The following is a 72089-nucleotide window of genomic DNA, read 5'->3' as shown; positions in this document are numbered from 1 at the left end:
CTAACTACCTAAAGTTTTTCAAAGTCTTTTATGGAATGATATCAGGTACACTGATCTCTGTTGTATTTAAACTGACATACAATCTGTGCAAACTGGCACTTGTTCAGAGAGAAGGACAAAACGTGAGAGGACAAAGTGCTTGGCTGACTTCTAAATCTTATTCTAAATGCCTGACATTCATACTCCTTGGAAACAAGCAAGGATTTTTAGATATCTACTTCTAGGAAAATAGTTAGCCCTATTAGTCTGCAGTAGCAAATTCAAATGTAGAATTATCAGATCAACACATTTATTATCCCATAAGCAAGTCTATCTAATATAAACAAAATTTGAATTGAAAAGAAAAGAAAAGCTATTTATGTCCTTCAAAAATAATCTTCAATAGTGGAATATTTCAAATCAAAGTTTCTCAGTAGTTATTTCAGAGTGAAGACAGAGAACCAAGAGCTGACATTTAAGGGCTTGAGAACCACTAGAGAGCCCCTATCTTTGAGAGGGCTACAAATGACAACACAATGCACCAAAACAACTGTGCTGAAATTTCCACAAAAATTTCAATTTCATGGGGAAAGGGGAAAATCACAATTTAAATCCTTATTTGAGAAATCCAGAAACTTGGGTGATCAGGTTTATGACCATCATGATTTACAATTGTAATGGGCAGGCTCCATTAGAGTCATTAATTGAGGGTTACCTGTATGTAGCTCTTAACTCTATTTTGAATCTTCGTAATTCTATCTAGAATTTTTCAATAGAAAAGACTAAAGCCATTGACTTTGCCTATTTTGCTTTCAAGAAATATGACAAAACTACATGGACTTACAAGCACAGCAAGCAAACTAGCACAGACAAATTTAAAAATTAACATAACAGACACCTACAAACATGCATTTACAAAACTAGAAATAAAGATTATTTATGCTCATAAAACGGGGTGTTGGCTTACCTGAATGTCCCTTCTTGGAGAGGGGGAAACGGCCATCAGGTGTGGGTTTCTTCTCCTCGAATCCGATTGGACTAGGTCTGCAGAATTCTTTATTCTTGTTGTCCCCGCCTCCTGTCTGTCCCCAGCTTTTCGGCGAGGAACTGATCGCAGACTGATGTGTCGGAATGAAACAAGAAACAATTAATATCCTCCCACCCCCCAAATATCACAGTCGCCAAGGGTGGGACTGATGGCCGTTTCCCGCTCTCCAAGAAGGGGCGTTCAGGTAAGCCTACACCCCGTTCTCTCTGTTGGGGGAAACGGCCATCAGTTTGGGACATACCAAAGCTAGATGTCCTTCTGGGCGGGATATTGGCGACTAGTCATTGCTGACCTCGATGAACCGCCTGTAGAACTCATCTCCCGAATGCAGCATCTGCCGATGCAAAGGCATCCACCCAATAGTGACGAATAAATGATGATGGGTTGGACTATGTTGCGGCCCTACAGATTTTATCGATGGATGCCCGAGTACTCCATGCCGCTGAAGACGCGACACTTCTAGTGGAATGTGCTGTAATGTTCCGAGGAATAGGTAGAGCCTGCTTCTCATACGTTGTAGCAATAGCCGCTCTAATCCAATGGGCCAAGACAGACTTGGATACCTTTGCTCCCAGAGACATCGGTTGAAAAGATACTAAAAGAGCTTCCCTCTTTCTGAATGTTGACATATGAGAGATGTAGATCTTCAATGCCCTTCTCACATCCAGTGTGTGCCACACTCACTCCAGGTGATGGGAAGGATTTGGACAGAAATTAAGGAGCACGAGGTCCTGAGATCTATGGAACCTAGTATTGACTTTTGGAATAAAAACCGGATCCATCCGAAGTACCACTCTATCCTCCAAAAAAACGCAAAGGTCCTAGCGAACCGAAAGCGCTGATAGCTCTGAAATCCTACGGGCCGAAGTGATAGCCACCAGGAACGCCACTTTCAGAGATAAGAAACGAAGCGATACCTCTCTCAGAGGCTCGAATGGAGGTTTAGTCAATCCTATCAGGACTGTATTCAGTCGCCAAGTCGGAAAATGGTGCACTACCGGTGGTTTAATATTAGATGCACCACGCAGGAACTGCTGAATCAGGGGATCCCTGGCAAGGGAGGATGCCGACCCGCACCTCATGACAGAAGAGAGTGCCGCCACTTGTCTCTTGAGCATATTAGGGGCAAGTCCTATGTCCAGTCCATGTTGAAGGAATGCTAAAATGTCCAAGATAGATGCCGATGTAGCCCCCCGGTCATGATTCTCACACCAGGATACAAATGTACGCCATGTAACGTCGTATATTCTTTTGGTCGAGTCTCGACGTGCCACCAGCATGGTAGGAATAGCCTGTTCCAGGACTTTGGCTGCCACTAAAATGTGCCGCTCAGTCTCCACACGGTTAGCTGTAGCCATTGTGGGTTCGGATGTTTGAGCGGTCCCTGGCACAACTCCACCTGATCGTCCGGAATCCTCCACGGTTCGTGAGTCGATAGTGTAATGAGATCCGCAAACCAAGGCCTCCTGGGCCAATATGGACCAACTAGGATCAGTTCTGCCTGCTCCAAGAAAAGCTTGCGTATCACCCTGAGTATGAGTGGGAGAGGTGGAAACGCATATAGCAGGCCTGGAGGCCATCTGCTGCGGAGCGCATCTACCACTTCCGCTCAAACGAGGGGAACTTCGTAAAGAACCGTGGTACTTGGTTGTTGGCTCTGGATGAAAATAGATCCACTAGAGGGCACCCAAAGCGGAACGACAAATCTTGGAAAAGTCATGGGGGCAAGGACCACTCCGCCTGATTCATGGTCTGACAACTGAGGGAATCTGCTGTCCTGTTGTCCGTCCCAGATATGTGGTCCGCTTTCAAGGTTCGTAGGTGTGACTCGGCCCAATGACCGAGATGTAAGGCCTCGGTCATTAAGGCTCAAGAGTGGGTGCCTCCCAATTTGTTTACATGAGCCTTTGCCATCATGTTGTTGGTAAGTATCAATACATCTTTGTTCAGAATGAGAGGCTCAAAGGCTTGTAGAGCCAGAAAGATTGCACGTAGCTCCAAAAGGTTGATACCTTGATGAATTTCGGAGGGAGATCACTTGTCTTGAGCCAGATGTTGGTCTAGATGGGCCCCCCATCCCAACAGGCTGGCGTTGGTTGTGATAACTATCCGTGTGGTTCCCTGAAAAAAGAGCCTCTGGCCACTGCTGCTGAAGCCCACCATCTTGTGAGTCTGTCACTTCCAGTGGCAGAGTCACTCGGCGATTGGATGCACTGATGAGGTTCCTCTGATGAGGCAAGAGAAACCACTGCAGAGGCCGACTGTGAAGGCGAGACCATGGGACAATGTCATAGGTCAAGACCATCTTACCTAATAACTGAGATAGCTTCACCAAAGGAATTGATCCCGCCCTACTACAATAGATTCTGAAAGGCTACACTGTTGGTCCTCTGACAAGAAGACCATGGAGTCCCGGGACTCTATCCTCGCCCCCAAATGTACGATAGTTGTAGATGGGATTAAATGACTTTTGTCCTCATTAATGGAGAATCCATGTGACTGTAAAATCTCCAAGGTGAGGGATATATCCCTCTCCACCCCCTCAATAGAGGAAGACATTATAAGTATATCGTCAAGATAGGCCAGAAGCCTTATGGGAATCTTGCGAATATGTGCCAATAATACAGACATAATTTTGGTAAAAACCCTAGGGGCCGAGGATAGCCCGAACGGCAAGGCTCTATACTGGTAATGCGATCCATTGTAATAGAAACGGAGAAATTGACGGTGCTCTCACCTGATAGGCACGTGTAAATAAGCTTCCGTCAGATCAATAGAAGAAAGTAAATCCCCCGGGCGGATGCACTCCAAAATGGTACACAGAGAGTGCATCTTGAAGCAGTGACAGGCTATGTACCTGTTAAGGGCCTTGAGGTCAAGAATAGCTCTCCAACCGCCTGACGGTTTTCTCACGACAAAGAGGCGGGAGTAAAATCCCTGTTTTTCCTGGTTAGAAGGTACCAATTCGATGGCCCAGATCTGAAGAAGATGGAGAACTGCCTCATCCATCAGTTTCTTGTTACAACCATAAGAAGACTGAGGGCACCGCAAGAAAACCGTAGGGGAGTTGGAAAGAAATTCTAGAGAAAGACCTCTGCGTATCGTATTTCGAACCCAAGCATCAGTGGTGGAGGAATCCCATTGGGAATGGAAATAGGCCAGCCGGCCTCTAACGGGGAGGTTGGCGGGAATATTATTTATTGCAGTTGGATTGTTTTCCCCACCCTCCCCGGAAAGACCTACGGTTAAAGAATGTTTTCCCCACCCTCCCCGGAAAGACCTATGGTTGAAGAATTTTGATCCCGATCTGACCTGACTATTCCCTTGGTAACCACCTCTTGGAGAGGCGAAGTGCTGGGATTGTTGAGCAAAGCCCCCAAACTCCTGGCCACGAAAGGAAGACGTCAAAGAGGGATGAAAATAAGGCTGATGTCTGACTTCACCTCTTCTGGAAAGAGAAGGCATGACTTTCTTTTTATCCTGAGTCTCTACTAAGATGGGATCCAGCAAGGCTCCGAACAATTGAGATCCCTCGTATGCTGAGGAAGCCAGGTGCCACTTGTTTCTGGCATCCGTGTGCCAATTTTTGAGCCATAGAAGGCGGCGAGAGATGACTGTGGAGCCAATGGATTTAGCAGAAAATCTCGATGCGTTGAGGCTGGGGTCTGCCGAAAATTCTATTGCTGCAATGACCTTGTTGATGTCCTGGTGGGCCCTAACCTCAGATTGTGGAATTCTATTCTGAAGTTGTTTGATCCACATAAGGGCCGCGCGACTGAAAAATGATGAGGCTGTAGACACTCTAATGGCCCAGGCTGATGCTCAGGACCGCTCAGCCCGTTTGTCTTCCAGTTTAAAGGCCTCATCGGCTGGACCCGTAATGTGTGATGCCGAGGAAAGAGCTACCACGGGGGCATCCACCGTGGGCACCTGCAAAATCTTTTCTAGATCCTGCGCACAATTATAGACTCTCTTATCATTGGTGTTAGAATTGAATACCGATCCCGGGTTCAGCCATTGGCATTGGACCACGGTCACAAATAACTTTGGGGCTGGGATGGCCTCCACAGGCACCATTGGTTCCACAAAAAGGTTACCCGAAGAGTCCGGTAACGACTGAGATTTGCCTTCCCCCGTAGGGGGTAGACCCAGGCTAGTAGTGGCCTGCGCATTGAACAGAAGGGAACGGAAAAGGTGGGGCTTGAAGAGGCCCACAAATGACGGTTGGTCTGGGCCCAGACCCTCGTCATCCGATAAAGCAGTTTCTGTGATATCTTCCTCCTCAGACAAAGACTCTTGGTCAACTGCCTCCTGGGAGACCTCCCCACTTGCTTTAGGGACTGTAGCAGTGGGCTGCCTACCATTGCTCTCCTGAGACTGAAAGGGTCTCTCAGTTTGAAGATACTGAGCCACCCTCTGATGGATGGCCTCCGATATCATAAGCCCAAAGGACTCTGGGAGCTGAAGAATAGGCTGATGAGCTGCTGCAGAATGCACCGTTAAAAACTGGTCCTGACTATCTGACCTGACAGGAGCCCAGGCCTGACCTAAGGATAAATCAGCCTGTGATAAGGTCATAAAAAGAGGGCCCATGTCTGGAGGATGTGATGCAGGCAAAGCCCTATCAGGAGACCAGGATTCCAACTCACGTGATACTGGGCCCCGAGCTGGGCTCAGAGAAGTAACTTGCCCTGACATTGATAGGGAAGGCCTACGGTTGGGAGACCTGGATTCACTGGCTCTATCAGAGGCCTTATGGAAGGTTATTTCTAAGGCCTTGTGCCTTCTTTCTTCCACTTTAAAGCTCTTCTTGGTTTTGGACCTGGAAACATATCGGCCCCTTGATTTAGGGGGCCCCTGATCAGAGGATGGACCCTCCCCCGGGTCGTTAAGGCCTGCGGCCGCCCCAGATATGGCCTCCTCCTCGCTTAGAGTACAGGTCCTGTTGGCCATTTTGGGGAGTTTTCCCACCAAAATTAACATCCCCCGAGGCCTGGAAAAGGCCTTCGCAAGTCACTCACTGTGAGGGAAAAAGATCCCACTGCGGTGCTGTAGAACCGTCTTCCTGATTAGGATACTGAGGACAGTCAGGAGTTCCCCGCTCGCTGAAGAGAAAAAAATGGTCAGCAAGTGAAAAGGCAAGCCTGCAAATATGGCGGCTTCTCAAAAGGCGGGAATGTAAATGATTGCTCGCCCGCTGGGCTGCTAATGCGATCTCTTTGCTGGCTGGCTCTCCTGAGCTCGCTTCCAGGCTCCTCCGCTGACAGAGAGCACCAGATCGCTTGCCCACTGGGCTGCAAACGCAATCACAACGATTGCTTCCGACGAAGGCAAAATCAGCTGGCTCCGCTCCGAACGAGACTTCGTGCTCTGGGATCGCTAGCCGCAACCGGCATCAAGCGCGATCAATAGAATAAGGGCGGTTTAAATCTCTTCGCCCAAGTCAGCATAGGCGAGCCAACAGCTTCCGCCACAGCCACGCTAAAAGATTAGCGGCTCTTCTGGCGTGCTTCGGGCAAGCCCGTGATTGCTGCCAGGAAACTACTGCTCGAAGCAGAAACAGCCTCTGATGGTCGACAGCGGTATTGGGATCAAGTCCCTTCTCACTGATGAGGTAAAAAAAAATTGTCTTTGAAAGTAGGTTTGAAAGAAATTAGTAAGCCAAACAAGCCGACACCTCTGGTCCCAGCAGGACCTAGTTGAAAAGCTGGGGACAGAAAGGAGGCGGGGACAACAAGAATAAAGAATTCTGCAGATCCGGTCCAATCGGATTTGAGAAGAAACCCACACCTGATGGCCGTTTCCCCCGACAGAGAGAAAGAATATATTTTAATTCACTGTGACCCTATTCACGTTGACGTATGAGTAAGTCCCACTAAGTAATCACACATAAGAATATTCTGAGAGTTATATAAATGATTTTACACATGTAACACGAAGAATCACATTCCAACCTATTAGGGGAAATAATAGGATAGCTAAGAGGGCTATAGGGCAAAAAAATAAATAAATAAGGTGGGCATCAGGCTTTAATAATTAATGAATCACAACTTTTACTATCAGCAGGCCTGCATAGCAAATAGTAAGAGAAGCTGATTTGTAGTTCAGAAATACCTGATGACCCATAGTTTTTCCATCTCATCTCCAATGCCTATTACCATTTCAATATTTCAAATGGAATGAAATAAAGAATTAAACCATTCTGTAGCAAAATTCAATTAATTTCCATTAAAGAGAATACAGCCCTGCAAGAGTGATTTTGTAGAAATAATAACATTTGACACCTGCCTCCAAACACGTTTAATTAATGGAGACCTGTTTTAAAGATTTCATATAGTAATATAAAATGCAAAGAAAGGTGTCAATGTCAATTCAACTCTTACCTGGTTGGCAGTACATCTATTTTAAATGAGATTTTGCTTATTTGTTGTATATAGCAGAATTAATACACTCAAGTTAGCTTATCCTCCTTGAAACATTATACAAAATCATTCCTTGGTCTATTCTTCTTTGATTTAGTACACCTTTTAAGATTATTTATTAATGTTTGGATATCTCATCCATCATTCATTACTATTGATGTTGTAAATTAGAAGAATGGAACAAAGCATTGGACTATTCACTTTTTCCATATACATCAATAAAACAATCACCTTCTCTGGCACATAATGAAAGGAGAGTTCGTTCTAGTTGTCAGTGAAAAAACTGACCATGCAAACATCCTTAGGTAATTTTCAATATCTAGCAAAAAAAAAAAAAAAGTTCCCTGTTTTCTTCCAACAACCAAATAAAATTTTATTGTCCAAATAAAAAGAAAGAGAAAGGAATAAATGAGAGCAGATTTGGGGGTCACACAAGAAATCAGATAATGCAAAATAAAAAAGAAAATTAAAGTGATTTTTGAGCCAATTTTCATTAGAAAATTGTTAAGCTAGTTACTAGGATGCCTGGCTGTCCATAACAACTAGAGAAAAAAAGCAGTGAAAATATTACTAACTAGAGGAAGTAATTAGAGTGAAAATGAAGATTAAGGCACCACTAAATAAGTAGTCTTGATTTCAGTTTAGCAATATTGGTTATTTGATAATAGATTCTACAAATGAATATGTCAAGTAGAAAAATGTTTAAAACTTAGGGACAAAATATTGTCATGAAACCAAGTATTTATAGATAGTCCTCAACTAATGATAATTGTGCTTAATTGTTCCTAAAATGTCGCAATTATTAAGGTGACCACTCCAGAGAAGCACAGTATATTCCAGCAGCACTGAATAGCCAAGGCTATTCCTGGGTGCAACAACTATTTTTGGGTGCTCAGGTGGATCTTGCTTGTCTTTTACTCCTCTGGAAAGGACGCAATTCAAATTCCTAAGAACTACTTTTCAGGTAGCTCACTGTGTCCCAAATGTAATATTAAAAAGGGAGGCAGGATTAGCTAAAGTTGATACAGGTGCATGTACTTACATTATAGCACATTGGTTAAAATTACTCCCCTCCCCACAAAAGGTTTCAGTTCTTTTCTTCTAAAAGAAAATTTTGAATCAGTATATTTCAAGACCATCTCACAAAAACTTTAGTCTCTTGGCTTCTTCCGGGAAATGCTCCTAATGATGGAGTAAGAGTGTGCACTTAGCGCATTTAAACACTGTATCAAAGACTTGGAAGCCCAAAAAGATCAGCCTACTCCTCCTAAGAACATTTTTTGAGCAAATACCATCATCTTACTGTCCCCAGCTCTGAAGGGGACTTTAGCATGATGCAATGCACTTTTAATGCAAATAAGAAGCCTTAAAAATAATAATAAAAAAGATAAGATAATATATTACAATTAGTAGTAAATTGTCAATGTACAAACAAAGTCTGCCTAATGTTGCAGACAATATAACAAAATTTAGTTATGTTCAAAGAAATGACATTGTACTGATTTGGTAACACCAATTGTACATAAAAAGATCGTTGTTTCCTGGCTGTTTTATCAGGTGAGGTGTTATGAAGTGGGTCCATCTCTCGTTACAGAAGGTACAGTATAGCAGTATGTGAACTGTAGTTTCTATAGGCTTTTATCTATAGGACAGACTCAACTCATATGGAATTTTTTTATAGTGGCTGTTCAAAACTGCTTTGGGAAGTACCTCACTCAACAACTATAATCCTGGCCTGCTCTGTTGCGGTTGCTAAGCAAGAGAATAGGTCAAGCAGATAGGAGTGAAATAATTCCCTGCAAAAGGCAGCTCCCCTTCATGTGAAGAAGGGAATTCCTGTATGGGCAAGAAATGGAGATCCGAGCTTCCTTTCTCTGACCCAGCGTGTCAATTCCCCTTCCTAACATGTGCAAATAGAAACCACTTTGCTTGGACAGAGAAAGGAAGCCTGGGTCCTGAAGATCCAAGCTTTCTTTCTCTAATTCAGCACAATGGTTGCTCTTTCCTCTGTTTGCTAGACTTTCTACCTTCTCAAATATTGCATTTTCTAGCTTTTCAACCAGTCTTTATGTTACTCTTCATAAAGACTGCATTTGCATCTGGCTAGAAAGCTATTGAACATAATATTTCTGAACAATAATAGAAGTTTTTTTCCCCCCTAGCCTTCAGGAATAATCACAAGAAGAGCTCCATGTCTTACAATGTTTCTGAAGGCAAGAAGGCTGGAAAGAGCCTTTCCATGATTCAAAAACATAATGTCTGCTAGCTATGAAAGCTAGTATACATGTTGTTTCTGAAAAACAGAAAGGCTGGAAAGAAGCTTGGATCCTTGGGATGCAAGCTTCTTTTCCAGAGCTGCAGTTCTCTCCCTCATCCCCAAAGTTATTTCTAACACTGGGCTGGATAAAAGTAGCATCCCAAAGATCTGTTTCTTCAGCTCCACACAGGAATTCTCCTTCTGGTGCATGAAGGAAAGGAGAAATCTTTCTATAGGCTTTCTATAGGGAGCTTGCAACCTCCCCTTCTGGCATTTCCAATGACATTCTGGAAACCTGGCAGAAAAAATTGCAAATAACAAATCACATGATGCTTGGCAACTAATTGTAAGTGGAAATAGATTGCCCGCTAGCCAAAATGAAATTATATGACTGAATAGGTAGTGCGATAGATGTAACTTTTAAGGATGGGTCATAAATAATTTTTCAGAGTCTCTCATAATTTCAAATGGTTGTTAAGCGATCAGATATAAGTCAAGGACTTATACAAGGACAACCTGTATCAATACTTTATAAAGTAGGAGTTTGCACTTCAGTAATACTGAGACAAGCCCATCACCAAAGCAAATTCTTGATCACTTTTCCTTAATGAGTTGCCCTTTGGTCGTTTGTCTAGCTCAGGGGTAGCCAACCTTTTTATATCTACCGCCCACTTTTGTATCTCTGTTAGTAGTAAAATTTTCTAACCACCCACCGGTTCCACAGTAATGGTGATTTATAAAGTGTATCGTCGTCTGCGCATGCCTCTCACGCATCGTGGATTTGGGGGGGGGGCTGCAGGCTACCAGCTCTGCTTGTCTGTTACAGCTGGGTGGTATGGGGCGAGATGCGCGAGCTATTCTGGGATGAGGCTCTTTTGTTTGCGGTCGCACTATAGTGCCATTTAGTTTCCCTTACGTAACATGAACTAAACGTATGCGCGGGCAATACAAATAGTATATTTTCAGAAATTTAAATTGTCACGGGGAATTTTATAAAAACCTAATGAAAATGTTTTTAAATAATGCTATGAAATTTTTTTAAAAAGTCAATTAAATTTTAAAAAAGGAAAATGCTTCAGTATCAGACAAAACCCCTACCGCCCACCATGAACGTTGGAACGCCCACTAGTGGGAGGTAGGGACTAGGTTGACTACCACTGGTCTAGCTAGACACTTTCATTAGGAAGATAAATAGAGATAATAGAAAATATTTTTATCTTATAAGTCCAAATTAAACTGTTTCCAATAGATAGATGCTGAATATATTCACAAATTAGGTGGCAAGCTTATTTCCTTAACGTCTCACAATTTCAGCCAGCTTTCATATTTTTAATATTACAAACCATGCACTAGTGATAGTTTACATAAACACGTGTAGGAGATAGCAGGCTGAGACTGATGACAGGTCAAACACAGCATCAGTCATGAGTCCCTCTGTCTGCACCTATAAGAGATCTAAGTCCAGCCCACTTTGAATTCCATTGACTCTTATCTATTGCCAATTTGCTTGGACTGATAGTAGTTCAGATTCTTGTAGACAGCTTAAGCTAGCAATAAATTTTTACATACATTTGAACTACCTGGATCTTCTGATTTCCCTGGCGCTTGACAACATGTAATGAATATATCATATCTTCATGGTTATTTTATTTTAATACATACAGAAATGCAAAACAGTTAAAATCATAATAATTCCATAGGTCTTTAATTATTATGAATAAGACATGAATTATAATCCTTGATCTATATGCCATGCATTCATGTTCAATCTTGAGATTATCTTATGTTTGGTGATAGGCCTTAAAATATGTTGTCTGTATTAATTGTTGCTACTTTAATAAAATATGAAGCCTGGCTTCATGGACAACTAGAAGTCTAAAGAGGAATTTCATGATTGTTACTAAAAATTATATTCTGCCACAAACCTAGGAATAGTTATTCATTTATAGTTCTTTATATTCCAAGTTTCAGGATAACAATCTGTAAAAAAAGTAATTTATAACCATAAAATTGTAAATAAAAATGATATTTTACAATAAATTTAAAACTAATAAGAACCCATTCCCAGGGTACTAATACTTCTACCTTATCAAAGTAGGGGACTAAAGTTAAGCAGACTTTCCTTAAGTTTATCATATCTGATATTGATCAAAAAGCCTGGGCAATTAACACTTCTGAAACAGCATAAAATTATTATCTCACTGGAAACTTGAACTGGTTCAGAACACAACATCATGCACTGTGATGGGCGTCTACATAATACTAGTTTTCCTATATAATAGCTTTATTGTGCAAGTTGCATTGGCCTCTGTTTTCTTTCTGTGTGCAATTCAAGGTGCTAGTCATCAACTTTAAAAACTCTATAAATCACAGGACCAGGTTATCTGCTTTTACTAAGGACATCTCCCTAAGGATGTCTTACCAAATTAGATAAGAGTAGGAATGCTCCAAGAGCTTTCCTTTAAACATTTCCATCTTATTTCAAGTATCCCCTACCCTATGGAATACCATCCTCCTGAAGTTCGACACATCTCTACCTTCTTAACCTTCTATAAAGCTTTAAAGATCTGGCTTTCCCCCCAAACAGTAAGATAAAATGAGGCAACAGCACATTGGAAGCTTGACTTAGCACCAGATTTTTTTTGTTTTGTTTTTATGCATTTGATTTTAATACTTTGCATATAGTTTTTATGTTATATTACTTTTTGACTGAGAGCCAGTTTCTTAAGAAGATGGGTGGTTATATAAATATTTTAAATAAATAAATAAAATTATTCATTTAGGAAATGTTCAAATTATTGTAATTGCAATCATTGTGTGTGTCTATATAATATATATTATACACACACACACATCCCTAAAACATTTAAACTCATGATGTTCTTTTAAATCAATGGATTAATCTTTAATTTTCCATTTTAGTATAAAACCTATTCCTTGAACATTGCTAGAACAAGAACTTACAACACCCAACTGCACCCAATATATAAAATATTACCATGTCTACAGCCAATGCTTCAGTCCAAGGCTGGGTGAATCCCATGATCAACAAACATCCTATATTACAATTATTATGTGGAACAAAAATCACTCAAATTTCATAATTCTTTACTTTTCTAGGGTTTTGGTTTCCACATGGCAGTTGTGAAAACCAAAATCCAAATGTTTTTGAACTAAAATTACCAAAATGCCTAACAAATGGTCAAACTTGGTAGAGCTTCTGAAAGTTGCAAAATGAAACACGTGGATAATTGGTCATGCCTGTTCTAAGGAGTTATTTCACATACAACTCAGTCCTAAGAAAACCTTTCTGAACTAACAATTACTAGAAATGTTGGATTTCAAATTTCATGGCTGAGAAGTTAAACTTGAATGTATTTGAAGGCCAGTAGATTAAGGAAGGCTGCCTAAAATGAATCCAAACCAAAACAATTAACATGTAAATATGTTTCCAAAATATAGTTTTACAGAAGATGAACAGTAGATGACCTTTTATATGATTTTACAAGAAAAGTGCAATTATAGGATTTTCTAACATAGAAACTGTACATATGTATCCATGTATGTAATGTATATTATGCATATATTATGCATTAAGCATTTCAATCAATATAAATTTATGGGGAGGATGAAATATATATATGTTATTTATACAAACACCTTCCCTAACACACACACATAAAATATATATCTTCCATCCTCCCCATAAATTTATATTGACTGAAATGACCATGATTTGTTAATTCAACATCCTATTTAAAAGGCAACTTGTCCATTGCTGAAGTCAGCAGGCATATCATTCACACCTCTAAGACTGAAAACATATCAATTTGCTTTCCTGGAATGAATATCAAGCAGTCTGAAACACACAACTTCAGATTTGACTTCATGAAATAAGTGCTTACTCAGCAAGCATCCTGAAGGTAATGCATTACTCTACTTAAATGTACTAGCACTTTATTATTCATTTTACATAGGACTCCATAATAGTAACAAGTGTACTGTTTGACAAACAGGAAAAACTTATGTGTAACCCAGAGATATTCTGTCTGACCCCTGTCAGATAAATTAATAATTTCTTCAGTGACAAAGTAGAATGAGAAAAAACAAAACAAAGCAACATAGGAGGATGTATTCCTACGTTCTAGACAGCACATGACAAAATGAAAGATGGAGCTGCAATAGAAAGATGAATTATAATATGCTAAAATATGAAATATGCACAACAAAGTACCTTTTATTCTAGATATACATTTGGTTAAAACAGACTCCAAAAAAGTAGGTACCAGAATGGCCACCAAATCTCATAAAATGTTATGTGAAAATAAGGTATTGTTTCTCTGATTTAAGTTTAAATTTTACTTTCATCAGGTAAATTTTTCACATATATTCTTTATAAATATATTTGCGTGTGTATGCATAACATGTACACATATAATAAATATACCATATACTATGAATTTGAAGCATTCAAAACAGAGTTTACAATTAAGAATATTTTGTCATCCTAAAGCAGAACTGTTAGTTTCATATCTGAAAATCTCAATTATGCAACAAATTATCTCTGACTCCGAAGTATATTTTTAAATGTATACAGAATTGTGTAGAAATATTTCTAGACAGAAGTGAAAGCCCTTATAGCTAATTAGAATAGTGCCTTCTTTACATCTGATTACAACACAAAAATATTAGCTCCATTTTGATCTTAAAATAGTTTTATCATTAAAAGAATCCTGTTTCCTCCACTTTACTAGAAGGCATAATTGTAACAGTTGTTTACATCTTTTATTTTTGAAGGTACAGTTAATTTTGTAAGCTAAAATTTGTGAAATCTAGTTTCATATTTCATATTTAAATAGTAACGATTTTAAAATTTGAATGTACCATGTACATTCGAACTGAACTTTCTTTGCTTAATTGTTTACCGCAGGGGTTTCCACCGTAGTTGGCAGCCTGATTCCAGGCCGGAAAGCTTTGGGCCTGCTAGTTTAGAGCACATAGATTGACAATATAGTAGAAAATTAAAGAGCAGAGTACACAGCTTTACAGAAAAATTGGCTTTCAGACACACAGATCAGATAAATTCAAATGGAAAGAAAATAAAACACAAATGTAGCCTCTAAAAATTCTATTGACAAAAAGTGTCAAATGACAGAATAAATATTGTGCATCCCTTGGACAACAAAATCTTGAATTCAATTTCATTCATTTCCCTTGTTACTCACATCTGGTATTTATGACAATATCTGAACAAAACTTTGGCAACTCCTTTTACTTCCCATGTCCTTAAAACATTATCCACTTACAATTTTACTAAAGAGATTTACGTTTTTTGGGCTGAATATGTGAATTCATTTTCTACCAAGTAGAAACAAAATCTGCATGGTAATACAAGAAAAATCCCTAATATAATATTTTGGATACTTGTAAAAAATCAGCAGTCTTACCTTCACTTTCATTTCTATTACACTGGAATAGATATTTCTTCTCTGCAAAATGTGACCATTCTTGTCACATAGTACAGTGAGTCCTTGACCACAGTTGGAAGCAGAATTTCCATTGTTAAGCAAGGAAGTTAAGTGGGTCAATTTTACCACCTTTTTTGACATAGTTGTTAAGTCAGCGGTTCTCAACCTGTGGGTCGGGAACCCGTTGGGGGTCAAATGATGATTTGCCAGGGGTCGCCTAAGACCATTGGAAATATGGGAAGTATACTTGCGAGTCAAAGAATCGCACTCCAATGGTTGACTCCACAAGCCAGCTGCAGGCTTTTCAAATCGCTAGCCGAATTCGGCTTCAGGCGCAATGAATTAAAAAAGAGAGAAATCTTTGCTCTGATGTCTCCCTCTCAAGCCAGCTGCAATCACTCACAATCGCTAGCCTAATCTGGCTTCAGGCACGATAAACTTAATAGGGGAGAAATCTCTGCTTTAACGCCTCTGTCCTCAAGGCAATCGCAAGCAGTTCAGATCGCTAGCCAATACAGCTTCAGGCGCGATAAATTCAAAACGAAAATAATTTTATGGTTGGGGTTGCCACATCATGGGGAATTGTATTAAAGGAGTCGCCACATCGTGGGGAATTGTATTAAAGGGGTCGCAGCACTATAAAGGTTGAGAACCACTGTGTTAACTGAATCACTGCAGTTATGAAATGAAACATGTGGTCATTAAATTAATCTGTTTCTCCCCGACTCTACTGTCAGAAGTGGTTGGGAAGGCTGCAATTATTGATCACATGACCCCAGGATACTACAACTATTATAAATACATGTTGGCTGCCAAGCATCTGAATTGTGATCCTATGACTGTGGGTATCCTGCGACAGTCATAAATGCAAGGACCAGTCATAATTTTTTTCAGTGCCCTTGTAACTTCAAACACTCATGTAAGTAAACTATGAACAACAATGTGCATTAATCATGAAAAAAATCATGGTGAAACTGGTCACTGAAGTGTTTTGGAAAAAATGGGAAGTCAGATGCTTTGTACTATACAACTCCTTGGAAGATGATCCTTTTATAAGAGGAATGCTTCAACATGAACAAGAAGCAGAATGGAAAGACTACATATACTAGATATAAAATTATATTTGGACCCAAATTCTTTATTTGGAGTCAAATTAAATCCTAATCAAACTTGAATGTAAGATTTGTTCATTATCAGACTTCCTGTGGCTGGTCATTGAGGACGGTCTTTTTGGACCGCCAACCCTGGAGAGCCGCTAAGACACCGAAAATCAGCTGTCTAGCGGCTTGGAAACCTTTCCCTTGAGCGAAAAGAAAGGTGAAAGGTGAGCGATCGGGTAGAGGTAGAGCTTCCCCAAAAGCACCAGGAATGATCCTGGAGGCTTGAAGGGGAGAGCTCCCTTGGTAGCCCGAAGAGCTCTGGATCCAGGACGCCTCTGTCTTTTTTTTGGCAGAGCAAAACACCACGTCCACATCTGTGATCAATAATGAGTTTAAATGGATTTTTGACTTAACCAGACAGAGCAATGTCAGGAGGCAAGGTAGATATAAGTACCAGACATCAACCCCGTGTGGATTTTGTTTGAGAAGAAAGGAAATGGCGTCTGAAAGACAAAGAGGTGCTTATTAACATTGTTACCGTTTGTACCTTTGCTTAAAATTGCTGGATTATACGTTTAGATGAAGAAACTATAAAGTGAAAGCTGGAAGGATTATACAACTGACCTAATTTATCTTAAATACTGTGTTTATGGAAAGACTTTGACTTTGTTTCAAATTATAAAATTAAAGTAAGATGGCTTCTGTACAAATACAGCCTGTTGTTTTCAAGGAAGTTGGAGCGCCGTTAGTTCAACTATATGAATTACAAGAGGAGTTGAAGGAATTTCTGAAGGCTCAAATTTCTGTTCGGGATAAAAAAATTAAGGAAATTGAGGAGAAAATATTGAAAATTAAAGACTTTGTTGCAGCTGAGGATGAAGAGATACGAGAAGAAGTGCTGGCAGCATTTAAGACTTTGGTTGAATACACAAAACAATTGGGTGAAAAAGTGAAAGAGATGGATCAAGTTAATTTGAATTTAAAAAGCAAAACAGAGGAGTTTCAGACCAAGGCAGAGAATATAAAGCAGTTGGATGATAGAGTTGAAGAAATTAATCAAGTTAATTTGAATTTAAAAAATAAAATAGATGTGCTCCAGATTAAGGCGGAGAGAGCAGAAGAAGAGAGGGTTCTATTGCAATAGAGTTATGGAATTTGCATTGAGAGTAAGAGGTTTGAAAGAAAATAAATGAGAGGACTTGAAAAAGATTTTTGCAGAGGCTTTTGCACAGCTGATCGGACAGAAACCAGTGGACTTTGAAATCCAAATTGAAAAAAATTACCGTGTTAATTCATGGGTTGCAAAGCAGAGACATTTGCCGAGAGATGTAGTAATTTATTTTACATCTAGGAAGATTAGGAATGAAATTTCACAAGTTTCTTATAAAAATAAAATTCAAATATTGGGACGAGGTATTTGTACTGAAAGAAATTCCTCCTAAAATGTTAAGAAATAGAAAAAAATATGCTTTTTTGGTGGATCAGCTTAGAAATCTCCAGATACAGTATAGATGGAATGTACCAGCTGGATTAACAGTAAACTATAAGGGAGGGAGATATTGTCTTAATACAGTTTTTAAAGCAAGAGATTTTTATACCAAAGTATTGAAGGTTGGAAGTTTGTCATTGTTAGAAGTTAAGATGAAAGGAGAGGTGGGAATGCTTAAAAAAAAAGGGGGGGGGGAAAGGAAGCAAAAAATACAACCTAAAATTGGGGCTGTAAATTTGGGAGAAGAAACACAGAAAGCCGTAGGGAAGGATCAAAGTATGATTGTAACTACTAAACGTAAACAGCAAGGAGTAAAGAAGTAATATTTTCAAATGAAAAGACTTTCCTTTCATGGGATAGGGTAAATTATAAGCAATATTTCTGAATAGAAAAAGTAGAAAGAAGTTATGAATTGTATGATAAATGGGGTGTAAATTGTTTAGAAAGTTATGGTATGGGGAATATGGGGAAGAATATGAGGTAAATGTTAAATTCATATAAGGAAAGATGATGTTTATTATTAAGTATGATGGAGATATAAATATGATAGATTGTAAGGTATACTGAGGAATAATTTTTGATATTACAACATTGGAAGATGGGATATTGTTTATTACAGAAGACTGGATTTTAAATTTAATGGACTTAGATGAGAAGGTAGAATTATCATCATATTTGAAATATTATTTTTAGAAAATATATATAATGGAGATTGAAATAACAAAATACTAAACAGCTTTTAAATGAATAGAAGGTAATTGTATTAGTATTAATATTTTCCTTTTTCTTCTTTTTTGTGGAAAAGGGGAGTAGAAGTTCAAGAAGAGGGATGGGAGTTTATGTTAATTAGCATATTTTAGTTTATGATTGTTAGATACGATACCCTGTATTTGCTCTGGGAAGTCGGGGGGGGGGAGAGGGGATGGGGAAGGAGGGAGGGGAAGGGTTAGGGGAGGGGGGAGGGGGGATACATGGGGAAAAAAATATTGTAAAACTTACAATAAAGAAAAACTTAATAAAGAAAAAAAGATTTGTTCATTATCAAGCACCATGAAAATGTCACAATCTCCTGCAACTTAAATTTTAAGGAGTGAAAACATAAATTGTGGGTATAATACTTTACATAAACCCTTGCAGTGGCATTGTATATAGATGTAATCCATTATCATATAGATCGAATCACCTATCTCATAAAGGACATGGAAGAAGAAAAAGAAATTATCTAGCACATAACCCATTTTAGAAGCGATAAATAATACTTAAATAAATAAATAATTACAAAATCTATGAAAAAAGTAGGTTGATCATTTAGCATTATTCTTAAATGGTGAATGTAATCTATTTTTGCTGGAAATTAAATTCTTTTATGCCCTTTCCATAGAGCTCTAGCTGCCACTTCTGAAAAAAAAATGCTAAATTAGATGGTTCCTTGACCTAATCTATACAATTCATTGAGGTTTACAAAAATGTGCACTGTCTAAGCAAAATTAAGTAATGGTGGAAATCCTGAGAATTAGTATCAAATATATAAATATGTACTAAAGTTTGGTTTTAATTCTACTAGGAAAAAGTAACTTATAAACAGAAAAAACAAAATCAAATGGAAGCAAAAAATACATTGATTTCTAACACTAAATTTTAGCAATATCATGAGGTTTCATGCCTGTGATTACACTGGAATTTGGAATAGTAGAATAACTTATCTCTTTTGTGGACATAGATACAAATAAGAGCTATTTTGAAATCTGTGCTATTGAACATCTTTTTGGGGATAAAGAATTTATAATTTCATAGGAATTCAGGTGTAAGCAACAGAAGTGAATATTGTCCATCCATTTCTTCTTCCTTGATTTAAATCAATCTCATTAGTCTTTGGAAGATTAAGTATTTGGAAATCTACCTGACCTCTCCCTTACTGTCTTATCTAGAAAAAGTCATTCCATCAGTTGAATGGAGATGTTGATGCTATGCTAATATTGCATATTTTGAATGAAAGCCTACTTAAAAATTACTAACAAACCTCTGCTTCAGTCCTTCATTTCTTATACACAATTGCCCGAATTGCTGATCTGTTTTTACCATTAAGAAACTTTATTTATTTATTTATTAGATCTTTATACCGCCCTTCTCCCGAAGGACTCAGGGTGGTGTACAGCCAATTATAAAAATTTACCTCAAACTTCAACGAAACATACTTTCTAGTAACTTTAACTCAATCGATTTAATGACCCTGGCTATCAAGATTCTGTATTCTCCAAATTCCTACACAAATATTGTACAAAGAAGAGGAATTATGTCTCTGCATGCTAAAGTTTTTAGGTTTTTCTCATAGCATTGACCATTTTTACTTTTTTCTTTAGAAATTGCTCTTTCAGAAAGTATATTCCCCAGAACTGAAGTATCTAGATGATATCAGGATAGTGCAGACTAAAATAAAACTATTACATTAAGTTTTTATTCTTTCAATACAAATTAGAAGTATAAATTAGAAAAAACATTCAGAACAATTCTATAAGTGGGTTTGTCATCTGAAGGCAAAGTTTGTCCCTGAAATAAAATTCTTTGACATGTTATCCTGCACTTACACATCTCTGTTTGCAAGTTTGCTCAAATCTCCTGTTTGAGCAGGGGATTGGACTAGAAGACCTCCAAGATGCCCTCCAGCTGTATTCTGATTGATTGATTGACTGACTGATTGATTGATTTGGGAACTACCGTTTCATTATCTCATTAACAAAAAATTAAAATAAATAAAAATAGTGGACTCATTCAGTTCTACTTGCCACCATCTGAAACTTCCTTCTGTGTTTTCCTCTTCTAAAACAAAATGTAGTCTGCCAACTGGTATTTGTTCCATTATGTTAACTAGCTAGTGTGTCAGTTAATGAACATTTTCTAACATAACCAATTTGGGGAAGGAGAACTAAAAATAACTTGCACCACTATCTCATGAGCACCTCATTTTTTGTTGTTGTTCATGTTTATTTTTTGTTCTGAGCAATATATGCAAAACTATTGGCAGATCAAATATATACATTATGCAGAAAATCTTAGGGACTGGGCCAAAAGCTTTGCACATTTGAACACTATATCTTCTCTTTAACATCTATCGGGCTTCTTACATTGCCAATTTTTCCAGTCAATCTCTCTTTAGAAACTATAGCTCTTGATACTTAATATATCTTGTTAATTTTAAAGGTTTTTTTATTTTAAAAAAACCTTAGGAAGTAATAGCATCATGCCCCAGCTCAAAAGCTGAGGGATGCTATTCGAATGGGACTACCAGAAAGTTCCTGCAAAAGTTCATGGGAAACTTTGGGGAGGGGGAGAAATCCAGGAATGTGGGACTGGATACGGGGGGGGGGGTCTTTACTAATTGTGGGAGTAAGAAAAATCCAGCTTTCTGTAAGATCCTTTCCAGTATCTGTGTACAGCGTTAAAGAAAAAAAGGAGGCTTCACTGTAATTAAGCTCCACCTAAAGTTCACATTATGATAGGTATAGCCAGGGGTGGGATTCTACTGGTTCAGATCGGTTCAGGTGAACCAGTAGCTCCAACAATCAGCTGGGAGTGAACCAGTTCACTCTGATGTTCAGGTCGGCCTGCCCACCGGCCCCTGCGCTTTACTTACCTTTATCTTCTCAGCTGATTGGTTCAGGAGAGTGGATTGCCACATCTCAGCTGTGTTATTCCCAAGAGATAGCACAGAAGGTTAGTATTTGTAAAACTGTGCACCTGCATGATCACCGAACCAGTTGTTAAACCAGCAGCATCCCACTTCTGGGGTGTGTAGAGTGTAGAAGTTAAAGTCCTGGCTTAGAAAGCAGGAGACTGAGAAGTTGCACCATAGGCATGAAAGCTGTCTGGGTGACTTTGGGGCAGTTACTTTCAGCTGAACAAAACACACAGGTGTTTTTTTTTGGTTTGGTTTTTTTTGTGGAGAAAAGAGGAGGAAGGAGTATTACATAGTGCTTGTTGCACTGAATTATTTACAAAGTAGAATTTTAAAAATCTAAAAAATGCATAAATGAAGAAAACTAAAACTTGTGAAATTTGAATAATTACAGGTAGTACTCAACTTACAACCATAATGACGCCTGCCCATTATAATTGTAACTTGTGATGGGTATAAAGTGAGTCATAGAGTGTCTGACCTGATTTTATGAACTTTTTTTGCAATGGTCATTAAGTAAATCACCATGGTCATTAAACAAATATGTGCCATTAGCAAATGTCATGGTTACTAAGTCAACCCATTGTTCATTACAGGGCATTTTAGCCCAAAATGGAAATTGAACACTTTCAGAAAAAAAAACCCTGTAAATTGTATCATGACAGTAGGAGGCAGCAAATATATGTGAAATAAATGTGGGCCAGTTGTCAAAGGCCCAAAATTAGATCACATAACTGTATGGAGCAGCAGCTGTCAGAACTTCAGAACTAGGTCGTAAGTACCTGGGGGGAGGGGGGAGGTCTATCATAACTTCACATGGTTGCTAAGCAACAGGTGGTTAAGTCCAGGACTACTTGTGCAGAACATAATTGTGATAGCCAGGCCAAAATTTTACTTTATTGCTTCTTAAGAATACCTCAAAAATGACAGGAAGAACAATGTGGATAGCATCTATGAAAAAATATTGGATTTCAATGATTTGAGATTTCAAACCATCCCAAACACTTTCATTTTTAGTAGATTTATATTGCAGGCAAAATCTTTTAAAGAAAATTTGACTAAATTGAGACTGTTATAAATAGGAATTAAAACATTGAGTTCTCTAAAGCATTATGTACTTTTCTTATGCCTGGCCTGCAATTCTTCGTTTAATTCTTAGTATCTAATTAAATGGAATATATATGTAAGAAAATTGCTAGTGCAGTTGTTCGGTTAATGAAAAAATTGCTAAATATATACATAACTATTTACTGAAAAAATCTAATAGCAAAACACTCAATACTTAGTTGGATAAATATATATTAGAGGCAATATTCTACAGAAACAATCCATCAAAATATTTTTTTTCACAAGGGCTTTTTTTTTTTTAAATAGGCTTTTCAACTAACGAACGCAGATTTATTTCATGAAGAAAAGTTTGACAAAAGCCAGTGAGCTCATTTTGGGCCAGTCACTCTCTGAGCCCAATCCACCACCGAGGGATGTTATGGGGAAACAGGAAGCAGAAATATTATGTATTCTAGGCAGAATATAAATTAATAATAAACAAAAAAATAAAATATGGGCTTTTATTCTTTTAGAATAGAATAGAATGTCCACTAAAATGTTTTTGCTCATCATTCATTGATTGATTGATTTAGTGTATGGCATATCATACATGGACTAGCAATGCATATTAACATTTCACCTAGATTAGTAAAACACAATAATATATAAATAGTAAAAAGATCTATGATCAAATACCAATGTGGGCCATCTAACCATTGAAGTGCCACCATTGATTTTTACATAGCAACTGATTAGGACTCTCAGTAATATGTCATATAGATTAAGTTTAGGGTTTTTGATCAATATGTTACCTCTGCAAATATATTTAATATGCCATAACCACAACAAGGGTATTATACCCATTAATTATGTCCATGCTCAAGAAAACCTCTTTCTTTCTTCCATTTAGTGTCCGATTCTTGGATATTGCCGGCTGTTTCCTTGGCAAGGAAGGAAGTGATATGCCATTGCCTCGGCCCTAGGGCTGGTCCAAGCTGGCTTTTTCTAGTCTGATGTCTTAACCAAACTGGCTTTAAAAAACTAGTGGTGTGCAAAAAATGGAAAAAGGCCCAAATCATAAAATACTATATCTTATTGATCGTTACTGAACCATGTGTAAACACTGCTGAGAAGTTTTAGTTCAGGAAATAAAATTTGAAATATAGCGTACATTTAAAATAAAATAAATAAAACCTAGAATTTATCATTTCCTCTTATTTTACAGAAGATACACACACTCATATGTGCATATTTATATTATTCATGCAGCATTTCTAATCATATATGTCTTGCTTTTTTTCTAATTAAAAATGTGGTAATTTTATACACACATCACCAAAAAAAATGAAATACTTTGTAAAAATTATAATTAAAGTTACTTTAGACATGTCCAAAGGGTTGAATCATCTCAATGGCATTTCTAAATCTTTTTTCATTGTATCGACCATTTGGTTATGCATGTTCCCGCTATAGATTTGCTATGGATACAGAAACTTCCATCTCTCTTTACCTAATATTGGAAAATATCACTAAATTGCATAAAATGTTCCCAATTTTACAATGTATAAATTTAAGAGTATTGTGTTTGAGAAGAAATGCTATCCTTTCCAGTCTTATTTTCCTCTTAAAATGGGAATTGATTTAAGTATTGTTATTAACAGCAGCTGCCTGCAATTACTGCAGGTTCTAGTCCCACCAGGCCCAAGGTTGACTCAGCCTTCCATCCTTTATAAGGTAGGTAAAATGAGGACCCAGATTGTTGGGGGCAATAAGTGACTTTGTATATAAATATACAAATAGAATGAAGACTATTGCTAACATAGTGTAAGCCGCCCTGAGTCTTCGGAGAAGGGCGGGATATAAATGCAAAAAAAAAAAAAAAGTAAGGTGGCAGGCAAGTTTGTTCTAATTAATTTTTCTTTTGGAGGAGTGGTTTAACATTTCGCATCTTCCTTTCAATTAAAATACAGTTATACACTAGCCTATGCTAACTTCATGCTTGCCAAAGTTCAATGCAGACATTTTAATTCAATACACAGGACTATTCATTTTTTCTATATTCATCAATAAATCAGTTATCTTCTTTGGCATATAATGAAAGAACTAAGCTGGTTCTAGCTTGGAAATTCAAGTGAACAAAATCACTGTTTGACAAATTTTTGATTGGGTTTTATTCCCCTACTATGTGAGCACACAGAATATGACAAGTTTGGGCCAAATAGTCCTTCACAACGCACTGAATCTTAAATCTCCCTAGAAGATGCCATGACTGAGTCAACAGAAACCAAATTCATATCTAAGACTTTTTTAAAAAAAAAGCTATTCGGGTTCTTCATATTTAAAGCACATGCCTTGCTTTGTTTGCTTTTTTTAAAGGGATAACACATGATGAGTAAGCTGATGTAAGCAAAAGGTCTGGTAAATGTGACTGAAAGTGCAATTTTATACCCGTTCACTTGAAAGCAAATGCCGATGAACTCCTTGGGGGTTACTTCCGAGTTCACGTGGTGTGAAGAACAGAATCTGAAATTGCAAACGCTTTTCGGATCACTTCGGAAGAGAGCGAAGCAGAACAAGCTAGACTGAAAAGAGTGAAGGTTGGGGGGGGGGAGGAAAAGGTGAGAAAAAGCAATTTCTCCTTCCCCCTAGCAACAGGGGCGGTAAAACGCGCCCGCCCCCGGGCCCATTAAGGAATCTTTTCCTCTGCCTCTCGGAAGCCACTAGAGAGCAAAAAAAGGTTCCCTCCAACCTTCCTGGTTCTCACGAACCGAAGCAGCAAACAGACCTGCTTCTAGAAGCTGGAGCGCAGGCAACTGGAGAGGGAGCGGCGCCTTGAAAGAGCCTTGCAGGCCTCAAAAATCACTTCCTTCCTCCTCGCCTTCTACGGCTGTCCCTCAGTGACAGCCGGGAATGGAGGCGAGGGAGAAGGAGGAGGGTGCCACACGAAGCCCGGGGTAACCAAAGGGCGGTTGCAGACGAAGGCAAGTCATTTGATACTACGGGGATCGGGCGGGTCACCGAGGGGAGCCGCCTGGGGCTGAGCCGACTTTACCTGCTGCTGTTGGTGCAAAGGCACTGAAGAGGGGGCATTCACCTCCCTCCTCCCCGCCTGCGTCCCTCCCTCGCTCAGAGATCCACCGACCCGCCAAAGCAAAGCGGGCTTGGGAGAGCGAAAAGAGGGCTGCCTTCCGGCCGCCGCCGCCGCCGCCTCCCGGCCGCCACCACCCCCTGCCTCGTAGCCGACGCTGCTTGCTGAGTTCAACCACCGCCCCCTTTTCTCTTGCACGCAGGCGCCCAGCTGCAGGGAAAGGCGGAGGCCGCCCACACACGCGCAGCGACGGCGGCGCGCTCGCCTTGGACTTTGTCGCTCCGCTGACGGCTTGCCAGCCTATGCTCCGGCGGGTCTGTGTCTGCCGAGACGGGGGAATAGAAAACCCACCTTGAAGGAAGGAACCGGGGCACTAACTACGCTGTTTTGGACTCTCTATGTACGTATCTATGCGCTGTTGCGAGGACCTATTTCGCGTTCGTGCTCCAACCGCTGGCGACAAGCAACCCTAAAGAAAGCGTCCTTAGCTACTGTCTCCGACCAGTAAGAAGAAGGCAGTTGGAAGAGCCGCTACAGCACTACAAAAATACGTATCTTGCGGCTGTCTTGCCAATTCCTGTTGTTTTTTTCCAGCCCAGCACCCGCCCGAAACGCCTTACACGGCTTGTAGAAACAGAAGTGAGACAGTTTTTCACACTCATCCTTGTGCCACTGTATCAGGTTCAAATGGTAGCGCCCCCCCCCCCAAATTCCACTAGATTGGTCAAATTATCGTGCTCGCTGATTCCATTTCTCTCCTTAATAAACCCGTTGCACTTTTAAATCTTGAGCACCACAGATCAAGTGAAGGGTGTTGAACATTCCCATTACATGTGCAACTAATGTTAAAGAATGCTACCCACCCTTCCACATTCCGTATGAGCACGCCGCTATTATTAGTGAAAGTTTGGAAAGAAATTCTCACGCTTCAGTTCAGGCTTTCAGTTTGCTAATTCCATTGCACAATAAACTACCTACTGCAACCATTCGTATGATCATAACGATACGAAAAGAGCCCACTGCTCTCCAGAGGTTTTTTTGTTGGTTGAGAATAACAGAAAGGAGCACTAATATGCATTTCTGCTAAAACTGATTAAATAGAATCTTCTGAACATAATATGTAAACAAATACTAATATTTTTGCCACTTGCAATGTCTCAGCAATGCTCTTTATTTGAAAAAGGTGGACTTTACAGTACAGTAATTATTTTTAGAACAATTTGAAAACAGTTTGTAAATTTGCATATTATAAAGGATTATTTTTCAAAAAGTAACCGTGTTCTGTTCTCTTTAGATTTTGTGACTGATCTTCAATCTGCAAACAGTTGTATTAGAATAAATGCTTTCTTCCTCACTAATCAACTTATCACCTTTTTATTATTTATACTTTCCTGACAAAAATGAACTCATTTTAGAATCAAGGCTGATGATAAGTGTGTTTTATAGTAGCACATTCAAACAGCTTATTCTAATATAAGCAGACTAAAGTTTTTAGCATTATTTCTGGTAACAACAATTTAAAGTTGTAACTAACAGCTGAATATGCACAAGATTTCCTCAGTATCGGGAAATTTTAATTTCAGTCTGCTGTGTCTGCTTCCCGAAAGAAAGCGTAAGCCATTTTTACATTTGCATAGTGTGTAACAGCATTTAAGCATACTTATGTAATTGTTTGTCTAATATTTGGATAATTATATAATATTAGCTAAAATATTCTTGTACCACTGTAATAAATAACTTACATATTTAACTCAAAGTAGCTTTTAATCTTTAAAAAAAATAACAAAAGCAGAGAATCAGTGGTGGAATCTGAACTGGTTTACTACTGATATGCTGGCTGCGCATGCATGCTGAGTGTGCACATGTGCAGTGCGCACCAAGCACCAAATGCAAGGCGCGCGTGCGCACGGAATCCATGCCAAAAGGAGGCATGGGGTAAATAGAACATCGCACGTGAGGGGGTGATCAGCTGTGGCGCACAATCTTTTTTTTAGTTTTTAAAAGCATTTGTTTTACAACCTATTCAGCCGAATAGGTTGTAAAAAAGGCTTTTAAAAGTTAAAAAAAAGGCTCTGACGATCAGGCAGCTCAGCTGGGATCGTCAGAGCCTCTTTTTTTTACCTTTTAAAAGCATTTTTTAAAAGGAGCGGGGAAGCGGGTGACCAGGCATTGGGTGGGCATGGTGGGGGGCCCAGGGATTTTTGCTACTGGTTCTCTGAACAATCCACCACCATCGCTACCCGATTGGCCGAACCGGGAGCATTTCACCCCTGCAGAGAATGTATAGCCAATATTGGACTATAATTTGCATATCACATCTTGTTGGTTAGAATGATAGGGTTTAAAGTTCAGTAACTATTGAAATTCCACATGTTGGCCATCTTTGGGCCATAGCATTGACATGTATGTGTGTGAACAGGTAGTCCTTGACATATGAAGAAGTTAGATCTTCAATTTCCATCATTAAGTTATGTACTTGTAAAGTAAAATGTCACATTTTACAATCTCAGCACTCCCTGTTGCAATTATTAATAGAAACCACAGGTTTCTCCAAAAATAAGATCCAACCAGAAAATAATCCCTAGCATTTACAATGCTTCTAATATAAACCCTACCCCAAAATTAAGCCTTAATTAAGATCATGAGCCCTGGGGCGGGACGAGCACAGGCGGCACGGGCTGATGGTGTCCAGCAGCAGCTGTGGCCTGCTGGCCCCTTGGCCAATGCACTTGGGCTGAGCAGATGATTCTGCTGTGGCCACCGGGCTGGCGCTCCAAGCAGCAAGCAGAGGCAGAGGTGCTGGGAGGGGTTAGTTCCACGAGGGGGCACCCGGCTGTGCTTACCTGTTCTGCTGTTGTGGTCTAGTGGTTGGCAGTGGCCCGAGGTGGGCATTTGGGAGCAGGCCAAGGTGAGTGGGAGGCCACTGCATTGTAGGCTGCGGCAAAGGCAGGCAAACAGGCTGAGCCGCGAGGCCATGTGGTCAAGAGAGCCAAAGAGCAGCTGCAGCTATGCCACAGGGTGGCTCTAAGGCACCAGCCAAGGTGCTCGAGGCCAATAAGGGGGCTGGGTGGGGCGGGGCCAGCCAGAAATTTAACAACCGATTCGGCTGAAGTGATGCGAACCGGTTGAATCCCACCACTGGATGTAAGTCATTTTCTGAAGTTTTCCTTCTGCAAACATTCATAGGTATTATTTAAGTGCTTGCAGTGTCATTTGAGAGATGTAAAGGTCATTGTGAACTCACTGAGCTCAGAATGCCTGAATAGATCTATATGCTTCCTTAATGTTGCACTGCTCTGCCCTATTGACTTTCATATGTATCAGTCAATCTTTGAGGGCTTCAGTCATCATTCATGTACCTTCCTAATAAATTAGAATTTTTGTAAACGTATCTATTGAAGATTCAACTTACTGCACGTATAAGTGTATTCTGACTAAAACATAAAAAAAAATATTTGTGGAATATTTCATAAATGAAATATTTGTGTGGAAGGGACTGAAGTGAGCTTGAACAAAGTGCTCCATACTTTTTGGAGATTTAGGATCCCAGTTTCCCAGGTTCTCATCTTCCTTTTGTACTTACTTTTTCTGCTGTTTCTCGCTGTTTATCCTAGTCATTTTTCTTCACTTTCCCCATGCTTATTCCTTCCATTTTTTGCCTTTGCTTCCATCCCTATATAAAAATCTTCAATTTTTACTTTTCTGTTAACATAAAAATAAGGACTCCTCTCAGATAAAGTTAGAATTGCATCTAAAACTTTGCATTGTGTCAAACTCCTTCCTTTTGCCTGATGTCTTGTGCCTTGTATTAATAGATTGTTTCTGGTATGGTTTTATTACTTTGTTGATCTGCTTAGTGATACAGGTATAGAATTCTTCTGTAGCCAAATCTGGCCTTCTCATAATAATCCACAGTTGACATAAAATATATTGCTCTCTTTTGCTCTCCTCCTCCTCCTGCTCCTCTTCTTATTCCATATATTTAGAAGTCATAGCAGTCATTTTACATAATTGAAAAGAAACTTGCATCCTGATTTTAAGGAATGGCTCTACTCCTTGAAATTAATTTTTGAAAAGGCTTTGTGTTCCAAAAATGAGAAGATCACACAATTATAGGATCTCAATAAAGATCTGCCTAATTAATTACATTAGAAGTTAAAAGCACTGGATTGGTCAAATAAAATCTAAACAGTGTATCAGTCATATATGATATAAATAATTAAGACTTTTTTAAAAAAGAGAAAAAAGGACTAGATAAGATAAAACGTAATATAAAATAATAGTAACAAAATACATAAAAGAAGGGGAGGGCAAGGCAGGGCAGAACAGAACAGCTGAGCTGCTCTGGTGCAAGAACTTTGAGGTCAGGAAAGCAACTGAAAAACAAGCATTCTAGTTTTTTTGTGGAATCACTGTACAAAGGGCTGTTTTAATTAAGGCTATATATATTTTACATCATCCAATCACTTTCTTCTTAAATTAGAACTTGTTAATGAAGAAGTGAGACAGAGGCACAATTTTTAAACTCGCTATTCTACTTGTAATATAAATAGGTAATGCTCTGCAGCAGGAAACTGAAAGATATGTGTTTTGTTTTTTATGTCATAAATAATACCATCTTAGAATAGTTCTGAATAAACTTAGTTTCAAACATAAAATAGGTATAATAACTGTAAAAGTAATAGTATTGGACTTTACAAATGTGTAAAAATAATTATTTTTGAAATTAGTGCTCTCTCTGGGTAAGTACCTTTTGATATGCAAGCCATTAGGAGTTAATATTCTGTGATTCTAAAGGTTAAAAATAAAAGGATTTTTAGTAAAAAAAAATTCTACAGAATAATCTATGAGTATGCAGACAAATTTGAAAATAAACTGCATGGCTTTTTTGCACTTTTTATAGATCAATAGCTCTATCTGCTAGAATATTTAAAACTTTTCTTTAGTACTAGCAGCCTAATATTGCTACAAGAATGTTCCTTCTCTCATATTAGAAAAAGGAACATTTAATAAATTGTCAAAATGGTGTAGGGACACCTAAAACATTTTATAAATTTGATGCAGAATGGGGTCACAAATGCATAGATATGTATATATACACTACAGATAGTCATTTACAACCACTCATTTAGTGACTGTTCAAAGTTGCAAGGGCACCGAAAAAATTGATTTATGACTGTTTTTCACACTTATGACTGTTGCAGCATCTCATGGTCATGTGTTCAAAATTCAGATGCCTGGCGTCTGGGAAAATCCATCCCACCACTAAAAGAATCTAACGGCAAAGAATGTAACGATGAAACAGTTAAAGCAAACCTCTTTAACACATTCTTTGGCTCAGTCTTTTTAAACAGTTATGGCTCATCCGACATTCCCCAATCGTACTAACAATGAGTACAACGACTTAACACATATAGACTTCACAGAAGATAATGTTGAAAAAGCTCTTCGCAACCTGAAACCATCTTTATCTATTGGGCCTGATGGACTATGTGCATACTTCTTAAAAAAACTTTCAATTAATATAGCAGAACCCCTAAGCATAATTTTTGATAAAGCTTTCATGACTAGTTCCCTTCCCAAACTTTGGTTTCTAGCCACAGTCATCCCTATCTTCAAAAAAGGAGATCCCAGCCTAGTTGAAAATTACAGACCAATCTCTCTATGTTGCGTCACCTGCAAAGTAATGGAATCTATCATCAACCAATCCATTACCCCCACCTAGAAACAAACAACCTACTCTCTAATAAACAATTTGGTTTCAGAAAAAAATTATCATGTAACTTACAACTTCTCCACTGCAAAAACATATGGACTACTAACCTTGATCAAGGCAAAGCAATAGATGCAATCTACATAGACTTCTGCAAGTCTATGACTCAGTAGTACATGATAAACTTCTCCTAAAACTAAAATCCTACGGCATTTCAGGACCTCTTCACAATTGGATAAATGCCTTCCTGTCAAACAGACAATAGATGGTTAAAATTGGCAATGCTCTATCAAATCCTGTTCCTATCAAAAGTGGTGTTCCTCAAGGCAGTGTTCTTGGACCAATGCTCTTCATATTATACATAAATGATTTCTGTGATCTTATCTCAAGTTATTGTGTTCTCTTTGCTGACGATGTCAAACTAACACCACCAACAATATTTTTATCCTTCAAAAAGACCTTGACTTTGTATTTGATTGGTCTAAAACTTAGCAACTCCAAATCTCAACCAGCAAATGCTCAGTCTTATGTATTGGAAAAAAGAACCCTAAACACTAAGTACAAGCTTGATGGACATTACCTTACAGATGACCCACTCTGTTAAAGACCTTGGAGTTTTCATAGCAAATGATCTAAGTGCCAAAGCCCACTGCAACTACATAGCAAAAAAGGCTCTAAGAATTGTAAACCTAATTTTGTGTAGCTTCTTTTCCAAAAACTCTACACTACTAACCAGAGCATACAAAACATTTGCTAGACCTATTCTTGAATACAGCTCACCTGTCTGGAACCCATACCACATCTCTGACATTAATACAATTGAACGCGTCCAGAAATATTTTACAAGAAGAGTTCTCCGCTCCTCTGAAAACAACAAAATACCTTATACCACCAGACTTGAAATCCTGGGATTAGAAAATTTAGAACTCCGCCGACTCCGACAAGACCTGTGTTTAACACATAGAATCATCTATTGCAATGTCCTTCCTGTTAAAGACTACTTCAGCTTCAATCGCAATAATACAAGAGCAAACAATAGATTTAAACTTAATGTTAACCGCTTCAATCTTGATTGCAGAAAATATGACTTTTGTAACAGAGTTGTTAATGCTTGGAACACATTACCTGACTCTGTGGTCTCTTCTCAAAATCCCAAAAGCTTTAACCAAAAACTGTCTACTATTGACCTCACCCCATTCCTGAGAGGACTATAAGGGGCGTGCACAAGAGCACAAAAGTGCCTACCGTTCCTGTCCTATTGTTTCCTTTCATTATATCAAATTAATATAGTTATTGCATACTTTCGCTCATATATATGCTTATATGATGTGTTGTTATTTTATGTTGATGCTTGTGTATACTGCTGTGGAAAAAAAAAAATTCGGACTCCTGGCAACTGGTTCATATTAGGGATAGTTACATGTCCTGGGATCATGCTATGCCCTTTTGTATCCTTCTGACAAGTAAAGTTAATGGGAAATACAAATTCACTTGATGATGTTACTATCTTAACAACAGCAGTGATTCACTTAACAACTGTGTCAAGAAAGATTATAAATTGGGGGAAAAGTCACTTAACAAGTATCTTATTTAGCACAGGAATTTTGGGTTCACTTGTGACCATAAGTTGAGGACTACCTGTATTTGTTTTATAGAAAAAAAGCAGAATCTTATTTCAATATTCAGCTTCAGACACTAAGCTAATCTTTTTTTAAATGTTGGGTAGTAATTTTATTAAATAATATAATTACAACAGTAAAAACTAATACAAATTGAAAAAAGAATAAAAATAATGAGCAGAAGATGAAGAAAATAAAAAAGCAAAAAGGAAAGAAAAATAAGAATAAGGATATAGTAAACAAAAAAAGAAATATATAAAGAAATGTTTATATTTGCAATGAAGATGGAAGCCACTTCTTATAAACTTTAAAATACAATAAATAACCTTTCTTTTCATATTCCATCCCTTATCTATAAACAAATCCATAAAGTATTATCAGTCAGATCAGTCACACACACACACACACACTCTGATCAAACAAACCAGCTTTATATTCATTTATTTTATTTCTAACACTCTGTAGTCCATTCAGATAATGTGGAACTTTTTTTATTCTTGCCTTCTCATGACATTCTTCAAACTTTTAACAAACCTCTTTTGTAAATCCGGTATAGGAAATTATCCATGTCACTCTCTTGGTTTGTTATTTGTATTGTACCTCCCTTATAAGACTGTTGGAGGTTAGTGTGTGTTTGTTTGTTTTTTGTTTATAATGAAATAATGATCTCCCAGGGACTCCATGGATATCCTCTCCTAGAACTCCAGTTGTGAAACCTGATGTAGAGAAAAACTATTTTGATTGCCCTAGTAAAGGAAGCTGAAGCAAGAAAGTTCAACTTCTTTGTGGCAGTACTAGTCCTTTGGAACAGTCTCCCCATGGAGATCAGGTTGGCATAATGCTTCAGTGCAATCAGAAAGATATTGAAGCTGGAATTGTTCCAGAAGGCATTTTAACTTGTTGGCACATTTTTTTGTTCTACTTTATTTTGTTTCTTTATTTCTTTTTTCTTCCTATTTTATTGTCACAAAACTTTTTTTAAAAAATCCTTACTGTGAATGTTTTTACATTTTGATTTGTGTTGTATGTTACCAAAAGTCAAATTGATTGTGATGGGATACAGATGTAAATTATAATAAGTAATATGATTTCATTTATATATGTTTATTGAATGTTCTAACAAATTGCTTTTATAGTAAAGCACTACAAGGCTTTTTTTTTTCAACAGGAAGTGATGTAGAAACATTTTATGTAAATAACTAAATTAAAAATCCAGAAAGATGCAAAGAGCCCTTGGGCTTTGGGGACTAAAATAATTTGTCTTGGTTAGCTGTGTTATCTAAACAGTTTAATGAAAAAAAGAGTAACTCTTCTATCTCCTTTTCTAAGACTGAGACCAACACCTAAAGAAGCCCAATTAAAGTACGGTTTCTTCAGAACTTAGTATGTTATCATTTTATCTTAATCCCCATTGACATTCTGTGGAAAAACATTTGGGGGAAAAGCTCAAAGAAAGGATGAGAAAAGTCATTCCCTCTGTTAAGTTCGGGAAGTAACGAGGCTGGAGACCAGGGTAGTGACAACAGCTCTTTAATATATGGTGAACCCAGCGACTAAGCTGGGGAAAAACCTCTCCTTATATACAGTTCTACTGGCGGCTTCGTCCAATCAGCAACGTGCTGATTTCCCGCCCAAATATTTAAAGGTACATACATGAATACATAACACTCCTCCCCTCCCAGAAAACACTTTGCTTCTATTTACATATTTATTTACATGTTATTTTTCGGCGTAGTCACGCAAATAACCTGGGCGTCTCCTAATTCTTTCAGACCTGCGCGGTTCAGTCTGGGTGGTGTTTTGAGCTGGTCGGAGGGCTGTTTCTCCTCCCAGCTCTTTCTCTGAGCCATCGGGCCCTGGATTACTTGCAGACTCTTTTTCTTGGCCATCCGGCCTTGGATTACTTTTGTACTTTTCCCTGCCGTTTCCCTCGGGAACCTGATGGCGTCGCTGGACCTCCGGGACCTCAGCTAAGTCTTGCGCCTCCCCCGGGTCATGGTCAGCTGTGGGTTCAAATAAGGAGTGGTCATGATCTGTTTCATTTGGCTCGGGTTGTTCAGTTATTCGTTTCCTTATCTGATCTATGTGGCGCCTCCATACTCGGTTGTCTTGTAACTCGACCAAGTATGATTTTGGACCGGTTGCTTTTATGATTTGCCCTGCGAGCCAACTTGGGCCGTCCCCATAGTTGCGGGCCCACACTCGGTCGCCTATGCCCAATTCCCTTGTTTTGTCTATTTCCCCCTTGTAACCCTCTGGTGTGTAATGGGGATTCAAACGGTCAAGTGGGCACCGGAGTTTCCGTCCCATCAATAATTCGGCTGGGCTTCTGCCGGTAGCAGTGCTTGGGGTTCTGTGCTGAACGGCCAGAAAGAAATCTATCTTTGTTTGCCAGTCACCTGGCTTGAGCCTGGACAATGCCTCCTTAGCGCTCCGGACGGAACGCTCTGCAAGGCCATTCGACGCAGGGTGGAAAGGCGCAGAGAGGGCATGTCGGATGCCCTCCTCTGCCAAGTATTCTTCAAATTGGGCTGCCGTGGTGCGGGCCGTTGTCGGACACCAGAGTGTCAGGCAACCCGTGGGTTGCGAATAGGTGGCGCAGGGCTGCGATTACTGCCTCGGCCGTAGTGGATTTCATGATTATGATCTCCAACCATTTAGAGAATGCGTCGACAACCACTAGGAAAGTTTGGCCATGGAAAGGGCCAGCAAAGTCAATGTGGATTCTTGACCAGGGCCCTTGGGGTTTTTCCCATTCCCTGACTGGGGCCGTTGGGGGTAGAGGTCTGGACTCTTGGCAAGCCTGGCACTTCCCTACCCTCTCAGCAATCTCTGAGTCCATGAGTGGCCACCACACATAGCTTCTTGCTAGTCCCTTCATCCTTACGATCCCTGGGTGACCCTCGTGGAGGAGGTCCAGTACTTTTCCCTTTAATTTATCCGGGATTACCACACGATCACCCCATAACAGGCACCCCCCTTGAGCCAAGAGCTCATCACGTTTTTTAACAAATTCCTTAAAGCGTTAGCCGGCGCAGCGGCCACCCTCTTTGTACCCAACCGGTACAGTCCTTAACATAATGTCGGTATGATGCCGAGCCACTTCCTTAGATGTGACTGGGCCAGAGTCAAGAGTCAATAAGCAGGATGGGCGTCCCCGGAGTGGGGTCTTCGATCGCCCCTGGTAGTGGGCATCTGCTTAACGCGTCCGCATGCCCCACTTCTTTTCCTGGTCGATGCTGCAGCTTGTAAGAATAAGCGGCTAAGAAAATAGTCCATCGGGTCAAACGTGGCGAAAGTGCCACAGGCGTTGGGCGGTCGCCTGCCAGTATTCCTAACAGCGGTCTGTGGTCAGTCACAATTTCAAAGTCTCGCCCAAAAACATATTCGTGAATTTTTTACCCTGACACAATTGCTAGCGCTTCTTTATCTAATTGGCTATAGTTCCTCTCTGGGAGGACATCGTTCTAGAAGTAGAAGGCTATAGGGGCTTCTGTGCCGTTTGAAGTCTGTGGCTGAGTACAGCCCCACCCGTAAGGAGGCATCGCAAACCAGCACTAGGGGCAATGAGTTATGATATTGGATGAGCAGGCTATCACTTGAGAGCAGGTTTTTACTGCTTCAGCCCTATTCTCCGACTTTCCCAAGACCAAACAGTATTTTTCCTAAGAAGCTTATGCAGCGGTTCAGCAACAGTCGCTTTGTTTTTAAAAGACGCGTAAAAATTCACTAGCCCAGGAATGCCTGTAGCTCTGCTTTGTTTTTGGGCGCTGGAGCCTTTCTAATTGCCTTGACCTTGCTCTCAGTGGGGTGAATTCCTTTCTTGTCTATACAGTAGCCCAAGAATTCGGATTCTACCCCTATCTGGCATTTGTTCACTTTAACCTTTAGTCCGGCTGACCGGAAAATGCCCAGAACCTTTCTTAACGCTCCCCAATTCCTCATGTTTTCCCCTGATATTCAGACATCATCAGTAGGAACTACCCTGGGAGCCCTGCAGAAGTCGTTCCATTAAGTTTTGGAACAGCCCTGGTGCCACACTCACCCCAAATTGTAATCGGGTCACTTGAAGGCACCCCTGTGCGTTACAATCGTTTGGGCTTCAGCTGTGTTGGCGTCTCACGGGCAGTTGTTGGTAGGCTTGGGCCAAGTCTAACTTTGCAAAGACTTGCCCTTGCCCCAAAGAGTGCAGTAGTGTTGCACCACGGGAACGGGTAAGCGCTTTTCTGTAAGGCTTTGTTAGCGTCGCCTTGTAGTCAGCGCAAATTCTAATTGACCCATCTGGTTTTATTGGGGTGACGATTGGCGTCTCCCACTTTGCGTGGTCGACTGGCACCAAAATCCCTGATTTATGAGCTTATCAGCTCCTTGTCAATTTTGGTTTTAGGGCAAAGGACTCTCCTTGCCTTTAAGCCTAATGGGGCTACCTGGGGTCTAAGTTGAAGGAAATAGGGGTCCCCTTGTACTTGCCCAGGCAGTCCTTGAAGACATCTTGAACTCGTTAAAGAGAATGTCTTTCAGGTTACAGTCACTTCTGTAGATGCCAGTCACTCCCATGCCCAGGCACGAAACCAGTCTAGTCCCAACAGACTGGGCAGGGTCCTTCGACGATCGTGATGGGCAGGGTCTTCTTGTGTGGTCCGTACTCGACTCGGACGGAGGTGGTCCCTCGAACAGGGATGCGATTCCCTTGGTAGTCGTGGACTCGTGGCCGTTGTGCTTGCAGGTGGCGCCGCGACTGACGGCAGTGACTTCGCCAAAGTGTCCCAGGACATGATGGTGATCGCTGATCCCGTGTCTACTTCAAGCCGGCACCGTACTCCTCTATTTTGGTTTGGTGAAGATCTTCTTCTCCACTCGGGTTGGTGGCGACCTATGACCACAGTCGTTTGGTTTGAATCCGCGCCTTTTTGTTTGAGCCAATCGCGGGTCGCCTTGCCGATCCGCGCTCTGATTCCGATTTGAATTTTCGGCGGGAAGGTTGGGCGCTCGACAAACTTGAGCTAGGTGCCCTTTCTTCCGCACCGCCGACATGTTGCGTCCTTAAACTTGCAGCGTTGGCGCTGGTGTTGACCTCCGCAGCTTCCGCATTCGTCTCGGTCCTCTTGTCGCGTTTCTCGGTTCGGCAGACCCTTCCTCATCTTCACCGTCGGATTCGGTCTGAACCTCCTCCTGGTGCACTGGGGTTGGCTTTGTGCTCGCCTTTGGTGGAGAGGCTTTGCAGTGTCTCCGCCGCTTGGGTGGACATTTCATGTGCTCTGGCTTCGTCCAGAGCGTTGGCCAGCGCAGGTTGCTCTTTGCTAGCAGCCGTCGCCTCAAACGGATGTCTCTGACCCCTCGGATGAGTTGCTCTAGGAGCACCTCGTCTAGGTCGCGTACCTGCAGTCCTTGGACGCTTTCCTTAGCGGCTATGTAGTCACCTATGGATTCGCCTCCATCTGTCTTCGCCTCCGAATTCAAACCGCCGCACGATTTGGACGGCGTTGGCGAATGGTTTTTAGTAAGGTTTGCAGAGTTGGCCACGATACGATTGTATCGGCGTTGGCTCTGCCAGGGCTTCCGCGATATCAATGACCTCCGGACCACAGTGGCTTAAGAAATAAGCCCTTTATGGTTATCTGGAACTCCTTGCAGTTCGTTGGCTTCTAGAAAGCTTTCGAAACGGGTCATATACGTTCCCCATTTCTCTTTAGCCGGGTCAAACGGTGCGGGCGGAGTGTAACTGGCCATCTCCGCTTTTCTGCCCTGTGTTTGCTGGGTTCGGTTCTTTCGTGCTTCAGCTCGGTTCTGGTTCTCCTTAGCCTCGAAATCCCACCCTCGTCGCCAATGTTAAGTTCGGGAAGTAACGAGGCTGGAGACCAGGGTAGTGACAACAGCTCTTTAATATATGGTGAACCCAGCGACTAAGCTGGGGAAAAACCTCTCCTTATATACAGTTCTACTGGCGGCTTCGTCCAATCAGCAACGTGCTGATTTCCCGCCCAAATATTTAAAGGTACATACATGAATACATAACACCCTCTATTCTATTAGCACCAGGAAATAGTAATCTTCATTACAGGAACTGCCATGACTCAGGAAATGTTCATTCCTTTGCTGAACACCAGGGGTGGGATTCAGCCGGTTAGGACCAATTCAGGTGAGCCGGATGCTATTTTTACATCTGGTTCGCTGAACCAGTAGTTGCAATGACTGGATGGCCCCTCCCCTCCCAGGAGTCTCCATGCAGCCCGTTTTGGATGCCAGGTAAGTGCAGGGCCTGTGCAGAGGCTCTGGGAAGGCAAAAAACGGGCCTCCTGGAAGTCTGGAAACAGCTGTTTTTACCCTCCTGGAGGCTCGAGGAAAGCCTCTCGAGCCTAGGGTGGGTGAAAAACGGGCCTCCCGGGAGTTTCAGAAGTCTGGAAATGGGCCCATTTCCAGCCTCCGAAGGGCCTCTGGAGCCTGGGGGAGGCCTTTTCACCCTCCCGGAGGCTCAAAAAAAGCATCAGTAGCCTGGAGAAGATGAAAATACACACACATCCTGCTGTTGTGCAGGAGGCTGAGTAGGGCACGCCCACCATGGCCATGCCCACTCAGCAATTGGGTAGAGAACCGGTTGCTAACATTTTTGAATCCCACCCCTGCTGAACATCTCTCAAGGTGAGCTTGTTAATTGGGAAACAGTATAATATCTGGATCTGCCCTGTTGAACAGTCAAAGCTTCTGTATAATAGCAGCACACCTGTGAAATAAGCATCATATTAGATTTGATTCTGTTACTACTCAAAAGGTTTGTCAAAGCTGAGACCTGTAAGAGCAGAATTATAAGTGTGAAGTTATGCTCAAATGGTGCTATCTTCTGAAAATAACATACCAAGGAACCTATCATTGTTATTGTAGTACAGATAGTGCTTATCAGATATTAGAAGGCTGGGAAACTTCTTGTCTTCATTCTCAGCTGCTTTCAACAGTAGGACTTATAATGGATCATTCGGATGCTGGCTGTTTTAGTTCAGCAAATGTTTAAAAGGCTACAGCTTTATGGTATCCTTCCCTGAATGGTTTCATATGCAGATCTAATCATTATTTTTGTGCATTAAAAATAGTTTCAGTGATTAAAATGTTTCCCTTAGCTTATGTTTCAGAGATATTTCCTTACCTAAAAAGAAACAAAATTATCATCGGTGAGAGCAAAAAAACCAGAGCAGGAGTAATTTCTGAGTTCCTGCCAGTTTCCCCATTGAGTTTCCTTGTGGGACATTATCAAGGAGCATTAGAAATCCTTCCTTCCTTCCTTCCTTCTCTAAAATGTAGGAGATGATACTCCCTTCTCTTCTATATTTATGGAAAATTACATATATCCAGAAACCAGTTACGGCACATTCTCCAAATAACAAACCTACCCACACATTCAAATTCTCATTGCTCAGAATAGGTTGGAACTCGTATACTGAATAGGTTGGAACTAGTATATCAACTATAGAAAAGCAACAGAATGAGATATGGAAACAGATAATTCTCTAATTTTCTGAAGTAGCCACAATTTGGCCAAATATCATTCCCTTGGGAGTAATGGGTCCTGGCATTCTGTGGGTTATCTTTCTTACAAACTTGTTGATGAAGTTTGGCCCAGAAATTCATCATTTTGGCCAGTTAAAAGTGGCAGAAAACACACACACACACACAGAGAGAGAGAGAGAGAGAGAGATTTTTACCTCTTCTTGCTTTCATTACTAAGGAGTGAATGTTTCAATTTGCAACTGGTTGCTACATTTCCCCAAGGATGCAATCAGTGAGTAATACTAATTAGAAATTATCCATAAAAATAGAACAAGACTGACCTTATGTAGCCCGAATTCTGACTTTTCAGACAGGCTAATGATTCTCAAATCATACTGCACTGTACTGACTTTATCAGCAGTTAACTAGCAAATATATCTCTGAACAGACTTTATATGATTCCAAAGACAGCCTGGATTTATCACACTGTTCATCACCCATTGTCTTTTAAAGAAATATGTGCCTTAAATGGTTGGTTTCAGCACAAATTGAAACCTATGTGTTCTCAGTGATGACTCTCCTGTTACAAAGATTTACAGGGTCATTGCAATGTTAAGTACAAATTGTGCTCCTGCTCAACTTTAGAATGTGACATGTTTAAAACTTATTTATAGGTTAAATTAACTTCACACAACTAGTTGGACTGTTTTCACAGTTCTTCAATCTCCACAGAAGTTTATAATACTTAATCTTAAACTGACCAGAGAATGATCTAACTATGAAAACATAACTACAGGAGATTTTTCTACATTTAATTCTTTTCAGTTCTAAATTTAATGTGTGTCTTACTGCATACATGGGACAAGATATCAATTTGAAGAGTCCCCAGTTTATCTATACGCTGATGATACTCAGCTCTATATTTCCACCCCTAACCACCTCAACGAGGCTGTTGAAGTGATGTCCCAGTGCCTGGAGGCCGTACGGGTCTGGATGGGGAGGAACAGACTCAGACTCAATCCCACCAAGACCAAGTGGCTATGGATGCCAGCGGCCCGGTACAATCAGCTAATTCCATCACTGACCATTGGGGGCGAGCTATTGGCCCCCACGGAAAGGGCTCACAATCTGGGCGTCCTCCTGGATGCACGGCTGTCTTTAGAAGATCATATGACGGCTGTCGCCAGGGGAGCTTTTCATCAGGTTCGCCTGATACGCCAGTTACGCCCCTTTCTGGATCGGGCTTCCTTATGCATGGTCGCTCATGCCCTTGTTACATCCCGCCTGGACTACTGTAATGCTCTCTACATGGGGCTCCCCTTGAAGGGTACCCGGAGACTCCAACTGGTCCAGAATGCGGCTGCGCGGGTGATAGAGGGAGCACCTTGTGGCTCCCATGTAACACCCCTCCTGCGTAATCTGCACTGGCTCCTGGTGGTCTTCCGGGTTCACTTCAAGGTACTTGTTATCACCTTTAAAGCGTTCCATGGCATAGGGCCGGGATATTTACGGGACCGCCTACTGCCACCATTAGCCTCTCACCGACCAGTGCACTCTCACAGAGAGGGCCTCCTCCGGATACCATCAGCTAAACAATGTCGGCTGGCGACCTCCAGGGGGAGGGCCTTCTCTGTGGGGGCTCCTACCCTCTGGAATGAGCTCCCTCTGGGGCTTCGTCAACTCCCCGACCTCAGGTCCTTCCGCCGCAAGCTGAAGACATTGCTGTTTCGAAGAGCAGGACTAGCATGAACGTAGTTTTAAATTGGGGTTATAAATCAGGGGTTTTAAACGGGGTTTTAAATTTGTATTTAAAAGTTTTAGGCCATCAATTGAATTAATTTTCTATTCTTTTTTTGCTGTTTTATATGTATTATATGTTTTCTGTTGTTTTATTGGCTGTGAACTGCCCTGAGTCCTTTGGGAGATGGGCGGTATACAAATATAATAAATAATAATAATAATAATAATAATAATAATAATAATAATAATAATAATAATAATAATAATAATAATAATAATAATAATAATATAATTCCAGAGCCACTTTTTATGGGCACCCTCAGCATGGATATTACAGTGTCCAATGTCAAGAACTAAGGTTTTGTATTACATAATTCAGTCCTGCTAGCTCAGGAAGAAATACTGCATAGTTGTAGTGATACTATTATAATAATATCTTCTGGAATCTAATAAATCACACCACAGCAGCATAAACTTAACATTATCAACTTCAAAGGGAGATTCTGATCAATTATTACAGACCATAGCCACACTAGTATTTTGCTTTCCAGTCATGTTGTTGTTGTTAGTTGCGAAGTCGTGTCCGACCCATCGCGCCCCCATGGACAACATTCCTCCAGGCCTTCCTGTCCTCTACCATCCTTTCCAGTCATAGGCTTCTGCATCACAGAAGAACCCAGAAACTTTGTGGGAGGAACCCATGAGAGATTTATTTCCCATTCCTTGCCCTTCTGCCACCTAACATAATACAGATTAAATATTTTACCAACAACAGACTCACAATTGGAAAACGGAGACTAAACTGTACAGGCTGCCTTCATTTTCTGAAAAACAAGGGAAGGAGGAAATTAGTTATCATACATTCCCCATTGTTTAACATTTTGTGATGTATATATTCTGTCATCTAGTGACAGAAAATTATTTGAAGAAGTATTCAGTGAATACACAACCTGTCCCCAAAGTTATGACTGCTTTCTCCCACATGTACTGTGGTGATGTGATTACATTTCTGTGCATTACAATCAACTCATATTTGCAATCAACTGCAGTGTGCCCAATCACATGTTTGGAGAGGGTTTTTTGCCAGTTTCCAGTAAAAAATACTTATTTGGAATAATGGATTGTAAACATGGTCATAAAATTGAGTCCTGTCATGTTGTGCCATGATTTATGATCGCAACCACTTTTGACTGCAATTCCAAACTCCATTGTGATTGTAAGTCAAGGACTACCCATTCAAGAAAATTATTGCTGGTGATGCCTGTCTCTATTTGTAAGAGTTCAAAAATGTAAATGCTGAGTATATTTTAAAGTCAATCATAATGTAACATCAGCAGATTTGCTTAGTAATAATACAATTAACGATACATCATCATTATATTGTGACAGAAGTTCACAGTAGGTTTGGAAATTATACTCCAAGAATGCTCATTGATGGCTCTTCGTTAAGTTGGAGGGAATTTTTCAATGGGTTGCTGCATGACTTTTTAGTACATCTAAAACGTACATCTTTTTAAAGTTTACTTTAAAAACTAAAAAGTTTACTTTTTAAAGGAAACTTTAAAAAGATGTACTTTTTAATACTTTTATTAGTAATAGGGAAGGAGCTACCATACATTTGAATGTAGCACAAATCTGTCACGGATCTCTCTCAAAACAGAAGGAAAATTAAAAGAAACTATATAGGAAAAACAAAATTAATTGTTTCTACAATAGAAAACTAGGCTGAATCAAGTAAAATGAAATATATCAGAAATCAATGTATTTAGACATAAAGGAAATCGCGCCACAGGAACAGATATAGCACAGGAGCAGCTGTATATATGAATGGGATCTTAGAAAGGTGTTCAGTCAGAAGCTGAATGTGAATCATCGGTGTGATGAAGCTGCAAAGAAGATTAATGTGTATTAAGAGAGCTGTAGTTTCCAAACCAGTAGAAATAATAGCTTCATTTTATTTTATACTAGTTTAATATTTTATCTGAAATACTCAGCTTTGGATGTCATTCTTTAAGAAGGAAATAAACAATTTCAGTCGGTCCATGGAAGAGTAACCAAAATGGTCAAGAGAAGGGAAATCCTATGAAGAAAAGAAAATGCTGAGCTTGGACAAGAGGAAATGAACAATGTACTGCTTAACGCCTGAAGGAATGACACATAAAAGAAGACAGAAACTTGGTTATTTATTTATTTAATTAATTATGAAATTTATTTGCCACCCATCTCATATCCAACAACTCTGGGTGGCTTATGTTTGCTCTGAAGCCAAGGCTTCTTTTATTGGGCAGGAATAAGATATTTTTACAAAGTAGGCAGAAAATGTATTTTGTTTTATGATGTTTCCTTCTAGATGGACTTGTTATAAAATTTAAGTAAAATATTTGGAATCTGCAATTGCTGCAAAATTAATCAGCCCCTTTGTTGGCAGCTAATAGATGCTACATTTATATAATAGCAATAGCACTTAGACTTACATACCGCTTTACAGCCCTCTCTGAGCAGTTTACAGAGTCAGCATATTTCCCCCAACAATTTGGGTCCTCATTTTACCCACCTCGGAAGGATGGAAGGCTGAATCAACCTTGAGCCTGGTGAGATTTGAACTGCAAAATTGCAGTCAGCCAGCAGTCAGCAGAAGTAGCCTGCAGTACTGTACTCTACCATGGCTCATATATAATACTTGTGCTATGATGTTCTGGTTGCCAACAGGAAGATTTAAATCCCAGTTTTGACCTATAAAGTGCTATATGGCTTGGCAACTATGTAGTTAAAACTGTATGTTTCAAATAGACTCTTTCTGTTCAGTGCATATATTTCAACACTGACCTCCTCTTCAAGAGATCTGGCAAGAAGAAGTGCTTCTATGTAGCTACAGTGGTCCTCTTAACAGTCTTCCACCAGAGCTCCAAATGGCAATGTTAGGAAGATAGAGTTCATTAAAAGGATTGAGAGGGATAGGAAAGAATAATTATCTTAACAAAAATAATTGCAACAATGTGCTGGAGCATGAGTTTCCATTCAACATGAAATGATATGGTTACCTACCTTTGACTATTTTTGTAAAATCTATTAAATAAATGCATCAAGAAAGTATAGCCGGGATAGCTCAGGCAATAGAGAAGCCTGTTAATAGAACACAAAGCCTGCAATTACTGCAGGTTCGAGCCCGGCCCAAGGTTGACTCAGCCTTCCACCCTTTATAAGGTAGGTAAAATGAGGACCCAGATTGTTGGGGGGGGCAATAAGTTGACTTTGTAAAAAATATACAAATAGAATGAGACTATTGCCTTATACATTGTAAGCCGCCCTGAGTCTTCGGAGAAGGGCGGGGTATAAATGTAAAAAAAAAATAAAAAAAATTAGCCAACCTCGTGTAAAACTATTTTATCCATCTAAGCATCAAATAAAAGAAGCCATTCATTGCATTTTAAGAATGCATGTTTATAGCTGTTGCTCCACTACACTGGGCACAACTAAATTAACAGGTTTTTAATCTCTAGTTATAATAAGATCTGTTTTGATGGGCTTTTAAACCCACACAAAATTTCAATGATGCCAACAGGTTTAACAAGTTGCTGAAGGTCTTCTTTCAGGAAGAGCCATAATAGGTAAATTTAGGGTATGGGGATGAGGGAAGATAAGAGTGACAGTATTAGGAACACAAGTTTGCATATATTAAACAAGCATACCATCTGGAGGCTTTATATAGTATTTTAGGGTTTAATATGATTGAGTTGGCCTTTACATTTTTTAATATGTGAATAAATTTAGGCTTGTTGCACTAAATGTCTAACAACACTTTCCTGCCCTTCTTCTCATCAGTATTGATATATGTACAAATGTATGCCAATGTGATAAAGGAAATGACAGAAATTGGAAGTCAGGAACTGTGACTGGTAGATCAGTTAGAAAATTCTATTCAATTCCTGAATATACTTATCTGAATTTAGCACTAGCAAAAAGAATATACCGGTAGTAATATGGGGAAGCTAAGGCTGTCTTGATTTTGCTGAATCTCTGATCTCAATTTTTCTCACCATGCTAGTCAAATTTCTGAAAACTGAATTTTAATGGCATCTATGGGCTTTCTGCTTTAAACTATAAATTCAGGTCTGAAATAATTATCTAAATCAAGGTTGGATAATTTGGCTCCTTTCGAAAGTGCTGGACATCAACTCTGTCAACCCTCACCAGCATGGCAGCAACAGAGGTGGGAGGAGTGCAAGAAAAAGCAATTTTCATTCAATATGGGGTAATATAAATAAATGTATTATTTATTTATTTTATGAAGGCCCAGTTGAGGTAATCACAAGTCCTGAGGGCTGCCTTGATGTGTAGATCATCAAATCAAAAAAAAAAAAAAAGACCCAGGAGCTCCTCCATAACAAAGAAGAGAACAATAAACAAAGCAATGTTGTCATTCCATGCATTGTAGGAATATCTGAAAAGCTCAAGAGGTTTTTCACCCAACACAACATATGCACTTTTTAAACGCAAGAATATACTGAGGCAGATGCTTGTTCACCCCATGATAAAAAACCCAGACACAAACTGAGCAATGTGATATATGCAGTACAATGCAGTAAGACATGCAGATCTGTACATGGGAGAAACAAGATAACCACTTCACAAATGCATGGCACAATATAGGAGAACAGACCCACAGGACAAGATTCAGCAGTTAAACTGCATTTGAAAGACAAATACCACTCCTTGGAAGACAGCAAAGTCTTCAAAAGTCCATATTCTGGAGACAGAGGACTACTTGTTTAAAAGAGGGGTCAAAGAGGCCATCTACATTAAAATTCAACAGCCCTCATTCAATAAAGGCAGGGGAGATAAAACACAACCTAACTTCTGTTTATAACATAGTCCTTTCAGCAGTTCCAAAAAGTTTCCACACCCATTTGCACTGTTCAGTTGACCCTGAGGGCACTGATAAACCTCCAAGTGGTCTTTTAAAAAAGCACCTATGGGGCTTCCAGGGTTAAGAAAACATGGTAGGGGAATGGAACTTTTTAATATATTTATTGTTTTATATATTTATTGTCATTTTTGCGTGAGATGGGTGACTTTGCATTACGTATGTATATAATATCTATATGTATATATATAACCACTCATCTTCTATACTTCCTATAATATAGTTCAAGTTTTTATGGTCACTTTTTTAAGCTATATTTTACAGACGTCAATGGCAAGAATAATTTGCATTATTAACAGAGCATTTAGAGCATAGAAAAATCTACTTATATGAAATCATTATAGATTAAAATACTTTTGAGTAATACTTCTATTACATCTGCTTTTAAGTTGGCCAAAATTAATTATAAAAAATATTCCACTTTCAAATAATCAACTAAACAACATGAGGATCTGTAGATGTGTAGATAGATGTAGATAGACATAGAGCTGTATCCTTTTTCTTACCTTTTTATAAATACTTTTGAATGAAATATCAAGAAAGGAATAAAACTGTAGTGAGTAGCTAGTTTAGTATAGTAATTATGGTGCTGACTAGAAACCAGGAGACTGTGAGGTTTAGGCCTACTTTAGGCATGAAAGCCTGATGGAATGACTTTGGGTCACTCACTTTTCTGCAGCCCAACATCTGTCATGGGATTGTAGCGTAAATAGGAGACAGCAGTATTAGGCATGTTCCATTGCTAAAAAATGTAATTAAATTAAATATAAAAGTGCAGGATAAATACGCTACTCATCTGGAATAATCAACTGGACTTTGGCTAATATGTTATGTTATGTTATGTTATGTTATGTTATGTTATGTTATGTTATGTTATGTTATGTTATGTTATGTTATGTTATGTTATGGCAGAATATAAGGAAAAACAGCTGGATGACAGATTAAATAGATGGAAAACCAAAGCTTTGCATGGACAGCACTTGAAAAACATTGAAGGAAAATGTGATGACATCTTTACATGGGCATGGCTTAAGATGGGAACCATCAAGAAAGAAACAGAAGGTTTAATACTCACTGCTCAAGAACAAGCACTACAAACTAATGCCATGAAAGCGAAGATACCAAAATCCACCAACAATCCAAACTGCTGACTTTGCAACAACAAAATCAAAAATGTTTCACATTTAATATGTGAATGCAGCAAAATCGGACAAACTGATTACAAAGCTAAACACGACTGAATTGCTAAATTAATCCACTGGTCATTAGGTAAAAAATACGACTTATCCAAAAAGTCATGGGAACATAAAGCGGAAAAAGTTATAGAAAATGAGAAGGTGAAGATCTTGTGGGACTACAGATGGATTGTCATTTGGAACACAACACTTCAGATATCACAGCTGTCAAAAACCAAAATGTAAAATTTATTGACATCGCGGTACCAGGAAATGCCAGAGTTGAAGAAAAAGAACTGGAAAAAAATCACAAAATATCATGACCTGGCCATTGAAACTACACGATTATGGATGAAACATGTAACAGTGATACCCATTGTCATCGGGGCACTTGGTTCCATGTCCATGAATTTTATAAGATATATCAATTGCAGTTTCCTGCAATAACACCAGCATTACGTATCATTCTTTTGGCTGTGAAAACCATATGCTTTAATATAGAGGGTCTTCTCTCATGAGAGACAAGTCCTAAACATGGAAGACATTATTATGTAGTGTTTGAAAGGATAATGGCTATCTCTTTCTATCCAGTCCTTAAAATGATAGCTTTCCTAGTGAATAACATCAATCCTATTTACTCTAGTTTTATTTTAAGAACTTGTCTCAGTCAGTGAGTGAAATATACAAACTTTATTATGCTTTCAAATTCTATTTGCCAAGATGATGAATGCTTTGGTGATATTGTCATAATATATATCTGTAATAATAATTTAATGCAGAAACTTGAACAGTCCTGCCAAACATCCAGCCAAAATTTTGGGTACATTACATGGATGAAACTTTTTACCATTGTAAAACACACCAGACTAGAAGAGATACACCATCTACTCCACAACGTATTCAATGGGATCAATTTTACACCTGAGGAAGAAAAAGAACAACTCCCCTTCCTAGATATTGACCTAAGGAGACAAGATGATGGCAGATTAACTAACAGATAGGAAGCAGCAGGTGATGCTAAGCAAAATCACATCAGATACCTGTATAATTAGCACAGGGGCCTCCCAAGGATGTGTGCTTTCTCCATTTCTCTTCTCTTTATATACCAATGATTGCATCTCAAACAATCCATCTGTTAACTACTGAAGTTTGCAGATGATACAACATTGATTGGTCTCATTTGAGACAACGATGAATCCGCATACAGATGGGAGGTTAAACAACTAGCCTTGTGGTGCGACCGGAGCAATCTGGAACTGAACATACTCAAATCTGTAGAAATAGTAGTAAACTTTAAGAGAAACTTTCCCATACTACCACCTCTTACAATACTAGACAATACAGTATCAACAGTAGAGACCTTCAAATTTCTAGGTTATATCATATCTCAAGACCTAAAATGGACACCTCACATCAAAAACATCATCAGAAAATCACAACAGAAAATGTTCTTTCTGCGCCAACTCAGGAAACCCAATTGTCCAAGGAGCTGCTGATACAGTTCTATAGAGGAACTATTGGGTCTGTCATCTGCCCCTCTATAACTGTCTGGTTTGATTCTGCAACCCAACAAGACAGACATAAACTTCAGAGGATAATTATAACTGCAGAAAAAACAATTCCTACCAACCTGCCTTCCATTGAGGACCTGTATACTGCACGAATCAAGAAGAGAGCTGTGAAAATATTTGCAGATCTCTCGCATCCTGGACATAAACTGTTTCAACTCCTACCCTCAAAACGATGCTATACAGCACTGCACACCAGAACAACTAGTCACAAGAACAGTTTTTTCCCGAAGGTCATCACTCTGCTAAACAAATAATTCCCTCAACACTGTCAGACTATTTACTGAATCTGCACTACTATTAATCGTTTCATAGTTCCCATCACCAATCTCTTTCCACTTATGACTGTATGACTATAACTTGTTGCTGGCAATCCTTATGATTTATATTGATATATTGATCATCAATTGTGTTGTAAATGTTGTACCTTGATGAACGTATCTTTTCTTTTATGTACACTGAGAGCATATGCACCAAGACAAATTCCTTGTGTGTCCAATCACACTTGGCCAATAAAATTCTATTCTATTCTATGCTAAGCAAAATCACATCCGATACCTGTATAATTAGCACAGGGGCCTCCCAAGGACGTGTGCTTTCTCCATTTCTCTTCTCTTTATATACCAATGATTGCATCTCAAACAATCCATCTGTTAACTACTGAAGTTTGCAGATGATACAACATTGATTGGTCTCATTTGAGACAACGATGAATCCGCATACAGATGGGAGGTTAAACAACTAGCCTTGTGGTGCGACCGGAGCAATCTGGAACTGAACATACTCAAATCTGTAGAAATGGTAGTAAACTTTAAGAGAAACTTTCCCATACTACCACCTCTTACAATACTAGACAATACAGTATCAACAGTAGAGACCTTCAAATTTCTAGGTTATATCATATCTCAAGACCTAAAATGGACACCTCACATCAAAAACATCATCAGAAAATCACAACAGAAAATGTTCTTTCTGCGCCAACTCAGGAAACCCAATTGTCCAAGGAGCTGCTGATACAGTTCTATAGAGGAACTATTGGGTCTGTCATCTGCCCCTCTATAACTGTCTGGTTTGATTCTGCAACCCAACAAGACAGACATAAACTTCAGAGGATAATTATAACTGTAAAAAAAACAATTCCTACCAACCTGCCTTCCATTGAGGATCTGTATACTGCACGAGTCAAAAAGAGGGCTGTGAAAATATTTACAGATGCCTCACATCCTGGACATAAACTGTTTCAACTCCTACCCTCAAAACGATGCTATACAGCACTGCACACCAGACCAACTAGACACAAGAACAGTTTTTTCCCAAATGCCATCATTCTGCTAAGCAAATAATTCCCTCAACACTGTCAAATTATTCACATTAGACTGCATTACTATTGCTATTGGTCTTCTCATTGTACCTGTCACCCATCTTCTCCCACTTGTGATTACCTGACTGTAATTTTGTTGTTTGTATCTTTGCGATTTATATTGATATTGATTGTTTCCTAGTATGATTTGATTGCTTATTGTACCATATGACTATCACTGGGTGTTGTGCCTTGTGATTCTTGATGAGTGTATCTTGTCTTTTTATGTACACTGAGAGCATATGCACCAAAGACAAATTCCTTGTGTGTCCAATCACACTTGGTCAATAAAGAATTCTATTCTATTCCATTAACAACCTGCATATACTGAAAATCAACACACACAGACCAAATTCTAAATTTCACAAGCAATCACCCACTACACAGAAGAAGAGTTGCATCCAGATCCTTTTCAAAAGAGCCAAAACATACAGCAGCACTGAGTCATTAAGAAAAGCAGAAGAGAAACATCTTTTCAAAGTTTTCCTCTGCAATGCTATCTAAAAAAAAAATCATAATATGATCCTTGTCATCCAAACCCCAACAAAATATAATCACAACACAAAAACAAGTCCTGCCATACATCAAAGGAACATTTGAAATGGCTGACAGAATACTGCAAGCCCTAGTAATAATGATAGCTCACAAACTCACATTTACACTTAGAAAAGAGCTATCTAAAATCAAAGACAAAAAACAGAAGGAAGACATCAGCAACATAATATACAAAATCATTTATAATGATTGTAACCAATTCTATGTTAGGACAAACAGGAAGGCAATTGAGACCTAGGGTTCATGAACATCAACTAATAGTAAAATGGCATGACCAAAAATCTCTGATCTCAAACCACATTGATAATGAACAACACCAGTTTGATTGGGAAGGAACAAAAATCATTGGCCACGCTAGCACCCACCATGAACATGAATTTGTTGAGGCCTGGTATTCTACCAAAGGAGCAATTAACAAATATGTTACCTAGATCCAGCATATGAATATATAAGAAATCAGACCATTCAAACTACCAATCAGCAAGAGAACCAATGCTCAGAATTTAAATATAGCTCCAAACGAACAACCAACCAAATGACCAATTGACCACATTGGCACACAAGACATTTATAAGCTAAGGAGAATAAGACAAGACAATCCTGATGATGATGATGTTACCTAGTCTGGTAACAAAACATTCAGAAACTAAATTGAAACAACTTTGGAGAGCAAACCACTGCCAAAATCTAAAACCTGATCTACAAGTATTTTCTACTATTTCAAAACATATATCTGTGACTAGATAGGAGGATTCTTGCATCAGCAGTTAAGTTTTCAATATATTCTCAATGGACATTAAGACAAAACTAAGTACGATGCATGGATTGGCAGACACAACAATTTCCAAACTGTTGTCATATTATTTCACAAGTTTTCTATCCCAAGTGCAAAATCCTGTGCACCTCCTCTAAAATAGTTAAGAGTATCTGTTTTCTGAAGTAAGTAGAAAAGGCAGCTAGGATATCTGCTGAATTATCACTGAGTTAGGAGGTGTTGTCCTCCAAGAACTTGTCAAAAAACAATCCCAAGTGATAAAAGAAGTTTTATTTCAGTGTGAAGATATTGCTGCATCTTTCAACTAAGTGATATCAGCTATAGTCAAGATAGATATATACATGTGTTATGTAAACTGGGATGCATCTTTTAATGGTACAGGAGAATGAGGTATTAGAAAAAGAGAAAGAAGGAGACAAATACCATCTTTTGTTGCCTTCATTTATTGATTGTATTTCATTTCTATACCATTTCCCATGATACAAAATCCTATTTTTAAGGATATTAAATATTTATTTTTCAGTTAGGGTTGTTAAATATTTATTTTGTTTATTTAAAAGTTAAATGTATACTTTCTTTAATCAACAAGTTCAGAATAGTACTACTGAAATAGATTTTTTTAAATTTAATTTTGTCACAATATATAAACATTGTCATAGTAAAAAAAAGAAAAACATATCATGAAATACACACACACACACACACACACACACACACACATATGTAAAGGATATGCATAGCTATATTAATTAGATATAATAAAGAGAACAATAGGACAGGAACGGTAGGCACTTTTGTGCTCTTATGCACTTTTAATATTTATACTGTGATTTTTTACTTGGCTGTACACCGCCCTGAGTCCTTCGGGAGAAGGGCGGTATAAAAATCGAATAAAATAAATAAATAAATAAAATAAATAAAACAGCTCCCAAAAATGAACTTAAATGTCACTTAAATGACATAAAATGGGAATTTAGAGAAACAATATATAAGGAATTAGAAAAGCATTTAAAATGTTTTAAAATGCTGAAGCAATTAAATTTTTTTTACCTGCAAGCTAAGCTAGAGTGTGTTAAAGACATTAGCCAGATCATTACAAAAAGACCTCTTCTTCTTACCAAAATTCTCTTTCGATGAATGAGAGTTCAATGTGGAGTTAAGGCAGCCTTTGCCTTCAATAAATAGGACCTGGTGCTTTTTATCAAAATGACAAAATCAGCTCCTTTTATATGTCTATACAATATTGCAATACATGCACAAAAGAGATGGAGCTTCTATCATGCTTGACACTGCTTTCACCATTTGTTCATTTTTTAAAATTTTATTTTGTCACAACATTATATACAAGCACATACAATGAAAGGAAACAATAGGACAGGAATGGTAGGCACTTTTGTGCACTTATGCACACCCCAACATTTCCCCAACATTCCCTGTTTATACTTACAGACTGCCACACTTATTTTATTTTATGCTGTCATTGCTAAAGTTAGTTGATGTTATTGAGAATCTTTTGAACACTGGTCTCCTATTCAACTCAGACCCACTTTGCTACAGTGTCTGCCTTGAAATTCTAGCATGTATGACAAATGGCCCAAAGCAGTGGTGAAATCCAATTTTTTTTATTACTGGTTCTGTGGGCATGGCTTGGTGGGTGTGGTAGGGGAAGGATATTGTAAAATCTCCATTCCCTTCCCACTCCAGGGGAAGGATATTGCAAAATCTCCATTCCCACCCCACTTTGGGGCCAGCCAGAAGTGGTATTTGCCAGTTCTCCAAACTACTCAAATTTCCGCTACCGGTTCTCTGAACTGCTCAAATTTTCCGCTACTGCTTCTCCAGAACCTGCCAGAACCTGCTGGATTTCATCCCTGGCCCAAAGTGATTCTTATAATCGGTTGTGTTTTGTGATGTCTCATTCATGTATTGCAGGTCTTCTTGAAATGACTATATGATTATGTTGATAAACACTGCTTAGTTTCTTCATTCACAGAGATTACATCACAGTGATTACATCACTTCATTCACAGAGATTACAGAGATTCTTCATTCACAGAGAATGTACATATTTAACGTGTAGAAAATCAAGTAAAAAAAGTATTGCAAACTGAATTCCTTAGTATTGGAAAAACATATAATTTAAACATTTGACAAACAGGATAAAACTCAGAAGGAGACTGTTCTAATCCCATTTTTTTCAAATATCAATGATTGATATTGATAAATATTCAAATGTTTTCCCACAAAAAGACTGCATGTAGATTTATTTCTTATTGTTTGTGTTACATAGAAATTGTGTATTTGTACACATATGTATTAAGCAGTGCTGCCAGCAGAGTGAAACTGATCTATTTTTTGATGTGATGATATACACTATAGTTATAGATATATCTGCTATTAAGCTCTGCTGAAGGCATCCTAACTAAAACTTAAAACAAACACTAACCATCCCTAACTAAAACTAACAGGCTAAGGAAAAGCAATCTCCCAATTACATTAAACTGGGCATATCAGTGAAGGCTGAACCAGAGGTGGTATTCAGCTGGTTCAGACCAGTTTGCCTGAACTGGTAGTGGAAATTGTGGGTGGGTATGCCAACCTGCCCCGGCTCTATGCCATCCTATTTAGGCATGTTTTTGAGGCCGACACTTGCACGTAAGGCTCGTGCATGAGCAAAGCGCATATGCAGAAAACTGGGTGCATGTGCGGAAGGCAGGGGCGCATGTGAACCAGGCGCACAGCGAACCGGTAGTAACATAATCTGAAACCCATCGCTGGGCTGAACTGCATAAATTTAAACATACTGGCTATATAAAATTGCAGTAAAAATTATAGAATGAAATGTCAAATACAATAAAGAATGGAAACATCAAGAGATTCAACAGAGATTGGAATTGTTTTGGGATATGTGCTGCCAGTGTATGTTAAAATAAATAATAAAAACAGGTCAATTTATATCACCCAGATAATATTTGTTTCTTTCATAGTCATCCCATTATGGTTTTTCATTAGTTTGCATTCTTGATATACCAAAACATCCCGGACAGTTCTGTGGATAAAATGATTTTTGGAACATTTACAGTTCTGTAATTCTAAGATCACTAAAATCATGGCTGGAGGAATAACATGAAACTTGTTCTTTCTGCCCCAATAATGATCATCTGGGAATCAGGAAATTTGGTGTAGAAAAGGACAAACTAATTTTAAATTAGATTAAAAATAGTGAAAGGGATATCTATAAATGTGTGCATGTCCTAAGTCTTGCTGACTTCAAAATTAGTCAGTCAATTAGCTGACTACAAGTGAATTTTAAATTAGATTAAAATAGTAAAAGAAATGTCCATAGCAATGTACATGTCCTAATTTTAGCTGATAACAATTTTTTTTAAGTAAGTAAGAAAGAATAATGTGTACTGAACTTAAGTTCAGTAACTTCCAGCAGCCCATATTAATGCAAGAATTAACTTTAGGACTGTTTACCAGTACTCCCAATACCTGCAAATATTCTCTAGTCTTTTAGTGACATACCCTAGCTTAGCCACTAATAGTTTTTACTAACTATATAGACAAATGTATGACTTTCCTGTATTAAGAGAAAAGAAACACACTTTGTCCTTTGCCACTAATCAGGTCAAAGAGCATTTGAAGGATGCACCTGATATCCCAGGAAGATCATCACTGTAAGAAGATTCAATAGACTTTGTTCCTCCACTAGAAAAGGAATAGCTTAAGGAACTCTGCTCCTCTCTGCCAGAAGAAACAATCAACTTCCTAATGTGTTGTTCCTCTGGGACCATAGAACAGAAGGTAAGGGAGCTAGTGCAAGGTTCAAATTAATGAAAGCCATAGCTTGAAATAGAAGATTGTGAATTTGTACGATAATATCTTGTCTTTTCATTTATCAGCCCAGCACAATGTACAGGGAGGATGATTTATCTCCACAGAAGCACACTCTGGAAGGTGGATTGGGCTAAAGGAGAAGAAGAAAGACCAGCCAGTCATCTAGTCATATCCATGTAAAATGGGGACTTTAATCAGACTCCCCAATCTAATACTGTAATTGCCACACCATTCTCACAATAGGATAGGTCCACACATTATACTAAAGCAAATAATCTCATAGTACATATATAAGTGGCAAATGGCACCCTGGAAAGGTATGAAAAATTATTGGTATGGGTCATATCCAGAAATGGACAAGTACAGGCTGATTGAATGCAGAATCCCCAATACTATAAATGTTATTCACTTGGCATCTGGGAACATCAAGATAGGCAAGAATGTATTTGACCAGTGGTGGGTTTCAAATTTTTTTTACTACCGGTTCTGTAGGTGTGGCTTGGTGGGTGTGGCAAAGCTTGGTAGGCATGGCTTGGTAGACGTGGCAGGGGAAGGATACTGTAAAATCTCCATTCCCACCCCACTCCAGGGGAAGGTTACTGCAAAAATCCCCATCTCCTCCCGATCAGCTGGGATTTGGGAGGCAGAGAATAGATGGGGGCGGGGCCCATCAGAATTTTTACTACCAGTTCTTCAAACTACTCAAAATTTCCGCTTCCGGTTCTCCAAAACTAATCAGAACCTGCTGAAACCCACCTCTGATTTGACCCTTAAATAGACTGGCTTAATATCTAATGCAAAGTGATGGGTTGGTTCACCCATAAACCAGTTTCACAAAACACATTAAACTAAGCCCAAGTACATCCCATTATGATTTAGTTCAATATAGGAACCCAACCATTGCAGATTGAATTTGCATTTAGAATAATTACAGCAGTCTCCAGACCTCTCAGTTACACAGTTCATGATAGCATGGTCACCATTGCAACTTTAAATGAAAATGTCCTTTAGGTGGGCTCTCCTCACATATAATGGTTGTACAAGCTGTGGTGGGAGTCAGCCAGTTCGCACCACTTCGGGAGAACCGGTTGTTAACTTTGTGAGCAGTTTGGCAAACTGGTTGTTAGAAGAAATCATTAAGGCAGAGAACCGGTTGTTAAATTACTTGAACCCCACCACTGTGTACAAGCTTATATAATTTAGAGAATATTACAAAGAGGAAGCCAGAGATAAGGTGTCTAATCCAGCATGATATGAAGTAAATACAATTCTAGAACAAATTAGAAGCAAAAGGTTGGTTTCAGTTTAGAATGGAGAAATGTTTGGACAGCTTTAGCAGCAGAGCTTAACAAATATGTTTATGCATGCTTTGAAAATGATTATGAAGAAATGCTTTGGCCCTACGTAACCTCTCCGTAATCCATTAAAGCAGCTTGATTCTTTTTCAGGGTTGTGCATAAGCCTGAAAAAAGTTGGGGGTCCTTGAATGAACAGAGCAGTATCATGTTCACCTAAGTACCTGTGCATTTCTAAATAAGTGAAGCATATAAAATAAGCTCCAGGATAATATATTGCAAAAGAATCCAGATTTGACCCAATAATGATTTATTGAAATTTAGACAACTTTAGAAGCAGAAGCTTTACAGCAATTCACAGGCTGATCGCTTTGTTTGCATGGTCTACCGAGTCCCTTGGGAGCCTTGCAGATTTTTTCATGCCAACATGTAGGCAGCTAGATAGTGGTGAACAGATTTCTATTTTATTTTTATGTTTTTGCTGTTAACAGTTAATATAGCTCTGTGTGCAAGAATAGGCCAAGATATCGAGATGTAGAAAATGTGTCTCTCTTTCTGAATAAGTATACCTTTTATGTTCGCTCATCTCTGTCCTGCTTGATTGGTCCCAAGCATGATATGGAACTATAAACTTTACTTCATTCAGATTAATTTCTGAGACTCTTCCATGGCTTTTATATAGTAGGTAAGAATAACACAAGCAAAAAGGTATACTGGGAACTCACAGTAATTATTAAGCTAGGTAAAAGTGACAGTAAACCATGAAAGAACATAAAAACTAAAATGGGCTCTGAAAGAAAAGCTCACAAACAATGCCCCCTAAAGTACATTGGAATAATTACAGCTGACACTAGCATTAGTTCATGCAAAATTAATAGATTTCTAAAATCTTCATTTTAGTATTTTGCAGCCTGCCCAAATGATCCATCCCTTAGTAGTCCAAAGGAAATAAAATACCAGTGAGTTCATCACTTTGGATTCCCCAAGACTCTTACATTACTCTTCTTTGTGAGGGAGCCTTTTAACTTTTTCATTACTTTGATCTTAAAAATAGATTTTTAATTAAATTCAGGACTATTATTCCCCTTTTGGGGAATTGGGAAAAACAAATGCAACTTAGATGCAGGACCTCTGAGCATAACGCTATACCTCTCTTTACAGTTTGCTTTGGCATTTTTATATATTGTCTGCTAATAAAATGTAATGATTTTCATCTTTTAGTTTGACATCTGAGACTCTTATCTTTTATCTATTACATACAGTCTTTCAGCCCATAAATACATAAAATGACAAAATAAATTACTTAATCTTGTGTTATATTTGGAAATACATTAAAGCATAGCTCTATAGGAAAATTTTATTTTTAACACCTTGGACTGGCCTTCTATTTTTTATGATTTTTGTATTAAATTCAAAGAGTATCAAGGCATCATCTCAGTTACAAGTGTTCACAAGAGCCACATTTTAAAGCTTTACAATTTTCTAGTGTTTTTTGATAGAAATGTTTCAAAATGAAATTGCATCCAGTTTTTGCAGAGTATTTTCAATTAGTTGTTTACATAGACACAAACACACATGAACAGAAACTTTTTTTTTTATTATAAAAACTATCAAAATCCCCTAGATCTTACTTAAAAAGTAAGATTTAAAATTTATGTAGATATTCTACAGCAGAGGTCTCCAACCTTGGCAACTTTAAGCCTGGAGGACTTCAACTCTAAGAATTCCCCAGCCAGCAAAGCTGGCTATGGAATTCTGGGAGTTGAATTCCTTCAGGCTTAAAGTTGCCAAGGTTGGACACCCCTGTTTTACAGGATACTGTCCTATCATATATTCTTTTCATATTCCAATACTGGAATATCTTACCTGATTTAAAACAAGCAATCAAATTATTTAATTTAATAACCATTAGCAGGTCTAAAGCTAAGTTTCAATTGGAAATACAATTTTTGTAATGACTTCTGAATCTGTTCTAGTTAAAAAAATAGAGCAAAATAATAATGTTCTGAGCTAAGGAAGAAATCATTTTTCTCATCTGAAAATAAGTCAACAAAATTTCCCATCCTTTGTGAATTTAATAAACATTTGTTTTATTGAAACTAAGAAGGAAATGAGAAATAGATGTTTTCTTTGCTGTATCATATGCTTCTATCATAGTGATTGTTCTTCTTCCTTGGGATAAGTGCTGAAATATGATGTGGTATGACTGCATTCTTAGTCATTTCCAAATTCTATTCCAGGACATTTGGGATAGAGCCCAAGAGCTTAGCATGTTTTCCTTTTTTCATGGTAAAATTGTGCAAATATGCATTAGAGTGTGAAAACAAACAGTCTAATACATTTTTGCAAAGCTCTTTATGTTTACTGTTTATTGCAGATACCAGATCCTAATTAAAAATGCACTAACAAAAGCCAAGATACAAAGAACAAAGATATCATGAAAGCTGGTATTTTTTTTTAAAAGCCATGATTAATCCTCAGGGATTTTTTTATTTTGCTTCATCCCCTGTACAATTATAGTTCATATGACAGTGAAGAGAATGTAGTATTAAATATTATGATGAACTTCACCAAACTGTATTAAAAATAAATCATAATATGGTTATATTTCTGTGAATTTAACTTTTTTCCAAATACCATAGCTGCATCCAAACATCTTTCTCTGTATTATCCTTGAAGAATAATAGCACTTTTAAGTGTAATAGGCTGAAGTTTAAAAAAGGAGTGAGGTCAACTTAATTTTGAATTTGAAAAACTAACAATTTTTCAAATTATATGGCATACCCTTTGGTAAGTAATGCTAATAATCTAATATTTCTTAGCATAGTAGCCTTCAGATGTGTTAGCTGTCAATTTCTCCATCTCTTAGTGAGCATATCTAATGCTTAAGGATTGTGGGATTGAAATTTAACACATATGTAGAACACCAGTTGGTGAAAGGCTGCATTAATCTACATTAAGTCAAAGCTAAATCAGAATTATCTATGGAAGGTCTGTTTTTGTCATGACAAATGCCAGAAAAGAAGATTGCACAGAACAAGAATCAGCTTTGGAAATTTATGGAAAACCTGGCAAAGATCGGTTTCATTTCTAGTACTTCTTTTTAAAATAGGCAGAAAAGAATTAAGAACCTGCTATAGGGAACTGCTGCCACTTAAAAGAGTTAATGATAGGCGAAATGCTTTGATTTAATCTAAGTTTTCTTTTCTTTTTCTTTGTGTAGCATGAATTTGATAAGTCTGGAAGATGTACATGAACTTTACCTGGTTTGGATATATATCTACTGCCTTAAATATTCATTTGAATCTTATTGAACTAAAATTACACTATTATACTGGACAACAATTTTTCTCAAAACTTTTGCTTTTTTAAAAAAAACTTTTGGTGAGTATGATACTCCTTCAAACTGAATATAAAAACAATTTCAGAATGACTATATTAGATAGAAATCTTGAGAAATATGAAATTCACCTTTAATGACCATATTGATTTAATTACATAGTATTTCCAATGTGCTACCTGAGTTCAACAGGGCTAAAAGTGTTTTGATGATGATTTCCATTTACATTCAGTGTTTGATGCATCTTGCTGCAATGTCCAACAATAGTCAGCTACCATTGATGGATTCCAGTTGCCCTGATTAAAGCACCAGGTTAGAAAGCAAGAGACATAACCCTCAATCAAGTATCAATCAAAACTAGGTGTGCATACCCCTTACCTCTCCTACTCCAAACACTACAGGTCTCAAATGTAAATTAATAAATGCAAGAAGTATTGTAAACAAATTATCCGAATTTATCCTCTTATTAAACAATGGTACATTTGATATTATATTTGTTTGTGAAACTTGGCTGAACTCATCCCTCCCTGACTCCATTATTTCAAACAAAGAATATCAAGTCTTTCGATCAGATCGTGAACACCGCAGAGGTGGTGGAGTAGCTATCTTTAACAAAAAAATCACTGAACTTAAAAAATATTCAAGTTGCACATAAACTTTCTCTTCCTGAAACTATTGTACGTGACCTGTCCACTAACACCACTCTTAGATTCTTACTATGCTACAGAGCCCCTGACTACGACATCACACATGCAAATATGTTAACCTCACTGTTAACATGGGCTACCTCTTGTCCATATCCTCTCATCTTCCTGGGTGACCTAAATCTACCTTCTATAAACTGGATAACAAACGAATGTACAACTGAACCAATCCATACTACACTATACAGCGCCATTACAAACCTAGTCTTGAAAAACTAGTAACTAACAATACAAGACTCAACAACTGCCTCGACCTCATTTTTTGCAATAACACGAACTCAGTTTATGGACTACAAATAAAAGAACCCTTTTCCAACAGTGATCACTGCCTGATAGACTTTTGTCTTAATATACGCCCTCACATAAATCGTCATAATAATAGTACTCCTAACTACAATTTTAAAAAAGCCAATTTATGACCTTATAAACAACGATCTCTCATTTCTTGACTGGCAAAATCTATTCTCAACCTGTATCACTGCAGAAGACCACTATAAAGTATTCCTACTTGAAATCAATAGAATCATCAAACTATATCACCACCAAAATAAAAAAAAAACCAAAACAAATTACCCATATCAATAAAAAAGCTTCAATCAAAAAAAAAAAATCCCTCTGGAGAAGAAACAAAAAGGGCTATGTAGCAAACTTCAAAAACCGCTACAGAAATATTTGCAACCAAATAAAAACTGAATGCACCATTTACCACACCAAGCAAAAAGAAGACCTTCTACGCACAAATTCCAATCATGCTTTTTATAATTTTGTGAACAATAAATTTAAAGAAACAAGATCCATCCCACCACTAAAAGAATCTAACGGCAAAGAATGTAATGATGAAACAGTTAAAGCAAACCTCTTTAACACATTCTTTGGCTCAGTCTTTGTAAACAGTGATGGCTCATATTCGACATTCCCCAATTGTACTAACAATGAGTACAACGACTTAACACATACAGACTTCACAGAAGATAATGTTGAAAAAGCTCTTCGCAACCTGAAACCATCTTTATCTATTGGGCCTGATGGACTATGTGCATACTTCTTAAAAAAACTTTCAATTAATATAGCAGAACCCCTAAGCATAATCTTTGATAAAGCTTTCACGACTAGTTCCCTTCCCAAACTTTGGTCTCTAGCCACAGTCATCCCTATCTTCAAAAAAGGAGATCCCAGCCTAGTTGAAAATTACAGACCAATCTCTCTATGTTGCGTCACCTGCAAAGTGATGGAATCTATTATCAGCCAATCCATTACCCTCCACCTAGAAACAAACAACCTACTCTCTAATAAACAATTCGGTTTCAGAAAAAAATTATCATGTAACTTACAACTTCTCCACTGCAAAAACATATGGACTACTAACCTTGATCAAGGCAAAGCAATAGATGCAATCTACATAGACTTCTGCAAGTCTATGACTCAGTAGTACATGATAAACTTCTCCTAAAACTAAAATCCTACGGCATTTCAGGACCTCTTCACAATTGGATAAATGCCTTCCTGTCAAACTGATAAGAAGTGGTCAAAATTGGCAACGCTCTATCAAATCCTGTTCCTGTCAAAAGTGGGGTTCCCCAAGGCAGCGTTCTTGGACCAATGCTCTTCATACTATACATAAATGATTTCTGTGACCTTATCTCAAGTTATTGTATTCTCTTTGCTGATGATGTCAAACTATTTAACACCACCAACAATACAACTACCCATCAAAAAGACCTTGACTTTGTATTTGATTGGTCTAAAACTTGGCAACTCCAAATCTTAACCAGCAAATGCTCAGTCTTACATATTGGGAAAAAGAACCCTAACAATAAATACAAGCTTGATGGACATTACCCTACTGATGACCCCCACTCTGTTAAAGACCTTGGAGTTTTCATATCAAATGATCTAAGTGCCAAAGCCCACTGCAACTACATAGCAAAAAAGGCTCTAAGAGTTGTAAACCTAATTTTATGCAGCTTCTTTTCCAAAAACTCTACACTACTAACCAGAGCATACAAAACATTTGCTAGACCTATTCTTGAATACAGCTCACCTGTCTGGAACCCATACCACATCTCTGACATTAATACAATTGAATGCATCCAGAAATATTTTACAAGAAGAGTTCTCCGGTCCTCTGAAAACAACAAAATACTTTATACCACCAGACTTGAAATCCTGGGATTAGAATATTTAGAACTCCGCCAACTCCGACAAGACCTGTGTTTAACACACAGAATCATCTATTGCAATGTCCTTCCTGTTAAAGACTACTTCAGCTTCAATCGTAATAATATAAGAGCAAAAACTTCAACCAAAAACTGTCTACTATTGACCTCACCCATTCCTAAGAGGACTATAAGGGGCGTGCATAAGAGCACAAAAGTTCCTACCGTTCCTGTCCTATTGTTCCCTTTCATTATATCAAATTAATATAGTTGTTGCATACTTTTGCTTATATATATGTTATATGATGTGTTGTTGTTTTATGTCAATATTGCGTATACTGTTGTGACAAAATAAAAAATAAAATAAAATTAAAAAAAGACTTTGGGAGTTCAAGTCCTGCCTTAGCCAGTAAAGCCAACTGGGTTAGTCACTCTGTCTTAGCCCAACTCATCTCACAGGGATATTATTGTGAGGAAAACAGGAGGAGGAAGATATTTTGGATATGTTCACTGACTTGAATTATTTGTAAAATAATAAAATAATAAATAATAAAGGTAGAACATATATAACACTATTTTTCTATGTGACAATGTTCTGGTGAATCTTTTCACCATGTTTGTTACAGATTGCACTTGGAAGTGTAAATGCAGAAAATGAATTCAGTTGCATGTTGCACTTCATGGTCTTGTATGATGTAAGAGAGTTTGTCAACCAGCCGAATGTAGTTTGGTACTCTATAGATGCCAAGAAACCTGTCAACAACATTCTTGAATGGTTTCTAGGTGATTTTCTCTGGCTTCTGGATTTTCGTTTGTTTGCCATTGATGACACATCTGATCTGTGGATCTTTGTTGATGCCTTCTTTATTCTTGGCATCAATTGTCTTGGAAACATCTGTTTCAAATAATGGAAACCTTCACCTTTCTTGCTCATCACTTTCACAAAAACTTTAATCCGTCCAATTTTATGTGAAGTGGAGGGAAAAATATCTCTTTTAGGTCAACAAATGGTTCATATGCCATATTAAAAGGTTCATATGCCATATTATATTAAAAAGAAATGGCCACCCAAAAAATTTTTGGAACCAAATTCTTTTGGGGTGGCCATTTCTTTTAATATAATGTGACTCCCTTGCATAGCTGTCCCATTCACAATAGTACTTGGTAAATCTGAGCTGCATTCCAAGCAGCAGAGCCATTAATTTTAGATCTCCACAGATATTTCAATTGTACTAGATGTACAACTGTGTGCTGATGTGCTTCAACAAGTTACATGTTTTGTATGTTTCTTTCATGTGTGCAGCATTGCCAACAGGTACTGAAGGGTGTATATTGATTTAGTGTAAAAAACAGAAAATTTCTATAAAGTGATGTGTGACAGGTTAAATTAGAGTATATATTCATGATTAGTATCCAAAAATCTGTAAGGTACATAATCTTAACCATATCCAAAATCAGACATGCAAAGCTTAATTATAATATGTTTTAGCACAATGTCTGGGGTAAATTTCTATTCTGATGCGGACTGGATTGTCCTTATGTGGCTCAGTTTCAATTAGGAAGTTGGATGCACTGTACTTTGGAGAACAAATATTCTGCAGAGATCATAGATTCAATTTCTGGTATCTCCATTAAAAAAATGGAAAAGAATCTTCGATGTTGCTGAGTACACCTTCCAGCATCTCATACATATCAGAGACATTGGGCTAGAATTAATGGGGTTTGCACAACCTGTGAAGATGACATGTTCCCTGTCCATAAAATAGATAGCAATATTACACTGACTGTAATAACCTTAGACTGGCTACTGTTGACCTCACCCCATTCCTAAGAGCTGTAAGGGACGTGCATAAGAGCACCGGTATGCCTACCATCCTAATGTTCCCTTTAATTGTATTCATTTTATATATTCAATTCATGCTTATACTTATATATATCATCTAATATGTACTCAATAAATAAATAAGAAAAAAAGAAAGAAAGAAAGAAAGAAAGAAAGAAAGAGTCTGTATACTCTTGCATAGCTTGAGAACATCAATGCATCTACTTCTGAGAAAATGTGATTTGCAGTAAGTTCCTTATTATTTCATACAGAATAGAATAAACCCTAACATCTTCCTAAATTAGAGTACTTTTACCATATTCATATGGCTATGAATCTCTGTTTCTTCCATTTTTAAAAACTGCACTACAACAAATGAACTATTTTCCAGTACACTGGGATCACCTTATCAGAGCACACTCTCTAACCCAAAGTTGCTGCCAGTTTTTGCCCTATATATCAACTCCTTCCTGATTTTGGCAGGCAGTTGCTGATGCCACACAGCATTCCCAGTTATTTATTCAGCTTTAATACTATAGCAAACAGCTTTGCTATGAATGCTCAGTAATTCCTTTGGGGTAAGCCATTTTGCTGGAATAACCTCCAAATAGAAGGGTGTTGGCAGTAGTTGATAGAGAAAAGATTCCATGTTGCATTCAGTTTCCTCACTTTATTGTGGAAGCTTCATCTTTCGTATTAGCGCATCTTTTGTGTGCAGATCTTTAGTATCTCCTTTACGATTTTAACATCATATTCACTGGTTTATAATTTCCTGCCATTGGATTTTAGATTGTTCTGAGGTATAATGCTTGTGTCATGATTTATCTGGGATTTTCTATAATAAATTAGATGCAATTATATGTAATATTTGAATATTTGCATTGGATGACATCATTAAGAGGCAAGAAGTGAGAAGCTTTAAGAACAAAGGGCAGTGTATGAATCAGTGTATAGATGCATTGGAAGTAAGGATGACAGAGAAAAAGTAGAAAAGTTAAGGAGAGGTATAGTAAATGCTATTGACATAAACTTGGTTTAGTTGTATTTCATTTACATTTCTGTTATCTGTCTCTTTAATCCCCTTGACTTATTATTTCTGATGCCTTTTCTGCATTCCACATAACACTGTTTATTACATCAGAGAATAGTGACATGGATATATGCCCCCCCCTCTAATAATCTATCTATCCCTTTATAAAATCTTTGCTGAAGAAAAAACTGTTCATAGGTACTCCTTGTCATCAGTGTATTTAAAAACTGATTAGACATGAAAATAAATTTGTAGAGTCCTCGGACTTACAATGATGTCTCGAGCCTTGCCAACAGCAGACGGCTGCTGATTGGCTAAGGCGCGAGCCAGTTAGAAAGCGGGAAATCCGAGGCACGGCTATTGGAGCCGCCTTCTGACAGGAGCCTATTTAAGAGCTGTCAGCCAGTTCTTCATTCTGCTGTTGATATCCCTGTTGCTCTTGTTCAGCACCTGTTGCACTGGTTAATAAAGACTGTTGTTTGATGCCTGTCTGCCTTGTCTCTGCCTACCCCTCGCAGTATTTAATACTGGCGACGAAGGTGGGATTTGGAGGTTTTGAGGCTCGACAACAGTAAAGAACAGATTACGTCAGCTAAATTCAATCACTCGAATAGGTTGGCAACCCAACCTTCTTTTGGCCCATTTGAACCACCCGCCAAAACTTGGAACATTTTCCTTGAGTGCTTTGAGTGTTTCTTGCAGGCTACGATTACACGGAAATGTCCAACCTACAAAAGAAGGGATATTTCCTTGGCCTGTGTGGCAGAGAAATGTTTAAAATGGCTAAATCCCTAGCTGCTCCACAGTTGTTACGTAAACTTCCATGGGATGTCCTGCTGGACAAGTTAAAAAATCATTATGCCTCTGCTCCATCGCGAATCGCCCAAAGACATGCTTTTCGCCGGCAGTTTCAGAAAGAGGGGGAATCTGTGGCCGATTACGTAGCCGCCTTCCGGTCAGCAGCATCACAATGTGATTTCCGTGACCTGTACGATGCCCTGGTAGAGCAGCTGGTCAGCGGAGTGCGTGACATGAAACTCCAATGACGATTACTGGCTCGCAAAGAACTGTCATTAGCAGCTGCCATTGATGAAGCCCAGGCGACTGAAATGTCCGAGAGATCTGCAACAGAATTACAGAGTTTCCACACTCCAAGGGAGACCCAATCAGGGGGAACTGCAGTCAATCAGGCAGACTCGGACTGCACTGAATCATCCAATGAGTGTGATCGTGTGAGTCGCCTCAGAACCGAGCCAAAAAAGAATCAGCCTCAAGTGGCTAGACCTTTCACTCTCAAGTGCACGGGCTGCGGAGGAAATCATGACAAGGCAACCTGTCGTTTCAAAACCTCGATCTACCTGCGGTGTGGAAAAAAAGGCCACCTGGCGAAGGTCTGCTGGGCTGTTTTGCCGGCCGCTGATGCCTGGCCTGAGCCTGCCAGGAGCAAAAAATCTCAAAGGAAGCCTTTTAACCGCCATGACGAATGCTATGACATTAACCATGCCACCACGACAAAGCCCAGCAATAAGATTTACCTCACGGTACATCTTGAAGGGGCACCCTGTAAAATGGAAGTGGACACAGGGTCCTCTAAGTCCTTGATCTCCTGGACCACCCTGAAATGCCTGCTGCCGAAGCTATCAAAGAGTCACCTCAAGTGGTGCACCATTCGCCTGAGGGACTATCAGGGTCACCCCATTCCTGTTGTGGGGTGCGACCTGTTCAAAGTCAGCCATGGCCGTTTCATGGGATGTCTTCCCTTGGTTGTAGTGAAAGGAAGTTTGCCTAGGCTTCTTGGGCTTGATTGGTTTGAGGCATTCGGCCTGAATGTGTTAGGTATTCATTCAACTGCGGCAAACCCCTTTGAGGACGTCCTCCAGGAGTTTTCCGATGTCTTTGATGGCCAATTAGGTGAATATAAGGGGATGCCCATCTCTTTTAATTTGGACCCTCAAATTGCCCCCATACGCTTGAAGGCTAGAAGGGTGCCCTTTGCATTGCGACACAAGGTCGATCAGGAGATTGATAGACTCATTTCCCAGGGGATCCTGGAAGAGGTGGATCATTCCCCCTGGGAAACTCCTATTGTTGTTCCTATTAAGCGGGATGGATCCATATGGATCTGTGCCGATTACAAAGGAACCATCAATAGGGCATTATTTATTTATTTATTAATCACATTTATATACCGCCCTATCTCCCGAGGGACTCAGGGCGGTTCACAGGCAAGTAAAAGACATATAAATACAGACTAAAACCACAGTTAAAAAACTTATTCTACAAAGCCGAATTAAAAAGCAATATAAATAATAAAAACCATTTAAAACCAATATAAATTTAAAAACTAATCCAGTCCTGCGCAGATGAATAAGTGTGTTTTAAGCTCGCGACGGAAGGTTCGGAGGTCCGGAAGTTGACGGAGTCCTGGGGGGAGTTCGTTCCAGAGGGTGGGAGCCCCCACAGAGAAGGCCCTTCCCCTGGGTGTCGCCAGACGGCACTGCCTAGCTGACGGCACCCTGAGGAGTCCCTCTCTGTGAGAGCGCACGGGTCGGTGAGAGGTATTCGGTAGCAGTAGGCGGTCCCGTAAGTAGCCCGGCCCTATGCCATGGAGCGCTTTAAAGATGGTCACCAGAACCTTGAAGCGCACCCGGAAGGTTACAGGTAGCCAGTGCAGTCTGCGCAGGATGGGTGTCACATGGGAGCCACGAGGGGCTCCCTCTATCACCCGCGCAGCCGCGTTCTGGACTAACTGAAGCCTCCGGATGCCCCTCAAGGGGAGCCCCATGTTAGAGAGCATTGCAGTAATCCAGACGAGACGTCACGAGGGCGTGAGTGACCGTGCATAAGGCATCCCGGTCTAGAAAGAGGCGCAACTGGCGCACCAGGCGAACCTGGTGGAAAGCTCTCCTGGAGACGGCCGCCAAATGATCTTCAAAAGACAGCCGTTCATCCAGGAGGACGCCTAAGTTGCGCACCCTCTCCATCGGGGCCAATGACTCGCCCCCAACAGTCAGCCGTGGACTCAGCTGACTGTACCGGGATGCCGGCATCCACAGCCACTCTGTCTTGGAGGGATTGAGCTTGAGCCTGTTTCTCCCCATCCAGACCCGTACGGCTTCCAAACACCGGGACAGCACTTCGATAGCTTCATTGGGGTGGCCCGGTGTGGAAAAGTACAGCTGGGTGTCATCAGCGTACAGCTGGTACCTCACACCGAAGCCATTGATGATCTCACCCAGCGGCTTCATATAGATGTTGAACAGAAGGGGCGAGAGAATCAACCCCTGCGGCACCCCACAAGTGAGGCGCCTTGGGCTCGACCTCTGCCCCCCTGTCAACACCGTCTGCGACCGGTCGGAGAGATAGGAGGAGAACCACTGATAAACGGTGCCTCCCACTCCCAATCCCTCCAACCGGCGCAGCAGGATACCATGGTCGATGGTATCAAAAGCCGCTGAGAGGTCTAATAGGACCAGGGCAGAGGAACAACCCCTATCCCTGGCCCTCCAGAGATCATCCACCAACGCGACCAAAGCCGTCTCAGTGCTGTAACCGGGCCGGAAACCGGACTGGAACGGGTCTAGATAGACAGTTTCATCCAGGTGCAGGGGAAACTGATATGCCACCATACTCTCTACAACCTTCGCCGCGAAGTGAAGGTTGGAGACCGGACGATAATTACCTAAAACAGCCGGGTCCAGGGAAGGCTTCTTGAGGAGGGGCCTCACCACCGCCTCTTTCAAGGCGGCCGGAAAGACTCCCTCCAACAAGGAGGCACTCGTAATCGCCTGGAGCCAGCCTCGTGTCACCTCCTGAGTGGCCAGCACCAGCCAGGAGGGGCACGGGTCCAGTAAACACGTGGTGGCATTCAGCCTACCCAACAACCTGTCCATGTCCTCGGGAGCCACAGGGTCAAACTCATCCCAACAAATGTCACCAAGACCACCCTCAGACGCCTCATCTGAATCGCCGCAATTTTGGTCCAGACCGTCCCGAAGCTGAACGATTTTATCGTATAGATAACCATTAAACTCCTCAGCACGTCCCTGCAATGGGTCATCCCGCTCCCCCTGGTGAAGGAGGGAACGGGTCACCCAAAACAGGGCGGCTGGGCGGTTATCTGCCGACGCAATGAGGGAGGAAATGTAGCAACGCCTCGCTTCCCTCAGTGCCACTAGGTAGGTCCTAGTATAGGACCTAACTAGTGTCCGATCAGCCTCTGAACGGCTAGACCTCCAGGAACTCTCTAGGCGTCTTCTCCGGCGTTTCATCCCCCTCAGCTCCTCGGAGAACCAAGGAGCCGGTTGGGATCTACGCCGGGTCAGAGGCCGCAGAGGCACGACACGGTCTAAAGCCCCAGCCGCAGCCCGTTCCCAGGCTGCGGCTAGTTCCTCTGCCGTGCCGTGAGCCAGACCCTCAGGAAATGGCCCAAGCTCCGTCCGGAACCTCTCCGGGTCCATCAGGCGCCTGGGACGGAACCAACGTAGTGGTTCCGTCTCCCTGCGGTGTTGAGTAGCGGTCAGAAAGTCCAGGCGAAGGAGAGAGTGATCTGACCATGACAAAGGTTCTGTGACTACATCTCTCAAGTCCAGATCCTTCAACCACTGACCAGAGATAAAAATCAGGTCCAGTGTGCCTCCCCCGATGTGAGTGGGGCCATCTACTACTTGAGTCAGGTCCAAGGCCGTCATGGAAGCCATGAACTCCCGAGCCACTGTTGATGACGAGCCGGGTTTACAGGTGAACCCGATTGCCATGGTGCAACACCTGTTGCACTCATTGGGACAGGGTTTCCTTTTCGCCAAACTCGACTTAGCGCAGGCCTACCAGCAGTTGCCGGTCGACGAAGTGACAACCAAAGCACAAACCATAGTTACTCACGGGGGGGCTTTTAAGTGCAAACGCCTTCAATTCGGCGTTTGCGTTGCCCCCGGGTTGTTTCAGAGCCTCATGGAGCATTTGCTCCATGGGCTCAAGGGTGTCGTCCCTTACTTCATGACATCCTTGTCTCTGCCACTCACCAAACCGACCTTTGAGCAGTCGAGCAGTCCTGCTGAGAATCAGGTCAGCGGGGCTTAAACTAAAACGTCAAAAATGTTTATTGGGGGTGCCCAAGGTGGAGTTCCTGGGATTCTTTGTGGACTCCCAGGGCATCCACCCCACACCCTCCAAGATAGAGGCCATTCGGGATGCACCCACTCCAGCCAATAAAGCTGAACTGCAGGCTTTCTTGGGGTTACTTAGTTTTTACGCCATTTTTTTACCCCATAAGGCATCCATAGCGGAGCCACTGCACAAGCTCCTGGATGCCAAATCCCCATGGCGTTGGGGGTGGGATGCTGAAGCTGCTTTCTGGGCTGTAAAAACCATGCTCACATCATTGTCCGTTTTGGTTCAGTATGATCCCCTGCAGCCACTCTCTC

At 39.5% G+C, this 72089-nt stretch overlaps 1 protein-coding gene and 1 long non-coding RNA gene across 13 annotated transcripts in view; one reads left to right on the top strand and one right to left on the bottom strand.

The window, feature by feature from the left end:
* Positions 1 to 25935, bottom strand: part of TBC1D5 (TBC1 domain family member 5) — a 407351-nt gene extending 381416 nt beyond the window's left edge. For 5 of the 12 annotated variants that reach the window (XM_058183245.1, XM_058183248.1, XM_058183251.1 and 2 more), the window contains exon 1: positions 25536 to 25676. The gene's annotated coding sequence lies outside the window, so the exon portion shown is untranslated. Of the gene's footprint in view, positions 1 to 946; positions 1098 to 25268; positions 25412 to 25535 lie in introns of those variants that run through there. The other 7 variants (XM_058183246.1, XM_058183249.1, XM_058183242.1 and 4 more) reach the window with 4 other exon arrangements.
* A 13097-nt stretch (positions 25936 to 39032) lies between these two features.
* Positions 39033 to 61416, top strand: LOC131197616 (uncharacterized). The gene is made up of 3 exons (XR_009154996.1): positions 39033 to 39149; positions 56110 to 56286; positions 60838 to 61416. It is a non-coding gene; the product is annotated as an uncharacterized LOC131197616 (long non-coding RNA).
* The last annotated feature ends 10673 nt before the right edge of the window (positions 61417 to 72089 follow it).

Source organism: Ahaetulla prasina, chromosome 4, assembly GCF_028640845.1.
Source record: "Ahaetulla prasina isolate Xishuangbanna chromosome 4, ASM2864084v1, whole genome shotgun sequence".
In the NCBI taxonomy this organism is placed as follows: domain Eukaryota; kingdom Metazoa; phylum Chordata; class Lepidosauria; order Squamata; family Colubridae; genus Ahaetulla; species Ahaetulla prasina.
This window is presented reverse-complemented; position numbering and strand designations above follow the sequence as displayed.